The sequence below is a fragment of the Euphorbia lathyris genome, chromosome 3 (assembly GCF_963576675.1).
Source record: "Euphorbia lathyris chromosome 3, ddEupLath1.1, whole genome shotgun sequence".
Lineage (NCBI taxonomy): Eukaryota > Viridiplantae > Streptophyta > Magnoliopsida > Malpighiales > Euphorbiaceae > Euphorbia > Euphorbia lathyris.
In genome coordinates, this window is record NC_088912.1 from 43,566,075 (window position 1) to 43,638,163 (window position 72,089).

The 72,089-nt window shown below is 36.2% G+C and overlaps 4 protein-coding genes and 1 non-coding gene across 16 annotated transcripts in view; 3 read left to right on the forward strand and 2 right to left on the reverse strand.

The window, feature by feature from the left end:
• Positions 1-89, reverse strand: part of LOC136225212 (small nucleolar RNA R71) — a 107-nt gene extending 18 nt beyond the window's left edge. The window contains exon 1 of the small nucleolar RNA XR_010686939.1: positions 1-89. This exon is cut by the window's left edge and continues 18 nt beyond it. This is a non-coding gene — a small nucleolar RNA (small nucleolar RNA R71).
• Positions 90-16,233: 16,144 nt separating this feature from the next.
• LOC136221816 (kinesin-like protein KIN-7E) lies at positions 16,234-24,102 on the forward strand. Of its 8 annotated transcripts, none has more exons than XM_066009255.1 (16): positions 16,234-16,397; positions 16,833-17,051; positions 17,652-17,754; positions 17,850-18,094; positions 18,789-18,878; positions 18,960-19,060; positions 19,165-19,278; positions 19,357-19,438; positions 19,513-19,580; positions 19,697-19,762; positions 19,869-19,993; positions 20,905-21,241; positions 21,865-21,969; positions 22,058-22,990; positions 23,084-23,400; positions 23,478-24,102. In XM_066009255.1, the coding sequence occupies exons 4-16, from the start codon at positions 17,875-17,877 to the stop codon at positions 23,797-23,799; spliced, it is 2,880 nt and encodes a 959-aa protein (XP_065865327.1). In that variant the 5' UTR covers positions 16,234-16,397; positions 16,833-17,051; positions 17,652-17,754; positions 17,850-17,874; the 3' UTR covers positions 23,800-24,102. The 8 variants fall into 8 exon arrangements, with proteins under 8 accessions (XP_065865327.1, XP_065865328.1, XP_065865333.1 ...); XM_066009254.1 differs by lacking the exon at positions 16,234-16,397 and adding an exon at positions 16,411-16,665; XM_066009260.1 differs by lacking the exon at positions 16,234-16,397 and adding an exon at positions 16,411-16,665 and having other exon boundaries at positions 17,853-18,094.
• Positions 24,103-31,946: 7,844 nt separating this feature from the next.
• Positions 31,947-36,192, forward strand: LOC136223425 (NADH dehydrogenase [ubiquinone] 1 beta subcomplex subunit 9). 5 transcript variants are annotated; one of them, XM_066011395.1, is made up of 6 exons: positions 31,947-32,110; positions 32,187-32,228; positions 32,432-32,513; positions 33,987-34,042; positions 35,411-35,484; positions 35,846-36,192. In XM_066011395.1, the coding sequence occupies exons 1-5, from the start codon at positions 31,985-31,987 to the stop codon at positions 35,450-35,452; spliced, it is 348 nt and encodes a 115-aa protein (XP_065867467.1). In that variant the 5' UTR covers positions 31,947-31,984; the 3' UTR covers positions 35,453-35,484; positions 35,846-36,192. The 5 variants fall into 5 exon arrangements, with proteins under 5 accessions (XP_065867467.1, XP_065867468.1, XP_065867466.1 ...); XM_066011396.1 differs by having other exon boundaries at positions 35,906-36,192; XM_066011394.1 differs by having other exon boundaries at positions 35,951-36,192.
• A 9,807-nt stretch (positions 36,193-45,999) lies between these two features.
• LOC136223416 (small ribosomal subunit protein bTHXm) lies at positions 46,000-46,472 on the reverse strand. Its single transcript, XM_066011381.1, has one exon. The coding sequence runs from the start codon at positions 46,415-46,417 to the stop codon at positions 46,157-46,159; it is 261 nt and encodes an 86-aa protein (XP_065867453.1). The 5' UTR covers positions 46,418-46,472; the 3' UTR covers positions 46,000-46,156.
• A 127-nt stretch (positions 46,473-46,599) lies between these two features.
• LOC136223415 (epimerase family protein SDR39U1 homolog, chloroplastic) lies at positions 46,600-52,004 on the forward strand. The gene is made up of 13 exons (XM_066011380.1): positions 46,600-46,854; positions 46,950-47,006; positions 47,515-47,590; positions 48,118-48,177; positions 48,469-48,587; positions 49,363-49,407; positions 49,499-49,577; positions 49,865-49,926; positions 50,343-50,445; positions 51,156-51,216; positions 51,400-51,470; positions 51,575-51,714; positions 51,790-52,004. Exons 1-13 carry the CDS (start codon positions 46,783-46,785, stop codon positions 51,886-51,888), a joined length of 1,044 nt encoding a protein of 347 aa, XP_065867452.1. The 5' UTR covers positions 46,600-46,782; the 3' UTR covers positions 51,889-52,004.
• Positions 52,005-72,089: the final 20,085 nt, after the last annotated feature.

Here is a 72,089-nt window from a genome sequence, read left to right on the forward strand (position 1 = left end):
CATTCTTTTTCTCAAAATGATAGTGAAACTCTTTATGAGGCTTGGGAACATTTTAAAGAACTTCAACGTTTATGCCCACACCACCAATTGCCCGCTGAACTTTTAATGCAAACATTTTATAATGGACTAAATCCTACAACTAGAGGTTCATTGGACGCTATGTCTGGAGGGTTATTCATGAAGAAAACATCTGCCCAAGCAAGAGAACTTTTGGAGGAAATGGCAATCAACAGCTGTATGTGGCCCGCGGAACGTGGACACGTACCATCAGCAAAACCATCATCCTCAACTACTTCATTAGTTAAAGGTATAGTGAATCTTGATCCAGTAGCGATGTTGCAAGCCCAATTTTCTGCCTTATCGCACAAAATTGATAGGTTTATGGCACCGTGTGATTCTAATGGTAAGCCAATCCAAACAGATGTGGATTACGAAGGTATGAGTGAAATTGAACAGGTAAATTTTGTCCAATGGCAAAACCAAAATAATAACCCTTATTCCAATACATATAATTCTGGATGGAGAAATCATCCTAACTTTAACTGGAGGGATAATAATAATGCTAATGCTAATCAAAATCGTACTACCAATTATCAAAATCAATCCAGAGACACGATTAGCACTTTATCTTCTAAAATCGACAAATTCATTGATGCTATGAGCGGAAAAATAAGTAATCACGACGATGGTTTTAAACGGATCGAGAATAAATTCGATCAGCTTATTAAAAACCAATCATCTAGCATCCATAATTTGGAGATTCAAATTGGACAACTCGCTAAATCAATTCCATCCTGCAAAGAGGGAAGTCTTCCAAGCCATACGGAAGAAAATCCGAAAGAGTATGTTAAGGCTATCACTCTTCGTTCAGGGAAAAACTACTTAGGCCCGGAAATGCCCGGAAATTCGACTTTACCTGGAACTGATTTATCGAAGCCCAAAGAGGATACATTAAAACAAAAAGATGCACCAATTGACTCTAGTACAAAAACTTTTATACCCAAACCACCTTTTCCACACAAAGTCCGCAACAAGGACTATGATAAACAACTTTTAACATTTTTAGACAAACTTAAAAATTTGCATATTAATTTGACGTTTATGGATGCAATTACGCAAATTCCCAATTATGGTAAATTCCTCAAAGATTTAATTTCAAAGAAAATCAGTTGGGAAGGAATTTCATCCATTTCGCTAACTGAAGATTGCAGTTCGATTGTGTCAAGCAATTTGCCCACAAAACTCAAAGATCCCGGATGTTTTACCATTCCATGTAAATTGGGCGATATAGAATTCCCAAGTTGTCTTTGTGATTTAGGAGCAAGCATTAACTTGATGCCATTATCTATTTTTAATAAGTTAGGCTTAGAAGAAGACATCAAACGTACCAATATGGTTTTACAATTAGCGGATCAAACCACTAAAAGACCATACGGTATAATTGAGGATGTTTTAGTTAAAGTTGACAAATTTATTCTTCCTACCGATTTCGTTATTTTAGATTTTGCTTATGATGTAAATTGTCCGCTAATCTTTGGTAGACCGTTCATGAACACGGGACGTGCTCTAGTTGATGTGTCGGAAGGGAAAGTAGTTTTACGAATAGGAGATGATAAGATTGAGTTTGATATGAACCAAGCGATGAAATATCCTATGGAAGATTTCGCTTGTATGAAACTTGATTTAATTGAAGAATGTGTAAATGACATTGTTCAAAAAGAAGAAATAATAGAACCTATAATGAGTGAGGAACTAGAAGATAAGGACCCATAACCTTTGATTCGAGAAGATGGACCAGTTCCGCCTTCAATTGTAGTTCCACCTAAATTAGAACTTAAAGAATTACCAAGTCATTTGAGGTACGCTTTCTTAGGCGAAGGCGATTCTCTACCTATTATTATCTCTAACAAATTAACACAAGTCCAAGAAGAGAAATTGAAAGAAGTTGTTAGAAATAGGATAGGAAGTATGGGTTAGCAAATTTCAGACTTAAAAGGTATTAATCCAAGTATTGTAATGCATAGAATTCATTTAGAAGAAGATAAGCCACCTAAAGCGGATAGGCAAAGACGCCTAAATCCGAACATGAAAGAAGTAGTAAAAAATGAAATTACTAAACTTCTGGACAACGGAATCATCTACCCTATCTCGGATAGTGAATGAGTTAGTCCAATCCATTGTGTACCTAAAAAGGGAGGCATAACAGTTGTAAGGAATGAAGAAGGTGAATTAATACCTACGCGAACCACCACTGGTTGGAGGGTTTGTATAGATTATAGAAATTTAAATAAAGCAACTAGGAAAGATCATTTTCCTCTTCCTTTTATTGATCAAATGATCGAAAGGATAGCTGGTCATGCTTTCTACTGTTTTCTTGATGGTTATTCCGGATTCTTTCAAATATACATTTACCCGGATGACCAAGATAAAACAACCTTCACGTGTCCTTACGGAACATTTGCATATAGAAGAATGCCCTTTGGTCTATGTAATGCACCTGCAACATTTCAACGTTGTATGACTGCAATTTTTAATGATTTCATTGAAGATATCATGGAAGTTTTTATGGACGATTTTTCAGTTTATGGAGATTCTTTTGATTCGTGCCTAGAAAATTTGGATAAAGTTTTGTCTAGGTGTGAAGAAACAAATTTGGTATTAAACTGGAAAAAATGTCATTTCATGGTTGACGAATGAATTGTTTTAGGTCACAAAATATCTGAAAAAGGATTAGAAGTAGATAGAGCAAAAACCTCAGTAATGGAGAAATTACCCCCTCCAACCACTGTTAAGGGAGTAAGATCATTCTTAGGACATGCTGGTTTTTACAGAAGATTTAGTAAAAAAAATTCTGTAATTTCCAAACCACTTACTAATTTACTCATGAAAGATTCAACCTTTGATTTTAATGAAGAATGCGTTAAAGCGTTCGAAACATTGAAAACAGCTTTAGTCAGTGCACCTGTTATTGCTAAACCCGATTGGGATCTACCATTTGAAATTATGTGTGATGCAAGTGATTTAGCTGTTGGATGTGTTTTAGGTCAAAGGAAAGATAAAAAACTTCATGTCATTTATTATGCAAGTCACACACTGTCTGGTGCATAATTAAACTACACCACAACTGAGAAAGAAATGTTAGCCGTAGTTTTTGCATGTGACAAGTTTAGGTCATATTTATTAGGTTCAAAAGTTATTATTTATACTGATCATGCAGCATTAAGATATTTATTTGCTAAGAAGGATGCAAAACCACGTCTAATTAGATGAGTTTTATTGTTGCAAGAATTTGATATAGAAATAAAAGACAAAAAGGGAGTTGAAAACCTTGTCGCCGATCATCTATCGAGACTTGAAGATGAAAACGGTCCTATAGGTGAAACTACCGGTATACGAGATGATTTCCCTGATGAACACCTCTATCAAATAAAAAGTGCCATGTCACCATGGTATGCAGATATTGCTAATTATCTTGCAGCCAATATTGTTCCGGAAGGATTAGATTTCCAACAAAAGAAGAAATTTTTCTTCGATATTAAACAATATTTTTGGGAAGATCCCTTTTTGTTCAAGACTTGTGGTGACGGGATAATTAGGAGATGCGTTGGTGAAAATGAATACGAATCCATAATGTCGGAATGCCATTCTAGTTCTTATGGAGGACATAATGGAGTTAACAAGACAGCTGCTAGAATATTTGAAAGAGGTTTCTTTTGGCCTACGATGTTTAAGGACGTCCGTTCATTTATTACTCGTTGTGATAAGTGCCAAAGAACAGGAAATCTAGGAAGGAAAGATGAGATGCCCCTCACAACCATATTAGAAGTTGAAGTCTTCGATATGTGGGGAATAGATTTCATGGGACCTTTTCCCCCTTCCAATGGTAAAACTTACATATTAGTTGCCATCGATTATGTTTCGAAGTGGGTTGAAGCAATTGCAACCCCGACGAACGATTCTAAAGTTGTCGTTAATTTTCTTGACGATATATTCTGTAGATTTGGTTGTCCAAGAGTTATCGTTAGTGATGGCGGTACTCATTTTATAAATAAGAGTTTTGAAACGCTTATGAAAAAATATGGAGTACGCCACCGCGTATCAACGCCGTACCATCCTCAGTCAAATGGTCAGGCGGAGATATCAAACAGAGAACTCAAATGGATTCTCGAAAAAACAGTTTCATCTTCTAGAAAAGATTGGTCTTCTAAACTCAATAATGCGCTATGGGCATACCGTACTGCATTTAAAACACCAATAGGAATGACTCCATACCGCTTAGTGTATGGGAAGGCATGTCATTTGCCAGTCGAATTAGAACACAAAGCCTATTGGGCTATTAGAGAACTAAACTTTGATTTACGACAAGCAGGTAAAAAACGTTTGCTCAATTTGAATGAGTTAGATGAGTTACGTCATCTATCTTACGAAAATGCAAAGATTTATAAAGAAAAAGTGAAAAAATGGCACGATGCCAAAATTAAAGTTAAACACTTTAATGTTGGGGATAAAGTGCTGTTATTTAATTCACGACTTCGTTTATTTCCAGGAAAACTTAAGTCCAGATGGATAGGACCATATTTAGTCGTCAAAACATTCGATTATGGTTCTTTAGAACTGCAAGGTCCTACCGGAGTTCGATTCAAAGTTAATGGTAATCGATGTAAAATCTATTACGAAAATATTTCCCAACTAGGAATTGAGTTCGTAACAAGATTGTCTGACGTATAAATTACTCAGTTTTTCTTACACATTTTATTTTGTTTTATTGTTTTTATATTTTTTTTGTTCATTTATTTTATTTTATTTTGTTATATTTTATTTTATTTTATTTTATTTTTTCCAAAATGCCATTTTTATGATTAGATGACTTTATGTTATGATTTAAATGCATAAAATATTTCTATTTCATGATTTTAGATTTAATTTTTAGGAAATTAAGATGAATTTGAAGTTTCAGGCAATTCTCTGTCGAGAATTTAGAATTCCCTGCCGAGAATCCTCTTTTTAAGAACAGTTCAAATAGGTTAGGATTTCTCTGTTCATACCGAGAATTTTAAATTCTCTACCGTGAATTAGGAAGAGCCATCGTTGCCTGATTTCCGCAAGGAAATCGCGTGTCGCGACCGCGGCTTAGCCATTCTCGGTCGCGACACGCGTAATTTCTGCGCTATCAGGTCTGAAACTTCCTAACCCTTTCGACTAACCTCTTGGCAAACGAAACATTAAGTTTCTTCATTCCCGAAAGGTGCAATTTATACCTTTTCATAATTAAAACGATACCTCTTTTCATCTTAAACTCTTATAAATTAATCCTAGAGGATTCAAGTTCTGTTACAATTCTTTTCATCTTTGTCAGAACTCTGATTTTCTTCGCAAACACCGTTCTTTACTAAAGTAACACAAACTTTGCACCATGCCTACCAAGAACAAACCATCTAGGCACAATACAACCTCAATCAACAAACGCCCAGACTTATCCAAGCGATATGGGGCGCCTTTTCCTATCTTCAGTCACGATGAAGGTAGGTGTTACTGGAATCACCGTTACAAATTCTTCACCGGAATGTTGTATATGGATGAATTTCTTAATAGCCAATTAGGCATTTCTGATGACATGAGCCGCTATATGGAGCGCCTAGGGTGGACAAAATTCGCCCAAATGTGATTTCCAATAATAGGCGACTGGATACTCGAATTCTTCTGTACCGTGCGTTTTACTAATAAACGATGAATACGTCTCAGTTTTCGTCGAGAAGGCGAAATCTTCACTTTTGGCTATCCTGAGTTGCATGCTTGGTTTGGTTTTCCCCCGAGGGATACAATCAAACGTCATCCTGGACGAGACATGACATCCTCGGACATTTGGAGAATGCTCACTGGATTCTGGCGATTCAATTCAAAACTCGCCTATAATCACTCTTTTCGCTCCAACTCCATGCTGTATTTACACAAATTTCTGTGTCACAGTTTATTCGGGCGCACATTCAGTAGTGTGGTCCGTGACACAGATTTGTATGTTCTTGGAGATATATTCCAGGGAAATGCAGTGGATTCTTCCAAAATTCTGATGGAAGGTCTTGTCGCCGCCTCTCGATCCAAAGATAAGAAGATTGGGTTCGACAATATAATCTGTGGAATAATTGTCGGTTCAAAGGGTACTATTGATATCCCCTGGAGTGATGATGAATTCTTCCCGACAATTGACTATGAATTTCTCGAGCACGAAGGACTTGTGAAACGTGTCTTTCGAGCAGGGCCTCAATTTTTATCTGCACCGGAACGTGAAACTTTCGTGCAGTTTCAAATTGATCGTATTAAGGCTAGAAATATCCCGTTAGATAGGGATGAATATGTAGAATAGTTTATGTTTTTCATTTTATTTTTTGTATATATTTTGTTTTGTATTAATTATTAGTTTGTTTTCATTACATGTACATATGTTAAAATAATAAAGATCTTATTTCATTTAATTCTTAATTTTTATCCATTTGATCCATTATCTATACTTAACATATTTCATATGAGTAATTTCTAATTTTTCTTACTCAAATTAAGATAAAAAGGATTCACTTGAACTAATATGGTTTTCTATTTTTCCACACGTATATCTACATTTTATTTATAACTCAATTTCTTTTCAATGCATTAAGTTTTCATTTAATCAATTCAATTCATGTATTAAATATGTTTTACCATGCACTTAATATGGTTCTCTTAACTTATATGCATAAATGAACATTTAAGTTTCATTAATTCTTCATAATCAATTTATTATACTTTAATTCAATTTATTAAGTTTCAACCTTTGGTTTTCCTTGGAATTAATGACATTTATTTAAGTTTTAAGTGCAGGAACACTAAATATTAAGTTCAGGAACCATTTCCTCAACAAAATTGCACAAACCATGTCAAAAGGCACCAAAATAGGCCATTTTTACCAATTCTCTACCGAGAATTTATTAATTCTCGGTATGAGCAGCAACTTTGGCAAAATTTCAGGGCGAAAATTGCCTGAAAATCGCGTGCCGCGGCCGCGGCTTTGCCATTCACAGTCTCGACACGCGTATAAATTGCCCTTTTCAATCCGATTTTGACACCAAATTTTGCCTATTCCTATTCCTATTCTATCTATTCACCTACCTATACAACCCTATATAAACCTACCTCTTACACAAACCTCACATCACCTCTATTTTTACCCAATCCCTTACTCTAAACTCTTCCCCAAAAATCTACTTTTACTCTTCCCAATTTATTCACTCCAATTTCTATCCTCTTTTCTCTTTCAATCACTTCCAATTCAAAACCCCAACCTCATCTTCAAGCTTTACTTTTTCTCTCAAATTCTTCTTCTTCTTCTTCTTCTTCTCAAACCCTAAACACACAAAACACCATCACCATGGTTAGAACTAAGCGTGTTGGTAACAAGCCCGCTGTTGCGGAAGCTAATCGCCTTCGGGTTCAATGCGGAGCTTATTTTGACATCTATTCGGAGGAAGAAGCCTCTCGTTTCAAACATTTTTCTCAAGCCGACCGCCAATTTGTGGATATGCACTTCTTAGACTTCCATTCGGTAAGAGCATTAAATTTCTCTACTCGAATCGATGCCTTTATTGAAGCTTTGGGTTGGCAAGAATTCGTTAATATGCGTTTCCCGCGTATTAATGAATATGTAGTGGAATTTTTGGTCACTTTGACCATGAACAAGAAGAAAACTTCAATCTCTTTTAGGAATAATGGTATCCCTTACACCATTGACTATGAAGCAATGGGAAATATGTTTGGTTTCCCTACTTCTGATTTTTATGATAAGCCTAAAGATTTTGATAATGATGCGGTTTGACAAATTCTTTCAGACCAAGACTATTTTAATTCTAAGAACACTTCAAGCAAGTTGATTAAGGACAATTGTGTGTTCTTCTTTCATAAGTATTTGAGTTTCTCCTTGTTTGGTCGTGTTGAGAGTTCTAAGGTTCAGGTTCGGGATTTGTATGTTTTGGATAGTTTGCTTAAAGGCTTGCGGATTGATAGCATTGTTATTTTATTTGATAATTTGTTCCGTGCTTCGAGGGCTACTACCATTCAAATCCCTCTTTGTAATTTTATCACCGCTATTGTGTTGGGAGCACGGGGTGAGTTGGCCGATTATGACATGTCCACCTACTGTGGGTATGTTCTACTTTTGGACATCTCGGCTCTTGAGCGAGCTCATTTATTGCTTCCACAAGGACCGCCCGTCTTTATTTCATATGCTACCCGAATTGCCCATCTTCGTGGCACTATGGGTGGTGGCGCTTCAAGTTCTCAATTTGTAGGTACCGAAGGCGGCGGAGAGGCGGCAGGCGAGGAGGATGAACCACCGGCTCAAGCACAACCCCAAGCACCTCAAGCGGCGGATGATCCGGTAGATTTGCGGAGGATTTTGAACCAAATCAATTCCAACAATCGTCAAATGAATTTAAGAATTGATGATTTGGTTGAAAACAATATGGTGATGAATGACAACCTCAACCTTTTGAGGCGTGAACATCGATCGACTCGGCATCGGATGCTTTCCTTTTTCCGACGCCGCAATGTGGAGACGTCACCTACACCTCCCGATTCCCCACCTCAAGCTTAGGTTGTTTTCTTTAATTTTATTATCTTGTTATAATTTGGTACAATTTTCATTTTCATATGTTTGGTACAATTTTCAATTTTTAATTTTATGTTGAATGTTTCATTTGCACCATTCCTATCTTTATTTCGTATGCTTAAATTTTTGTGCTTTTATTCTTGATATCTCGCTTTTGCACCAATGAGGACATGGTCCAATTTAAGTGTGGGAGGAGATGTACATCATTTTCATTTTTCTAGCACAAATAACAAATGCAACGAATCATTTATAACAAATGCAACGTATTTTGCAACATAAACTTGTTTAAAACGCTATTTTTATTAACTTCACATTTTCATATAAGTTAATATGATTATTTTTAGGTTATCATTATCGTTAGAAATTATATTTCTATACGGGTAATATTTTTCAAAATTTTTCACGAATCTCCGATACGATTTTAAGTAAAAATTGTCTCGAGTGAATGTATTTAATTAAAAAATTCTTTATTCAATCTCTATTTTTATATCATGAAATCATGATACAATAAATCTTATTTTAATTTTCAATTAGGTTTATAAGCATTAAATTGAACTAACAATTTTAGCTCGGTTTGATTTCGTCTTACATTAACACCAATTGAAGTTTTTAAGGAAACTTTAGACATAATACATGTTGAATTTTAAGTCAATATAGAATGAATGTGCTATTTTTCTTTTTCCCAAGTTACAATTTTATAATTCATATTAATCAATCAATTAGTTGAATTCTTAACTTTTGGCCACGATTGAGACCAACCTTATCACAATCGAGGTATGAAAGGGAAGACAATTAAGTACCGTTTACTTTTGGCCACGGTTGCGACCACCCTTATCACAATCGAGATATGGAAGGAACGTTAAAAGCAAAATAATAATTATAAGCGTGTATAAGTTTAAAGTAACGATTGCGTCCACCCATGGCATGGTCGGTACCTCTTAAGCAAACACAAAGCAATAAAATACGTATAAAGTTACGATCAAGACCACCCTTATCTCGGGCGTAACTAAGCAATAATTAACCCAAGTACTTATTTAAAATAATATATCTCATATATTAGTTTAGGTTTGGGAAATGAAATTTTGTGCTTTGAAATGCCTTGAGACGAAAGACTCAATAACATGCGTGCTTACATTGTCCCGAATGCTTCAATTCCAAATTGGAAATACAAGACGAGTGATATATCGTATATTGTACTAAGTTAGTTTGATATTTTGCGTATAAATTTGCCATGCGAAGTTAGTCTTTTCGGCTTAACTAATTTAAAAGGTAATACAGAGATATATGTTTTATTTTCATAAAGAGATTAGTTAGAGAATAAATTCAGTGAAATTTTGCTCGGGACTAGCAAAAGATTAAGTGTGGAGATTTGTTAAGCCCAAAATATACCTAAAATATCATCAATAATTACATCAATATTGCTACGAATTTATGATATTTATAACCATTTAGAAAGCTTTTACTCTCGAATATGTTTCTTTCATGCAAGGTACATAAATATTTGGTAAAATCCAAATAGGAGTAAAAAGAGCTCAAAAATAGAAGAAAAGCCCTACAAAAGGAGTCGTAGACGATGAAAATTAATAACGCCAAGTCGAGGACACGAACGAGAGCGAAGAAGTGAAAAATGCTCCGTGCCACGACCGCGGCCCCCACTATTCACGGTCGCGACACGCATCCCTCAGCCTCTCCTTCCCTTCGTCTGAAGTACAAATGATGCTCCCCCATTCTCGGTACGAGCAGGAGATTTTAGAGGCCTAGTTACACACTTTCGTTTTCGACGAAACGCGATCGTTCGGGTGGATAAAGACGTCCTTTCGCAGCGGACACGATCCTTCACAACGGACACGACACTTCAATCAAGACTCTTCAACATCTATAAATAAAGAGTTGATGGAGAGTTGAAATATAGTGTGTTATACGTGTAGAAGAAAGAGATTAGTGTAGAATTTATGCAGAAATTTCGAATCAAGTGATTCAGACGTTAGATTTTGATTCTGTTCAAAAGCAATATGATGTACACACATTGTTTACTAAATAATAACAAATTCAGTAGCGTTTAGACATTGTTCCAGTTTAGTTTACATTTTGGTAGTGGACCGACCCAGTCTCTATTACGAAGATTCAGCGAGAAGATTGAGTAGAGGATTCGCCCCTGAGCTTGACAAACTCTAACGAAACCCAAGGAAAGGATTGACAACCCGTTCACTTGCACGCCGTCGAAGAATTCAATGCTCCATGTTCTCTGTAAACTTGTATCAATTTATATTTCATCTAATAAAGTCCGTTCTATTCGATAGATTTTTATGCAGCACTTATGGTAACCAATCCACTAAAGTGACTGCTGGTGTTTTCATTAAAACGTAGTTTAATTCAAAATCTTTACAAGGAAACTTTGTTGAACACTTAGGCAAATTATTATCTCGGTAGAGTTTTAATTTGGTTAAGGGCAATTATCCCGGATAAGGGTTTTGTCGCGTTCAAAGCCTATTAATTAGAGGTTCCGTCATTTATTTCATCTTTATAATTCGTACAAAGTTTAAAGTTGTTTTCTTTGCTCAATGCAAACAAATATACTTGTTTACTTTTCTAAAGTACTAAAACGTTTCTGTTTTGCAAATTCATTCTTAAATCAGATATTTTCTAACATCTTCATACTCTAATCTAATTCTTATTCTAGCAATTTCAAAACATAAACCGATTAAACGATTTTTCCATATTATAAACCTAAAAGTAAATTTAACCGATTCAGAATAAGTTTAGTTAAAAAACGTTCCCTGTGGGATCGATATCTTTTATTACTACAAGCGTATACCGTGCACTTGCGGAAATCGCTCAACAGGAGGCCAGATCGGATTCATTTTGATATTGTTAGTATCGATAAGCAGTTCATTCACTGTAAAGTGAGTATTTCCGGCAATAAGCCCTTCTTGATTACCCTTGTGTATGCTGACCCTATCTTAGCTAATCGAAAACGGCTGTGGGAGGTTCTCTTTTCTATGAGTGTCAGCATCTCTGATCCCTGGTTTATTGCGGGTGATTTTAATGATATCGCCTTTATGAGTGACCAGAGAGGGGGCTCCAATCATTACGTTAATCGGTGTCTTCATCACAAAAAGAATATGGATTTATGTGGGCTTTCTGACCTGGGGGCTTCGGGTCACAGATTCACTTGGAAACGCAATAGTACCTTTGTTCGGTTGGACAAGGTCTATGCTAATGTGTCTGCCCAGACTTCTTTCCCTGAGAGTTCTGTTTTAAATCTTCCGTTCCGTCATTCGGATCACTGTCCTATTTTGTTTAGACTTTTGAGAGGCAACCGCCCTAGGGGGAAGAGACCGTTCCGGTATCAGCTGGATTGGGAGTCCCATCCTAAGTTCAAGGATTTCGTCTAAGAGAATTGGAAACCTCATTCGAATGTCCTGCAAGCTGCTGAGGGGTTCAGGAATAATGTGCTGGGGTGGAATAGGAATGTCTTTGGGCATATCATTAGAAGAAAAAATAAGTTGTTAAATAGGATGGAGGGCGTTCAACGTAGGTTGGAGGTGAGGTTTGATCATAGTTTGGATGGTCTCCTCAGAACCCTTCAGAAGGAGCTGGATGCTGTGCTTAGGCAGGAGGAGCTTCTTTGGTTTCAGAAGTCTAGAAAATCCTGGATTAGAGATGGGGATCGTAATACCAGGTACTTCCATCTGTCCACTTTGATCAGGAGGCAGAGGAATAAAATTAAGGCCATTAAGGATTCTAATGGTGAGTGGGTGTATGAAGATGAGGTGATTCAGAATTTGGCTCTGGAGTTCTATAAGGATCTGTTCAAAGAGGATCCTGTCCAGCTGGAGAGGGCTCACTCAGTTGCTACCTTTCCTTTGATTAGTGAAGCTATCAGTCAGAGTGCCTTTCTTCCTATCTCCCGAAAAGAGATTGACCGTGCCATCTTCAGCATTGGAGCGTCTAAAGCTCTAGGAATTGATGGTCTTCCTGCTGGCTTCTACCACAAGCATTGGGGTGTTGTGAAGGAGGGTATATATGATTTTATCTTAGGTGTTTTCAATGGGTCTAAGGATATTGAGCTGGTCAATAGAACCCTCCTGGTTCTTATTCCTAAAATTGAGAAGCCTTCTTCCTTTTTGCATATGAGACCCATCAGTCTTTGTAATGTTCTTTATAAGACGGTTACAAAGATTATGGCGAATAGAATCCAGGGTATTCTCCTGGAGATCATTTGTCAGAATCAGGGTAGTTTTGTTCTCGGTAGACAAATGATGGACAATGTGGTGATTGCCCAGGAAATGGTGCATACTATGAAGATTAGGAAAGGGAAGAAAGGCATTGTGGCCCTAAAGCTGGACTTGGAGAAGGCCTATGATCGTATCAACTGGAACTTCCTAATGGAGAGTCTGGAGAGAGCTAGGATCCCGGACAGTTGGAGAAAGCTTATTGAGGTTTGTATTACTTCTCCTGTGTTTCAGGTTATGGTGAATGGGGATATGTCGGAGGAGTTCTCTCCGAGCCGGGGTATCCGTCAGGGTGATCCTATGAGTCCCTTCCTTTTCGTCATTGCTATGGAGAGGCTTTCCCACCTTATTCAAGATGCCATTGATATTGGGAGCTTCCACCCGGTGGCCATCAACAGCTTCTGTCCCCAGGTGACTCACTTATTCTTTGCTGACGATGTCCTCATCTTTCTTGAAGGTAATGAGGAGCAGTTGAGTGTCATTATGGATATTCTGGATTGTTTTTGTTCGGCCTCTGGTCAGAGACTTAATATCCAGAAATCTAGGATGATGTGCTCTAAGAATATGAATCCGAGAATTTGTAAAAGATTAAGTGATTTGTCCGGTATTCCTCTTACTAATTCTCTTGGGAAGTATCTGGGTATTCCCCTCCACAGTGAGAGAGTGTCTAAAGTTTCCTTTAAAGATACTTTGGATAAAGCCAATACGAGGTGTGCCACGTGGAAAGTCAAGACTCTCTCCCTCGCTGGCCGTCTGACTTTAATTCAATATGTGAATTGTGCAGCTCCCAACCACATCATGTAGGCTTGTCAGCTTCCGGATCCTGTGCTTAATGATCTTGATAAGATTAACCGGAGATTCCTGTGGGGGGAGGCTGCGGAAGGAAGAAAGATCCATCTGGTGCCTTGGAGTGAAGTTTGTCAGCCCAAAGATTCAGGTGGCTTGGGTATTAGGAGAGCTAAGGATAATAATAAAGTTTTATTAATGAAACTCCTTTGGCGTATGTGGCAATGCCCCTCTTCTCTCTGGGTTCGCCTTCTTTGTGGTAAGTATCGGAAAGATAAAATCTTCAGGGGCCCGAAGGAGAGAGTTGTCAATTGCTCCTTCCTCTGGAAAGGGCTTAGCGCCGTGTTTGCTGAGTTCTGTTCGGGGGTGGGTCTGGAGGTGGGTAATGGCAATTCTATTAGCTTCTGGTTTGATACCTGGATTGGGGATAAACCTTTAGTGGATGTGTGTACCTCTCCCCCGCCTAGTGATATCCGCAACTGGAGGATTGCCGATGTGGTGGACTCTGAAGGGGATTGGATCTGGCCTATGTTCGATTCTTTCTTTAGTCTTGAGACTCTCCTTAGAATTCGGGGAGTGAAGGTGAGTAATCAAGCTGAAGATTTGGATAGGCATTGCTGGGCGCTGACGAACAATGGAGTTTATTCTTGCAAATCTGCCTTTGAAGCTTTTTCCCTCAATAGGTCTGATCATCCCTCGGATATTTGGAAAACCATTTGGGCCCTCAAAGTTCCCTACCGTATTAGGAGCTTCCTGTGGCTGGGCATTAAGGACATGTTGCTTACTAACTCGTATAGGCACAGAAGGCACTTTGCAAACTCGGGAGCTTGCGGAAGATGTGTAGGCCATGTTGAGTCTTTATGCCATGCTCTTAGGGATTGCCCTAAGAGTAAAGAGGTTTGGAAGAAAATTCTCCCACATCACATTTTCTCTTCCTTCATGGCCCATTCAGTGGACGACTGGTTCTCTGTTGGTATTAGTGGAAAGTTACTGTCTTATATGGAGCATGGTGACATCTTCTTTGCCATTATCTGTCATCAGGTTTGGAAATGGAGAAACGAGGAGATTTTTGGTAACAAAGCCGTGCTTTTGCCTAACTTAGCTGAGTTTTTTTCGAAGAAACTCTCATCTATTATTGATAGTTTCAAAGGAGAGTCCCTTGCCAGTTCTTCCCAAAGTAGTGATATCCATCTCGTGAGTTGGAGCAGGCCTAGAGAGGGGTTTGTGAAGCTGAACACTGATGACTCCCGACTCAGTAATGGTAAGATTGCTGCCGGAGGAGTTCTTAGAGATGCGGGAGGAGCCTGGCTTTCTGGGTTTACCCAGAATTTTGGGTTGGGTTCTTCCTTCTCTGCGGAGCTATGGGGCATTCTCTCAGGAATCCAGCTTGCTAAAAGGCTGGGTGTTAAGAGGCTTTCTGTGGAGTCCGATAACATGGAGGCCATCAATATGATTTCGGACAATCATGCCATGGGTCTTCATAGTCGCAACCTTATTAGAGCTATTAAAAGGCTTAGCGGATCCTTTGAGACCTTAGAGTTCAGCCACATTTTCCGTGAGCAAAACCGTGTTGCGGATCACTTGGCGACGGCTGGCCATGAGGGGGAGTTAGGTGTTTCTACCCTGTCCGTTCCCCCTATTGCTCTCTCTCCTCTTCTTTTAGAGGATAGGATTGGGGTTAGCTTCCCTAGGCTAATCTCTGTGTAGTTGTTTTTGTTTGTTTTGTTTTTCCTTTCTTTTTTCTACCAAAAAAAATATTTTTGTATTTAATATATTTAAAAACATTACACATTTCATATATTACATGGTTATTGCAATTGAACTTTACTTATTTTCACTGTATGTACTTCAAAATGTAACATAAAAACTACTTAATTTTACACTTTCTAAACTTATGACTACTAAACTACAATCAACGTTTCAAAATAACCGATGATGAACTCGAAATAAAAAAAAAATCGAAGAATTGATTATATTTTAAACAATTTTAGTTCTTCATAATTTTCGTTTTAAAGTCATTTAAGTGTTGTTTGATTAGCAAAGAGAAAACGAATTTTGAGAGAGAGAGAGAGCGCTTCTGAAATGTTGATTTTAAAAAATATAAAATTTGGTTTAATGATAAATATCGTTCTAAAAAATTTAAATTTTAAATATTTTCATTTTTAGGTTATTAATGGTCATTTTTAAGACGTTAATAAAAATTTAGCTATATTAGATTTTTATGTTACGTTTTAAAAGTTTAGTAAAAACTATTTAAATTTGAATGTTGATAGTTGTAATTTACCAGTTTCTTTTCAGATTTTCCTAATGATGTTTTGAGTGGTAACTTTGTAATTGTTGTATGTTCCTCTTCCAATGTAAACGGGGGAGTAAATTGCTTACCCAAAAGATTAAACAGTGGTCCAAGAAATCAGAGAGCAAACGTCAACGTGGACGATAGCGGGACCTCCTGCGCGGCGGGAACCGATCTAACGTATCCCGTTAGCACGTGACACCCACCTTCCCTGTACAAAAAGCGAAAAGCCAGGGGGGCAAAACTGTAACTAATGAAAATAAAGAAAAACAATGAGAAATTTTTTAGACGTTGACGCTGCATCCGTTTTGCTCACCGCTCCCCGCTCCAGCTGAAAGAGAAAGAAAGAAAGAGAGAGAAGACAATGCATTTCTTCCATTAGGACCAAAACGCTCCCTTCCTCTTCTCCTCTTCTTCTTCTTCTCTACCTTTTACGGAAAAGATCGTGGTGAGTTAAATCTCGCCGGTTTTTACTGTTCCATTCGGTTCCTTTTCCTCTTCCTCTTCCTTTTTCTTTTGCTGTGCCAGTTATGCCCTTTGCTTTACTCGCTCCTTTTCAGCTTTCTTCGACGCGTAAAGTAATGGTTTCCTCTCCATTTTTCTATTTTATCTTCTAAGCCACGTTTCTATTCAACTTCATTTCAATCTTCCTCGCTCACGACCTCTGTTTTTTTATTATCTTAAAACGAAATCGAAGCTATCCAGAGATATGATCTGTAAGATATTTTTGTTTAAATGTGATTAATAAACTTACAGTTGCTACTTTTTTTTCTATAAAAAGCCACGGCTAAATGCACGGAAATCGGGATTCCCTTTAATTAATTAATTCCCTTAATATTAGTAAATGGGGAGTGATTATTATTTTTTTCTTCATGAGTTGCAGAGCAGGCACAAGATAGCTCGAGATTTGAGAAGAAAAGAGAGAGGATAGGACTTTCTCTTTCAGATCAGGGTAGAACATAGAAATAGCAGTGGAAAACGACACCGTTTTACCGGGAGAAAGGAATATACAGTCTGTGTAAACCTTATCTTCAACTGCATTGCTAAACTATGAACTGTGTTCACTAACTGTCTTGTGACAGTGACACAACATTTATTATAGGTATATTTCTCTCGGTTTATATACATACATGTATGTAAATGTAATCATGTATTGTGAGTGAGGAAGAGAAATGTGGGTAGGATGGGATGGGATGGGACCATATCACTACAGACACGAGCTTATTGTGTCCAGCTTCTATAGGTTTTATCTCAATTTCATGGTTGGTAGCCAGCGCAGGACGTTTTCTGCTTTCACATTGCGTTTGATCTGATCGTTATTGAATAATGAAAAATAAATTTGGAGATGGGTTTTCATTTTGAGGTTTCTATTATTATTGTTTTTATTTAGCTTAAAACTAAAGTTAAGCAATTATTCTAATCACAACCACCTTTAATTATTAATCTTTCTTCTAGTTGTGAATTGTAATTTGTTTTTGACGGTTGCTACCTATAATTTGCTTCTCGCTCCTGTCCCGAGTCTAAATCGGTCCATTTGTTTTTCGAGTATAGAAAAGATATATACTTGTTTTTGTTGTTGTTGCTGTTGGCTAAATTGATGATTAGGATGTTGTTGTTGATGTGACTAATAATTAGAATTTTCTGTTGGTTTTTTTATCTGTTGGGTAGTTGGATAATGGCCATGATTAACTTCTTGTTTCAGATACTGCAGTATAACGATGGATCTACTATCTTTTTTGGAAAATGCAACAACCTTGTTTTTAGCGTCTTTACTTTCTTAAATCTTAGGAAAAGCAAGAGCAACTGTAAGTAATTTAACTTCTTCCTCAACTTTCGATTTCCTTTTCTCAGGAATTTGAAATTATGAGCTTACTTTTGGTTTGATTGTTCGTGGTCTTAGAAGATCAAGCGTGAAGCGTTGAGAAATGGGTTCCATTGAAGAGGGAGAGCTCCCTTATATGGATAAGATGCAAATGCCAATTGCTCGTGAGGAGAGAATTCTTGTTTTGGTGAGACTACGGCCTTTGAATGACAAGGAGATTCTTGCAGAAGAAGTTGCTGATTGGGAATGCATCAATAACACCACCATATTGTACAGGAATACCCTTCGTGAAGGCTCTACTTTTCCATCTGCCTATGCATTTGGTAAGTGCATGCTGTGAATCTTGTTCAAAGGAAAAAAATTGAAATGACGATTGTGTATATTGCCACCAGGGAGGAATCAGGCTGCTATATTTAGGGTGTTGTTCAGCGAATTAGCTTAGCGTATTTTCAGGCAAAGCTTTATGTTTATGGTGAATATTTCCTGGGTTGCATTGAAATTTTAGGTAGCTTTTATGCAAATTTAATTCTCAAGCCTGCATTCTGGGCGCAGTATGCCTGAATGGCTGTTTTATCCCTTTATCTCTGTGGTGCTTCCCAGCACAAACCTAGGATACTTAAAAGAGATTAAACTCAACTTTTTTCCTAGCTTGTGGACGGAATACATGTATGACGTGTTAGATTGTGCATGTTAGTTTCTCACTTACCCATTGTAACCCAGAGATCCTTGCAAATTTTTTGCTTCCTGTGCTGTAGGACGAACAGATGCTTTATGGTGTCAGATTCCACAGCACTACAAAGCAACAGGCTCCTTGCATTATCTTGTGAATTAGGATTAGTTCTTTCGAATTTGATCTCTGTGCTGTATATATTTATGGAATTATAGTTTTCGTTGTTGCTTTAACAACCAAATTTTTTATGGATTTGCAGTTCATCATACTCTAGAACATGATAGAATCGGCTTATGTGAGCCTTTACTGGTTAAACTATATTAACTCCTTTGTCTTTTTGGGGATAGACAGAGTATTTCGGGGTGATTGCTCTACAAGGCAAGTTTATGATGATGGAATCAAGGAAGTTGCACTGTCAGTTGTCAGTGGTATTAACTGTAAGTATAACATGAGTGCCCTAGAATTCTTGTGTACCAAGAGATGAAATGATCTTCACTACTACTGTTTATTTTTTCCAGCAAGTATTTTTGCATATGGGCAGACATGTAGTGGAAAGACATACACAATGATGGGAATAACCGAGTACACGGTGGCAGATATATTTGACTATATACATCGGGTAATCAAATTTTTAATCTCTTTTCATTCTTTTCAATTTGATTTTTTTTGTTTATAAAATATTCTTTTAATGCTGATTTTCTTTTTATGATGCCGTTGTTGCAGCATGAGGAGAGAGCATATGTTTTGAAGTTTTCAGCGATTGAGATATACAATGAAGCTATCAGAGATCTCCTGAGTATAGAGTCTATTCCACTTAGATTGCTAGATGATCCAGAGGTGAATGTCATCATCTTTTTTCTCCATTGATCCAACAAATGAGGTCATAAGTTGCTCTAATTCTTCTTTATTATTTAGAAAGGGACCATAGTGGAGAAAGCAACCGAGGAAACACTGAAGGACTGGAACCATCTCCAGGAGCTCCTGTCTGTTTGTGAAGGTAAAGAGTTGTAAATAAGTCATGCTGTCAAGGATGATGATGGTATGTATAATTACGTTGTTTCATCCCTGCAGCTCAAAGACGGATTGGTGAGACCTCATTGAATGAGAAAAGTTCCAGATCTCATCAGATTCTTAGATTGGTAAGTTCTTTCATCCCCACCTCTATAGTTGGAGCATTTAATTGCTTGGAAGTATATGAAGTACTTAATTGGTTGTAGTTTTTGATGTTGGCCTTTCGCTTTTCTGATTCTCTCAGACTATTGAAAGTTCTGCTCGTGAATTCCTAGGCAAAGAAAATTCAACTACTCTTGCAGCAACTGTGGTATGGACTATTCTTTGGCTGATTAAATTGACAAGGTTAATAAAGAGTATGGTAATATTTACAATCTGGGAGTAATTCTAAGTTATTTTTCTTGTTCTTTTGGCAGAATTTTGTTGATTTGGCTGGAAGTGAACGTGCATCTCAGTCATTATCCTCTGGCACAAGATTGAAAGAAGGATGCCACATAAACCGCAGTTTACTGACTCTGGGAACTGTTATTCGCAAGCTAAGGTTGATCTTTGCTTCCCTCCTTTTCCATGTAACTTTCAGATAGTGTCTGTACTTATGTATGTGTGTAGTGTGTAGATTATGAAAACAACTGTAGATAAAATATTATTATTTATATATAGTTAATATACCTAGTATAAATTTAATGTGGTTATAGGTATTGCTTATTGATGGTTTACTTGACTGTTGTGTTACATCTAGATTTTCTGTACATAAAGTTGATACCTTCTTGAGGGCGAGCCTTAGCGCAACGGTAAACGTTGTTGTCGTGTGACCAAGAGGTCACGGGTTCGAGTCTTAGGAGTGGCCTCTTGCCAAATAAATTGGCAGGAAGGCTTGCCCCCAGTACACCCTTGTGGTGGGACCCCTCCCCGGACCCTCGCTTAGCGGGGACGCGTAGTGCGACCGGGCCGCCTTTTCTTTTTTTTTTTTTTTAAAGTTGATACCTTCTTGATAGTGCTATTTTAAATAGGTACATTGGGATAGATAGTTAGTTTTGGTTTGTTCAGCTCTTTTTCACGCTAATGATAAATATCACAGTTTCAACAAATTTCTAAAATTGCTATGTGATGATCTGTTTATTGATAAAGCTACCTCCAACTTGCCTTTTCTTCCATTACTAATAATGTGAAATTTATTTATTCATAAGGAAAGTCGAGCAATTTATGTGTTTGATGCAATATACAATTGTTTCATAAACTCGCTCGTACTTATTACACACCACCTTTTTTAGAATAATGCTGCTAAATGGTATGAAGAAGGGCAGTGCTCAGAGCAGTTTGAATTGAATGAGATCTACCTTTCTCTACCCCTCTGTTATTTATTTCTCTATATGTAGTGGTGGATATTTGAAACATTAGCAGATGATGGGATCAATATTTATATCTTATCAAAATGGTGCTATGATGATACAGCAAGGGGAGACATGGACACATCAATTACAGAGATTCTAAGTTGACACGGTTACTGCAGCCTGCTTTGGGTGGCAATGCTAGAACTGCCATTGTCTGCACATTGAGCCCAGCCCGCAGCCATGTGGAACAAACTAGAAACACTCTTTTGTTTGCTTGTTGTGCAAAAGAAGTTACTACAAAAGCTCAGGTTAATGTAGTTATGTCTGATAAGGCACTCGTTAAGCATTTACAAAAGGAATTGGCTAGATTGGAGAGTGAGTTGAGTCGTCCTGCTCCTGCTTCCTCAACCTCTGATTATGCAGCTTTACTTAGAAAGAAAGATCTTCAAATTCAAAAGGTAATGATATACTTTTCTTTCTCTTTTCTGTTGGCCAGGAATGCTAATTTCTAACTTATTTGCAAATGCTTCTGACTGTGCTCGTATTTCTATACACAACTACAAAACTTTCTTGGGGGCTCGTGTTCATAACTATTACATTCAATATTCTTTATTCTATTTAAAAAGGTTACTTGATCATAGTTTTTGAACTGTGGTTTCAATTAATTCTTGATGAAGAAAGAATCACTGGAGGTCATTCTTCAGATGAATTCAGTTCACTTAATATATATATCTATGCTATTTTTTGTATCATTTCTAAGCATAGAGGCATCATCGCTCATCATGAACTTTGAGCAGTTACATAGGCCATGAGGGAAGGTAATAAACCATGTAATCTTGGAGCCAATCTTATACAAGGCCAACTGTAAATCGAGTTGGCAACATCAAGTAGAGGTTCTCATGGAGATTGAAGGATTGTGAACTTTGACTGCTATGCATGATGACATCACCAATTATTGTAGTATCTTTCCTTGTATTTTGCATATGGTTTACGGTATGGTAGAAAGGCTTTATGCTAATGTGAGATGGTGCAATTATTGTAGTATTGGGTTAAACTGTTTACACGAGATTCTTTCTTGCAGATGGAGAAGGAGATAAGAGAGTTAACCAAGCAAAGGGATCTTGCTGAATCTCGTATTCAGGATTTGCTGAAAATGGTTGGACATGATCAAACATCAAGAAATGGGGTATGTAATTATATCCTAGTTATTTTTACTTAGTTTATTTTTGGTAATGCTGCTAAAACTTTGGTTCTTGCTTTATATGGTAAATCAGATGGTTAGTTCTCATCATAATCAGCATAAAAGAGGAGATGCATGGGAAAATGAATCTTCTGTATCGGAATCTTCAGATGTTGCCTATCATCGTTACATGGGTGGACGTGTCAGAAAATTGAGGAATATTTATGACGGAGGCAGTGGAAGCAGCATGGGAGAACCTTACTACCTTGAGGACAATATGGAGCACGATTCTGTATCAAATACTTCTTCACCTATGTCAATGGGAAAGAAGATCACTGTAGCAGCAGAAGATGCTGATGACTACTGCAAGGAAGTTCAATGTATTGAAACAGACGAGGCAAGGAGGAAAAATTACATTGAACCCCATTCAATATCAAATGGTGAAATTGAAGAAATATTAACTTCGACAATGAGTAGGGATGATAATGCAGCAGGCGAGGAAACATCAACTCCAGCAAATGGATACAGAGAAGCGGGTAACACACAAAATGGTTTCACATATGACTTGTTGGAGCAGAGAATGAACCATGTACAGATGACAATTGATGCTCTGGTTAATCCTGACGCTAATGAAACATCTCCAAAATCCTCTGATATGTCAAGTTCTAGAAGCATGAACTTAACTAGGAGCTCGAGTTCCAGAGAGAATTTTATGGCAGAGTCATCTCCAGACCTTGGGAGGGAAGACCATTTGGAGAGCACTCCCCCAAATGGTTCTGAGAAAAACTTTGCTGGGAGGCCGAAAAGTATGCGGAGGAAGTTTCCTCCACTAGATTATGATATTGATACTGCAAGGTTATCAAGAAATGATTCTCAATCTTCTCTTGGTAGTGGATATACAGATGATTTGGGCAGTCCAAGTATCAAAACTTCTGCTGACGAGGATATACCTAGCGTCCAAACTTTTGTTGAAGGACTGAAAGAGATGGCGAAGCAGGGATATGAGAAGCAACTAGTTGATAAACAGGTGAGAGTTCCTTTCCTTCTTACTTCCTTCATCCGTCTTTAAAGCTATTATATAAAAAATTATGTTGTAACTCTGTCTAATTTACTCTTGTAGGTTCAGGGGTCAGACTCAACAGCTAGCATATTTGCAAACGCCAAAGATGTCGGTTTGGATCCCATGTGTGAAGCACTGGAAACTTCTGATGATTGGCCATTGGTGTTTGAGAGACAGAGGAAAGAGATAATTGAACTTTGGAAAACTTGCAATGTCTCCGTAGTCCATAGGACGTATTTCTTCCTTCTCTTTAAAGGTGACTCAACAGATTCCATATATATGGAGGTGGAACTTAGAAGACTTCACTTCCTCAACGAAACACTTTCTCAAGGGAGTCGGGCAGCTGGAGGTGGTCGGACAATCACTTTGGCTTCAAGGTTTGCTTCTGTCTTGTGAGCAATGTATGTTAACTAACCTGTTATTTTGATCTAATATTTGAATATGGATTTGACAGCATGAAGGCCCTTCACCGGGAGAGAGGGATGCTAACGAAGCTGATGCAGAAGAGGTTATCAGAAGAAGAGCGAAAGACGATCTTCCAGAGGTGGGGTATAGAGTTGCGCTCAAAACGTAGGCGGTTACAGTTGGCGAACCGATTATGGAGTAACACAGAAGATATTAACCACATCACAGAGAGTGCTGCCATTGTGGCAAAGCTGGTAAGATTTGTAGAACAAGGGGAAGCTCTTAAGGAGATGTTTGGACTTAGCTTTACACGCCCAAGTACAAGGAGGAGATCCTTGGGTTGGACACACATTAATTCCACTCTTTTATAGGCTTCTTCTTCTATGCCATATCTTGTAATTGTACTGTGTTTTATTGAATTAGATAGACCACATAGCATTCATTATTTACCTCCCCAGAAATTGAAAACCCCGTTCTCCTATTGTTTAGAGTTGTAAAAATGTAGCTAGTGTCGTGTTAAAAGTTGAACTCGGTTTTGCCATTTTTTAGTCAACTGGTGATGATTTCTGAGCTTGAAATGGAAGTGTAGTGATCCAAAACCCTCTTGTAATATTTTAAGTTTTACAATATTAACTATGTTTAGTTTAGATTTATTGATGCATGGCGATTCATTCTGTAATTTGCTCATTGAGATTAGATTGTCTAAAAGTAATTGCTGGATTAACTGAGAAACAAATTTAACAGTGTGCATTTTGCAGTTAAGTGCAAATTTGATGCATTCAATTAAAAAAATATAAAATTTGTGCATGAAACTGAAAGTGCAGCAAAACACTGAAGTATTTCAATTTGGTTGCGTTGCATTGAACTTTAGTGTGAGATACTGTTGTGATTAGATAAATAAATAAAATGTCATGATCATTAGAGTAATTTTGGTATTATTTGGGTGGTTACTTATTAATTAGTGCTTGATTGCTTAAATAGTTGTTATTTTAATAATATTTTACAGCTATAATAGTTGTACTATTCACAGCTCGATTTTGATCACAAAGACTTTAATGATCACATAATATTTAGCCATTCACTGTTAGATTTAATGGTAAATGATTAAATTCATTTGTTCATTAAGATGCATGTGAACATGCCGATTCACATTTGTAGGAAATTGTAACTGTTGCCACATCATCAGTACTTTCCTATTTAGAGTCTCTCTTTTATAAGGTTACATATCAAAATTCCTAATATTGACATTGATATTAGATATTTCATTCCTTTGGCAATGGAAAAGTACATTTTTAATTTTTTTTAGCTACCATGTAGTTGCCACGTTATAAGTAAAAGTCGGTTATTTTCAACATAATTACCGCATCACTGTTCCGGTAATTTTTTCTATCTAAAATTACTATAATGACTTTATTACAATAATAAAAAGTTCAACGATTTTATTGGAACAAAATAAAATTTAATAGTCATTTAAGTACCATTAATGTAATTTACCAATTTTCTTTTACGGAAGAACAAAAATACCGTAAACAATAGCAATGCATTGCACGGTTATATTTGCTTACACATGTTTATTTAATGTTTAGTGTTTGATTCAAATCGTAAACTCCTCACATAAAATGAATAAAATTTGAAATTTATGCTAAAATCCCAATTCAATCCAATTTGATCGGGTAGCTTCAATTGCGGGTAGAGTTGTCTCGGAGAATCAATTTGGTTTTATCAAGGGTCGGCAAATACATCAGTGCATTGCTATTGCTTCGGAAGGGGTTAATTCGCTGAATAAGAGATGCTTTGGTGGCAATATGTGTTTAAAAGTGGACATTCGTAAGGCTTTTGACACTTTAAGCTGGGATTTCATGTTGGAAGTGCTGAGGGCTTTTGGTTTCTCGTTGCAATTTCGGAATTGGATTTTGAACATTCTTTCCTCTGCGCGTATTTCGATTATGTCTGCTTCAGGTTGTCATGGCTATTTTCCTTGTTTTAGGGGGGTTCGTCAGGGGGATCCGCTGTCTCCAATTTTATTCGGCTTGGCGGAAGATTTTTTGAGTAGATACATATTGGCACAAGTCGCTGCTGGTCTGATTTCTCCAATGTGTTATTCTGGTTCTGTTGGGATGCCTTCTCATCTTTTGTATGCGGATGATATTCTAATTTTTTGTCGTGCTAGCTTGGGTAATGTTTCATCTCTCAATAACATTTTCACAACATACGGGTTGCTTTCAGGACAAGAGGTTAGTTGGGGAAAGTCGGAGGTTTTCTTTGGTGATTCGGTTACTGGCAGACGTCGGTTACGTATGGCGGGAATGAATCGGTGTTAAAATTGGTGCCCTTCCTTTCCATTATCTTGGAGTCCTGCTTTTTCAAGGTGCTCCACGCTCCAAATTTCTTGCCCCTATTGCGGATAAAATAGTTAGCTCATTTTCTCGTTGGGCGGGGCGGACTCTCTCTATGGCGGGGAGATTGGCTCTGGTGAATTCAGTCATCACATGTGCATTGGTTCATTCTCTAATTGTGTACAAGTGGCCTGTTAGCTTATTAAGCCGGGTTAGTCGCTGCATGAGGAATTTTATTTGGACTGGTTCGACCCTTGAGAGGAAACTGGTTTCGGTGCCTTGGAATTCTTGTTTTAAGTCGTTAAAGGAGGGGGGTCTTGGTCTGAAGCATTTGGCAACGTTGAATATTGCATTATATGGTAAGTTAGCTTGGGGCTTAATTTCATCTCATTCTCTTTGCTACTCTTTGTTGAGGTCTCGTTTTTTGGGAAAGTCTGGTTTGCTTAGGCCTCGGATTTCTCGGTCAACTATTTGGTTATCTATCCAAGCTTCTTATAGGCTTTTGAGGAAGCACTCTTTTTGGTTGCCTGGGAATAGTTCTGATCTATTTTTTTGGACTTCTGAGTGGTTACTTCCGCCTATTGCGGAGCAAATTGGCATTCCTCTTTTGGTTCAACATTCCCTTACGGATAAGATTTCAAATTTTTGTCACAATGGAATATGGACTAACCTTCCTGATCTTCCGGATCTGCAGTTGCAACGTGTTCTTAATTGTAGGATTAGCGGTGATGATTCTGATGTTTGTTATTGGCGGCCTGCTAGTAATGGAATTTTTACTGTTCGTTTGTTTTATCAGTGGCTCCGTCCTCCTCTATTCACGGATCCGGTTTTCTTTGCTATTTGGAGGCCTTATATTCCTCCTTCGCACTCCATGGTTTGTTGGCGGGCTTTCAGAGGTTTTCTCCCTACGCAGGCTGCATTACGGGCTCGTGGTATTCCAATTGTATCACGTTGTCCGCTTTGCCTGTGTGATCAGGAATCTCTTGACCATCTGCTTGTTCATTGTCCGTTTGCGGCTCAGATTTGGCACAGTGTTTCGGGTTTGTTTGGTCGCCGGTTAGACGTCTCTTTGTCTCTCATGGATTTCCTAAAACTTGTAGTTACTCATCGTTTTAGTCCTCAAATTAGGGTGCTTTGGAATAGTGCTTTTGTTAATTCAGTTTGGGTCATTTGGTTGGCTCGAAATGCTTGCATTTTTTAGGAGGTTAAGCCGGATATTCATTTTTCTTTACGTTTATTATGGGCTTGTTTGAGGGGCGCAGACTCTTTCAATTTTGGGACTGTTTGGAATTCTTACGTGGAACGTCAAATACTGGACACTCCTAGTTTGGCTCCTAGACTTCATCGGGCTCCTCGGGTGATTGCGGTTTGTTGGCAGCCTCCTCCGGAGGACTGGATCAAAATTAATACTGATGTGACGGTGGTTTCTGGTGTTGCAGGTTGTGGTGGTATTTTTAGGGATCGTCTTGGTCGGTCGCTTGGTTCATTTGCTTTACCGCTTGATTGCGGTTTAGTGCATATGGCCGAACTTCAGGCGATGTTTTTTGCTATTTCTGCGGCTTATCATCGGGGATGGCGGAAGATTTGGATGGAGTGCGATTCCTGGTATGTGGTTTATATTTTTCGCTTTCGTCCCGTTGTGGTCCCCTGGACTATGCAATCGGACTGGAGGATTTGTTTGCAGTTTTTGAATCAAATGGAGGTTGTTGTTTCCCATATCTTTAGGGAGGGTAACCAGGTCGCTGATGCTCTTGCGAGCTTTGGCCGTCTGAGTTCGGGTCAGATTTGGTGGGATTCTTTCCCCGATTTTTGCTCTCTTCTTCTTCGGGATAAAGCTATTGGCAGGACTTTATATCGTTTCCGTTAATTTTACATTTGTTTTTTATTTTTTTTTTGTTCTGATATTTGTATATATTTCTTAATTCTTCTTTTATATAATTTCTGGGTGTGGGTTGTCCCGGGGGTGCCAACCTAGTTGGGATTCCTGTGGTTTGCCTTCTCCTCTGCTTTATTAAAAAAAATCCAATTTGATCAGGTTATATATATATATATATATATAATTATTTTTTGCTTATTTTTTTAAAAGAATTATATTTTGTTTATTGAGTTTTATAAAATTAATTAATCAAAAAATTTAGGTTATTTTATTTTTATTGTTTATATTATAGTTTAAATTTAAATTTTAATATAATATAAAAAAAAAGGGCGGCCCGGTCGCATTACGCGTCCCCGCTGAGCGAGGGTCCGGGGAGGGGTCCCACCACAAGGGTGTATTGGGGGCAAGCCTTCCCTTGCCAATTTAATTGGCAAGAGGCCGCTCCTAAGACTCGAACCCGTGACCTTACATATTACTCAGAATTAATAAATTATTTACAATTATCTTAAACTCTTAAATAAATTTATTTAAATATCAAATTTTAATGGGTTTTTAAAACTGTTTTTTTTTCCTGCAACTGATTAACTGAAAATTTGATAAAAATAAAAATAAAATTATAATATTCTGATATTTTAAGATTTAAATCATATAATGATAAAATACATAAAAATAATTTCATAATTATAAATAAAAATTAAAATATAATTTTTAATGTAATTTTTTCTTTTTCTTTGAGTAAACAAAAAAAATATATTAGATTTAGATAAGGATTCATGAAAATCATGTTAAATTATATTTAATTTAAACTACAATATGTTATTATTATTTTATATATTATAAATATTTATGATTTTGTTCTATAATTTATAAATTTTAAATTCTAAAAAATGTATTTTAGATTTATAATTTTAAAATCTAATAAAATAATAATTTGTTTAGTTTGATATTGTTTATATTATTAAACATAACTAGTCGAAAACCCGTGCGATGCATGAGGTATGAAACTTTTATATAATTTAGATAAATAAATAAATTGATATATTTACTTTTAAATAATTTTATACCATGCTATGAATTTTTTTTATATTATGTATATTTGAAATTAATATATATATTTTAATGATAATTTAAATTAAATTAATTTTAAAAATAATTGACCACTTTTTTTTATAGAATTTTAACTAAAGATGAATGATTTATTTATTTTTACAAAATTCAATGATTTGTACTTTTTAGGAATTTTAATACATTTTCATATTCCAAATATTCTGTGAAACAATAATAATAAAATAGCAGATTAATTAAGAAATGTATTAGAATATAATAAAAAACCAAAAATTGAATTAAACTATAATTAAAATTAAATATTATATTTACGATACAAAAAAAATTACAATATAGGGTAAAAAAATTGAATTAAACTACAATTAAAATTAACTATTATATCTACAATACAAAATAATTACAATCTATGTTAAAATGGAAGCAACATCAATTATTTTATAAACTATTACAATCAATACTTTTCTGATGTTGCATATGAAGAAACTTTATCAATTCATATGTTACATATAAAAAAATAAAATTCGTAAGAATTAGTCACAAATTCATCTTGGTGATAATTATTTTGGTTGATGGAATTTCATGATCACCAAGTATTCGAATTCAATTATTCATTCTGCTACAATAACCCAATATATCTAAATGAATCAGTTTAAGATTATGATTTCTCATATTTTCATCTCGTAATATTTCATCAAGACATTCAATCAATTTGTTCTTCATTCTTTCACTATATAGAATATCAGCCATACTCGCAAATATCACTTATTTGACTTCATTAATATTTTCTAATAATTATATATTCTTGAATTTTGTAAGTAAGAAAAACAAACAAAAGAATTGAAAAAAAAATGAAGGGACGAAAAAGATAATTAGGAGAGAACCATCTTCCTCTCGGGTTTTTTTTTTAAATAAGAGAGAATGTCGAGACATAAGCGTATAAAGAGGAGAGTGAAAATATTTTTTGCCCATTAATTAAACATTTTATTTTTTCTTAATGAAGTATTAAGTCCATAAATTAATTTTAGTTAAATAGAATTAAATCGCAATTGTAACCACTCAGTACAAAAAAAAAACGTTTTATAATTAATATGTGAAATTAATTATATTAATTAGAATCATCATGCTCAACATTTGAGAATTTGAAGAGATTCAAATAATAATATTTTCTTAATTAATATTTTCAATAATTTGTCCTATGATCATATTTCATTTTCATCTGTTAAAAACTCTTGAAATACTAACAATTTTGTACGAATCATAATATAATAGTTAAAAACTATATAAGTCAATGTTGCAAAAGCAATTATCTCAATATCCATAATTAATGTACATTTTTAGCATTTTGAGCATCAAAATTTATTTTTATTTACCTTGATTTTGAATTCGTATCTAGCATAATCCATATTCTTCAAGAATAAACATATTATCAAGTGTATTAGACGCTTACAATCTCCTTGTCTAGAAAATTGGGAAAAAATAACTTCTTGATAATAATAATAATAATAATATAACATAATATTGACATAAACTTCATTGTAAGTATAATATTCCAATATCTCTTTAATATTTTATTTAATATGTCTCAAACTTCAATGAACAACTATTATGTGAAACTTTATATCTATTTGTACCAAAATGCATAAAAATAAAAAAATACAATCCATATCAATTAGCTAAACTCAAACTAAAAAAAAAGAGTGGATTTCAACATGTTCCGAATTAGAAAAATTAATCTAACTTCAATTAAAACTAAAAATTGAGTTCATAAAAAGCCGAAAATCTAAATTTTAGTTAGAGTTAACAATCAAAACGATAACATTTAGGAACAGATACTAAAAAAGAATGCAAATATACAAAATCTTTATTTTAGTCATTTTGAAAAATAAATAAATAAAAAAGAAAACATGGATAAGGTAGCGAGAGGTATGGAATCTGGATAACGATAGAAATGGAATTTCATCTCTGAAAGATGAAACTATAGCAACAATTGTTTAATAAAAATAAAACAACAGCACAATTGAGAAAGCCAAAAATTGAGTTCATATAAAGCCGAAAATCTAAATTTTAGTTAAGAGTTAGCAATCAAAACGATAACACCTAGCAACATATACTAAAAAAGAATACAAATTTACAAAATCTTTATTTTAGTCATTTTGAAAAAAAAAGACAAATAAAAAAGAAAACATGGATAAGGTAGCGAGAGGTATGGAACCTGGGTAACGACAGAAATGGAATTTCATCTCTGAAAAATGAAACTATAACAACTATTGTTTAATAAAAAGAAAACAACAACACAATTGAGAACAAAAATAACTACAACATATGAAAAAAATCGAATAATTACCTTGAGAAACATAAGAATTTCTTGTAATTTTTGACACTTTTGTGTTTTCCGGTTTTAGTTGTTCATGCATCTTCTATTTCTGTCGGATTTCTTCAATTGAAGCTATCAGTTTGGAAAAAAAAAAGACAAATAAAAAAGAAAACATCGATAAGATAGCGAGAGGTATAGAACCTGGGTAACAATAGAAATGAATCTGAAAGATGAAACTATAACAACTATTGTTTAATAAAAATAAAACAACAACATAATTGAGAACAAAATAACTACAACATATGAAAAAAAATCGAATATTTACCTTCAGAAATATAATACTATCTATCGTGATCAATGAATATAATGGTGAAATACTATCTATCATGCTTTATATAGAAGTTTATTTGTGACTTTTGGATTTCCTTTGCTTTGTGTTTTTTCATCTTCCCTTTCTTTTATTATTTTAATTAATAGGCTAGTAATTATTTAATATATTATAAATATAAATTTGTTATTTTTAATTAATTAAATATTTATTTTTAATTAATTAAATATTTTTAATCTGATTTTTTACTACGTTGACAACTCATCGAAAAGACTTCTAAAACACTTCTTCTCATTTCTCTCTGCTTCCGTAATTATATATAGAATAGATATTATAAATATAAATTTGTTATTTTTAATTAATTAAATATTTTTAATCTGATTTTTTACTACGTTGACAACTCATCAAAAATATCTCTAAAACACTTCTTCTCATTTCTCTCTGCTTCCGTAATTATATATAGTATAGATATAGATTATATATAATTTTTTAAACATAAATTTCCCTATATAATTTAATATAAAATCTGGTTTAGCCCGGCCCGGCCCGGCCCGGCCCAAGCGGTGAACAGGTCTTACATCGTGAAAAATATAGCAGGGAAGAGGAGAAGAGCGTAGAGAGAGAAAAAGAGAGAGAAATGAGCTTGACAGCATCGTACCTAGCGAGGAGAGCAGCGCAGAAGGAGAGGGTTCAGATCCTCTACCGCCGAGCTCTCAGAGACACTCTCAACTGGGCCGTCCATCGCCATCTTTTCTATCAAGATGTATATTTCCTCTAATCCCATCAATCTCAGATCTCACTCTTCGTTCTCCAATTAACTCAACCATTTTCTTTTTTAGGCCTCGAATCTCCGGGATAAATTCGACGCCAACAAACATGTGGTTCGTTTTCATTCCTTGCCCCTTCTCGGCCTCTTACCACTTGTGCGCTTAACAGTCTGAGAAATTTAAATTTCTTACAATGAAAAATCAGTTTTCTCGTAAATTTGGACCTTATAATTTGATTTCAGTTCTGTCTCGTAGTTTGGGCATTCTTATGTTTGTATTGACGTTGACCATTTATCTTTGTTTTGGTGGATTTTTAGGAAGACCTTGACGCAATTGATAGAATGATTGCTCATGGTGAGGCAGAGTATGATAAGTGGCGGCACCCTGATCCCTATATTGGTAAGTTTATGCCATTTTTGGAGTGAATGTGCGGGCATAACTAACCAAGCCTAGGAACACAATTAGTTACGTTTGATTGGTTAAGCTAATTTAAATTAAGTTTGTGTGCGAGGATGATTATGAGTAAGCGCGCGTCTTTTGTATGTGTATGTATGTAAAGTATGGGTTCGGGTTGATCATCAATAGGTTCCCATTTACTTAACAAGGTATATCTTGTTAAAATGTCAAAACCTTAAGAACATAAGAGAAGTCAAAAAGATGATTGTTCAAAAACCTAAATTTGTGTATGATATTGTTAGATTGCTTCTCAATTCAATTTGTGCTGTGTTTATTTCTATCTATTACATTTATTGACTTATGCAAGCCTATCTTTCTAGCATGGTTCCTTTTCTCTCATTATTTAGTAAATGCTTCATTCTCATTGCAATTTTGACTGAAAAAGTTGTTTTTTTTATATATTTGGAATGTGATAATTCTTTTGCATGCCTTAACCTGAGATTCTAGATAGTTTATCTTGATTCACTCTTTTATGGTGAAATGAATTCTCCTAGATTTTCGCAAGGCTGTTAAATTTAATCCTCATTTGAATTTTGACCGGAAAGGTTGCTCTTCTGTATATTGGCATTTATAACTTCTTGCATGCCTTAGCCTAATATTCTTGATAGTTTTGTTTTGCTTCAGATGATTTAGTTGAATAATTTCTGATGAAGTGGCATCTCAAGCTCTAACTTGCACTCTTTTGTGATGAAGGAATGTTCCTAGATTTTCTTCAGCTGAATCTTTATCGCTTTTTTTTGTAAAAAGAAAAAAAGTGAATTTAAACTGTTATATTTCGGGTATTCCCTAAGTGTCTTTGATCTTTTTGCACTTTTTTGGATGGTTTCTGGGATTTAGGCAGAGTTTTGGTATTTTGATTTCTCCTTGCCCCTTTTCCGTAATTAGGTTTAGAGGCATGAAAGAATCAGATAGAATGAAGTAAATATTTGCTTGAAGCCTTAATAACTTTGTGAAAACCTGTATGCTATATTGCCATTGGATGTTGGTATAGGAGATTTTATGGAATGGCATTAGTTTTTTTTTTTTTTTTGAAGTATGGAATGGCATTAGTTATATCACTAGGAATTGAGAATCAATGTAATTCCTTATTAGCTGTTTGTTCAAACTTAGCTTTATTTATCAGTTGCTTCACTGTTGTAATTTCTAAGACTGTGTCAATGATGACCCAAATATTGATTCAATTCCTTATGCTTGCTGTCGAACCTGGTTTCATTGTTTTCATTGCTATTAGTATGGGAAACAATCATTGAAATCTTAAGAACCTTTATCATGCTTTCATCGTTTTTTCAAATTGTTTTTGGTGAGAATGTTTTTTCTGTATCATTGTGAGAATATCATGAGTTCTGTTCTTCCATCAGTGCTCCAATTTGGAACCTATCACTGTTCTATTACTCACAAATTTTTGTTTGCCTACAGTTCCCTGGGCTCCTGGAGGTTCCAAGTTCACAAGAAATCTACCTCCACCTCCTGGGGTAATTCATTTTAATTTAGCGACTTTGTTATTTTCCTTTTACTTGCTCAGTATTCTTTCATTCAGTATCTTTTTGTTTTGCATTTGACATTTAGCTGTTGCAATCATTTACTTATGTATTTATGCTCTGATAACTTAAAGTTGAACACTTCATTATCGTTTCTCTAAATGTATATGGTGGAACTAAAAAGAATCATAATTGTGGCTAAAATGCATTTGGTGGAAAGTAAACAAAAGACCTGCATTCCGTTTCTTGTAAGGTGTATGCTTTTGTTTGCATAGATTGATTCAGCATGGACCTAATATGAGTATTGAAGATATAATATATGTTGTGCACCTCTCTACTTTATACTGGGTTTTACAAGCAATTTTCCCTCTGAAAACATGTCTTTTGGGATACATCATGGTCATAATTTAGGAAGAGATGGTCTTTACTTACATAAATCATGTACTCACGTTATACAAAGGCTGAAAATTCATTTTTTCTTCATGGTTTTCATTCTCAAAAATATACATCCTTTAGGTGAATCTGGGTACTACTTTGTCTTTTTTTTTTTTTTTTTTTTTTTTTGAAAAAAAAAACTTTTTACTCAGAACAAATCTACAGTTTTTTTCCTCTTGAGATTGATATAACTGTAGAAAAAACTGGAGAGATGCTCAAAAAATAAAAGACGGTGAAGAAGTGAGGGTACAATCTACTCAATTTATGGAAGGATTTTATAATCTGTTTTGTGTGCTATTTTCATTCATGTCCAGTATTGGTTCACAGAATCTGAAGTACAGTTACAGCATACATGAAGGTAGTATTTGGTTTGTAAGTTGATAACTTGTGGCAAACCAGAAAAATATATGGAGGGTCCATAATATAAGCATAAATGCCAAAATTATAGTTATCTTAAATATTTTGATATAATAAAATGTACATATAACAATGGAAATGCATAATTTTTTTGTTCTAAAACCAATAAAAACATAAGAATAAACATATCAATGAAATAACTATACACTTACATTGATGTTTGAGTTTAAAAAAACTAAACCAACCACCCTTTTAATTGAAAACAAATTCTTTTAGTATTTTTTATTTTTATATATTTATTTATTTTTTATATTTGGTCCTTTTTGTGAGTTAAGTTATGAAGAATTTCAACATGTGTGGTAATTTTTGTAAAGAGGTTTAGGTCTCAACATAAAGAGCGATGAACCTCAAATTGATATTTTCAACTTGAGGGAGGGTTTGGACCCTGATGCCCCCCACCCAAAAAATAATTATACCCCTAGTTGTGACGCATGGTAGCTGTATGGAATTTGGTTTGCTTTCTGCTTCTGAGTTTTTCTTCTTATTTATTATTTTTGGGGTTAATGACAGGTTCAGATAGTGTATGACTATGGGCGTGAAGATAATGACTGAGTCCACATCTTTTTCTATAGCCATTAATAAAGGTTAGCTCTATAATAAGTTGTTTGGTATATCATGCTGTGGTTGTATTCATTCTTCAATTAAATACAATGTGCCTGTCTGATACGTCAGATGATTTGGTTCTGATTGTTGCAATAAGTCAATTCTTTCTCCTCCCTTTTAATTTGAATGCAACAAGATTCCGTGATTGAATTATTTTTTCCCCTTCCTCTAGTGGCAAGTATTTGAATAAATATTTTGTGGCAAATTCTTAAATTATTATCTGCAGTATTGCTACTGTGGTCTGATAGTGAAAGCAAAACAAGAAAGACTAGTTTATTTCCAAGCTAATATTGTGGTTAGGTCTGATTTTTGTTTTGATTTGTGTTTTTTACTTCTAAGAAGTGTTTTGATGGTGTGACCCTGGAAGTCCTTTTAACACTGAGCGCATTCAGTTATGGACAGGGTACCTCTCCTGTTTTGTTCTCATTGGTAAGTGGCGTGTTGCAGTTTTCGGTGGGATCCATGAATGCTCCAGAAGATAGGATAGTGATTGAGGACAGCATCTTGTTTGTGTTTAGTGTGAAGGAAAATGGTAGACCTTAAGATATGTTGTTGTCATCACTGCCTTGTATTTGTTTTTTTTTTTCTGAAGAAAAATATAATTGTGCTGCAGAATTGATGACTTTGGTGCAAAACTGGGATGAAATGATCTGGAATCCCTTAATTGAAAACACTTTATTTTCTTGATCTGATTAGGGGGTTCATTTAGCTACTGTCTCTCTCTACTAGGACTAGAACAGGACTCTTGACATTGTGCCAAGTTTTTTATTGCAAAAAGATTTCAACTTTTTTTTCCCAGGATTTGAACCAATGGAATGTCTTTTATTAGTCATTAAATATGCTACAAAAATTACTCAACTTTGTTTATATTTTATTATGATTATAAAAATTACTCAACACCCCGAATCATTTCGGGACTAAGGCTTTGTTGTTCGGGACTAAGGCTTTGTTGTTGTTGTTGTATAAAAATTATTCAACAATGGTTGTACTGCTAAATTTGCTTATAAAATTATAGTTAAATTTATGCTTGAAAGATGATGTGGTTTTATTTTGACCATACTGTAGGCATCTTAACTGCGGTCTATTAGTAACGATGAATTGAAGTTTTAGGATAATTTAGTGGATCAATGTTGTCTCTGATGTAAGAAAATCATGTTAATTTTTTCTGGAACAGTTTAATCAATCATGACAAAAGTGAAGTTTAATAACTATCGGAAAAAAAAAGAAGGTAAAATTAAGTAATTGTCATTGTATTTGACCTAGTTTAATCTATGTCTTATTGTTTTCTATATGTTGGATTGTTTTTTAATTATAAAAATTTGCTAATATGTAAATTTTGTTATGGGTTTTAATTGCTTATTTGACCTAGAGGATATCAGGTTTAAAACTTATAATTTTTTAGAGGAAAAAGGTATTCTATTATGTACAAAATGCATATATCACATGCCTAGTTATTAATTATCAACACCAAATTCGATTGAAATTGAATCACTTGTTTCAAATGCATTCAAAATTGCAAATTATACAAATTTTTTAGTCATGAAACATAAAAAAAAAAAACTGTTTTTAACTATTAAAAGAATATATTTAGGTGTCTATGAAATGAGTAATGTATTTTCAATGGAGTTTGATATTCATAGTTAACTAGTGACTAGGTGTTCGATGTATTAAATTGAAAGATATTAAGCAACAAAATGAAAGATAATGAGTAAAAAAAATAAAATATCGAAAAACTAATCAAGGGCTAAAATATAAGTTAGAAAAGAAGAAGATAAAGATGCAAAAAAAATAGCTTAGAGTGTTTGCTACAAGGACTAAAATATAAGTTAAAAAAAAAAAAAGAAGATGAATATGCGAAAATAGCTTGAATGTTTGCTATAAGCAATTTTATATCTTAATATTTACAAATTGGTTCGATTTACTCCAATTGCACATTATGTTATTATGACTAGGAATGAGTACGGTTCGGTACAATTCGTGGATTTGAAAATTTCCAGATTGTATCTACTAAAGTCAATGGTACAATTCAGTTTCATCCTAACGAAAAAGTCAATGGTTCAATTCGGTTCCGTCCCGACTCATTACAACAAAAACATTTGAAAGGAGCCGACTTAGCATAGAGATTATTGTTGTTTCTAAGAGGTGGTGGAGCTCCTTTTATGTGCTTTATATCCCCTGGAGGCTCCTTCACAACATTAGGACCTCTAACCCAAGTTGAGTTCGCCACTTGCTTTCCTTTATCTATAGGCCTCAGTTATTCTCTAACATAGAAGAGCTTTCTCTCCCATTCGTCTAACTATGCCCACTTGTAGTGCTCAATTTTGATTCCGCCTTTAGTGCCAAATTTCTTACATCTTGCACCCTAATCACCATTTGAGTCCCGATTTATCTTGAATGATGTACCTCAACCTTTCCAAGTACCTAGACAAGCTATTCCATCAATTGGACTCTAGCTAATAACCTCAAGAATTTTGAGGTGTACTCGTGCACACTGCAACTCCCTTGCATACACTTTTGGAAGGAACTATAGATATATTGCTCATAATCCGATGGAAGAACCTTTCTCCCAACATAGCTCTCATTCATGGCCAAGACCGAATCGGTTCCTTTCCCCCTCATCTTCGTTCCTCCCCAAGTTAATCCCACTAAATCGAAGCTCCTCCCTTCCAACGATAGCAACCAACCTCATTCTCATATGGTATAGTATACACGCATATTGAAAGAGCCACTCCAAATTTGATAACCAATCAAGAAACCCCTCAATTTCTAATCTTCCCCAAATCTGGGTAAATCACTTTCAATTTAAAAGCATCATCCCTGTCAAAATTTGTCCTAGGTGGATTCCTCTCATTCTCATTCCCACCATAAAAGGTTCCTCCCCACAAAACCCAAATCCCTATTTCCTCTTGGTTCATTATGCCCATACACACATCATCATCATAATCAACTTCATAATCATCACTAACAAATTCATCAACTGTGAACGAAATTAGTCCCCATTTCCTCGTGATTTCTTAGACCTCTAGGGTTTGATTGTGGTTGAAATGGATACTTTTTAGGTGGAGGTGGTAGAGGACTTTCTTCTTTCTTCTGTTCCCTCCTAAGGCTTGTTCAATCATGCCTTGAAGTTCCACCTTCATTTGCTCCATCAAAGCCCTCATTTGCTCATTTGAAGCCCTCACCTCTTGCCTCAAATCTTCAAGCATTTTATCATAGGCCTCCATGTGTTCTTAAGTTACTCTAAGTTGAACTATACCAAAGAAAATTTGGTTTAGAAAACGATTGGCTCTGATATTAATTAATATGAATTTGAAATGGAGAGCTGAAAAGTGAAGGTTTTAATCCAAAAACCAACAAAGAAATAATTCTAAAGGTTAAACTTAAAGGAGAATGAATCCACAATTCATAAGGGATGAACCTAACCTCCATTAGAGAATTGTAATTTTGATTGATCAAAAGATGCATTACAGTTTAAAAATGGACTTTATATACCCACTAAATCCTAAAAAGAAATTACAAAATAAGCTCCAACATCAAACTAACAATGAGTGGCAAATCTGTGAGTATTGGAGGATATAAAAGTCAATGGGACCTGTACAAGAATAAGTAAACTCAGAAATAAAACCTTTAAAAATCAACAAAGGCTGGATATAATATATGCCCAGAATCCTTAAAACTACTAAAGTTTTAACGGTTTAATTTTAAAAAATAAATGATCAGAAGTTCCATCTTTAAACCGTTAAAATTCCATTTAATTATGAGTTTAATCTCAAGAAAAATAAAAAAGAAAGTCTACATCTCTAATTAAAAGAAATTCAGCTATCTTTTTGGTCTAACAATTTGATATTCTAGGTTAACAATTAACACTAATCCGAATTCGAAACAGACAGGTGCTTCTCAAAAGATAAAGTTCTTCCATAAATATTTAATGAGAAAATTACAAAATTGGATCAAATGGAAGATCCATTTACATTTTTAACCCATTTACTCAACCTATTACATATCTAGACTATATTTGTGTGACTTTCCCAAAATACCCTTAATATATATATAACACTTAGAAATTTTTTAGCCATTCGTCGTTCGCCCTCCCATCTGACTTCGCAGATTTTGCATATTGCAAAATTTGCGAAGATAATGTTTGAGTTATTAGATGATTTCAATTCGCAGATTTCACAATATGCGAAGTCTGAACGTGTTTTGGCGAAGTGGTATATAACAACAAAAAGACAAAACAACAAGGGATTCCAAGATTAAAATCATAACATTATCAAAATTTATAACAAGATTGCCACAATACAACAACAACAACAACAACAATAAAGCCTTAGTCCTGAAATGATTCGGGATCGGCTAACATGAACCATCATATAAAACTGTGAAATCAAGTTGTATCAGCGACATAAATTCTCTCCCTCCGCTCTTTCCTATCCACTGCCATATTTTCCTCAATCCCCAATAAACTCATATCACTCTCGATCACCCTCCTCCAAGTTTCCTTAGGTCTTCCCCTACCCCTCACCACTACATCCCTTTGCCACTCTTCAGTCCTCCTAACCGGCGCATCAAGCGCTCTTCGTCTTACATGACCAAACCACCTTAGTCGGTTTTCCCTCATTTTATTCTCAATAGATGTAACCCCTACTTTTGTCCTAATTATTTCATTACTCACCCGATCCTTTCTCGTATGACCACACATCCATCTCAACATACGCATCTCCGCCACCGACATCTTATGAGTGTGACTGTGTTTCACTGCCCAACACTCCGTACCATATAACAGTGCTGGTCTGATTGCCGTGCGATAGAATTTTCCCTTCAATCTATTTGGCATACCGGGGTCACAAAGGAAACCCGTAGCACTCTTCCACTTCGCCCAACCAAATTTAATCCTATGAGCAACATCTCCATCTACTTCTCCATCCGTTTGGATAATAGATCCTAAATACCGAAAGCAATTCGATGCCTGAACAACTCTCTCATCTAGTGTGATTGTCCTTGTCTCCCTACTCCTATCGCCGCTAAACTTACACTCCAAATATTTTGTCTTACTTCGGCTCAGTTTAAAGCCTCTAGATTCTATAGTTTGTCTCCATAGTTCCAACTTCCTCTCCACGCCTTCTTTCGTATCATCAACCAACACAATATCATCTGCAAACAACATGCACCATGGTATACCATCTTGAAGTGAACTCGTTAGTTCATCCATAACGATGGCAAAAAGAAATGGGCTTAGTGCAGAACCTTGATGCACTCCAATCGTAATAGGGAACTCTTCAGTCTTCCCAACACTGGTGCGTACACTTGTGCATGCTCCCTCATACATGTCCTTTATGATGTCAACATATTTCCGCGAAATGCCTTTCCTTATTAGGGCCCACCAAAGTACTTCCCTTGGTACCTTATCACACACCTTCTCCAAGTCAATGAAAACCATATGCAAGTCTTTCTTCTTATTTCGACAGTGCTCCATTAATTGTCTCATTAGGTGGATGGCTTCCATAGTTGATGGGAATCTATATATAATATAAAACAGTAACGATAGAGCTGAGGTGTCACTTCCTCCTTTTTTACTGATAAAAAATATAATATAATATATAATATATTAAATGTGAAAATAAAATAATAATATTTAATTTATATAGCACCTTTATATCATTAATTGTAACTATTAGATTATATTTTTGTTAATATTTATATGTTAAGATGAATCCGTGTATCGCACGGGCCAAAAACTAGTTTACAACAATAACAACACTAAAATCATAACATTATCAAAATTTACAACAAGATTGCCACAATAAACTAGACGGAAATTTCTCTCTGTATTGGAAGTCCAGACCTTTTGGGATAAGAAATGGAAGTCCAGACCTTTTGGGATCGATGTCTCCCATGGTACACAACAAGATTGCCACAATAAACTCCAAACAAACCATTTTAAAGTGAATGTGACCAATCTTGATGGGAATTTCTCCCTGTATCAAAAGGAAAGTCATCTCATCTGCATCCAAGGACACCGTCTTCTTGCGGGATGTTATGTATTCAACCACCTTCAGAAAAATTTAATCGTGTTAGGTAGAAAAAATAGAGATTTGGCTTCGCGAAATGAGGATTCGCGAATATAAATGTGCAAGGAAGAGGATGATTTTACTTTACGAAACGATGATTTTGCGAAGTCTGCGAGGAGAAATGTGACGCTCTGACTTCGCGAAAGATGATTACGCAAAGTCTGCGAGGAAAAAGTCATGAACTTTACCCTCGCATACTTCGCGTAATTATCGTTTCGCGAAGTTAAATCGACATCTTTCAGGCTCTTTCTCCTCGCAGACATTCGCGAAAACGGCATACGCTAAGTGAATTTCTGGAAAAAAACCTAGAGAAAATAGTATATACTTACATTTTTCGATAAAAACCATATGATAAACTGGAAAAAAACGATGAAAATAACGTAGAATAACAATTTATTCGATCCGCGCAAGAAGAAAGAAACTAAGAAACGAGCAGGAACAGAAAGATGGAGAACAATAGCTTCGTTTTGTAGGAATAGGAAGATGAAGAATTAAGAGATGAAGAGAGGAAGAAGAGAAAGACATGGTGCAGATTTTGCGAAATATAAAGAAAGAGAGGAAGATCAAAGGTCTGCGAGAACAATCGTTTTCACGTAAGGAAGAGAAAGGGGAAGGGGGAAGATGAAAGGGTGAGAATATTTTAAAAAAGTTATATAAACATAATCTACATATGTAGTATGTTGAATAAATGGATTAAAAATGTAAATGGATCTCCTATTTGACCCAATTTTGTAATTCTACCATTAAGAGCACATACTTGGTGCTAGAAATTGAGCTATTAGTAAGAAAGTTGGTGCTTCAAACAAGAAATCTGAGTTATGATTCGATGAATCAAAAACATTTATTGTTTAACTATGTTACTTCTATGTGCTAGAAATTTGTCGTACACGCCGAATGCTATAATTTGATAAATAAAAATAAAAATAAAAATAAAAATGGCAAGCACATCCTTGGGATTCCACGACCACGGAGGAGGAGGAGATCTCCATTTTACTTTTGTTTTTTAAACAAATAAATGTCTATATCTTTCACAATATCAACATCTTAGATTCTTATATGGATCGTGCTTGTTGTAATCTACATATTCCATATAATTAAATTAAATAAGATAATATTTAATTTTGATATAGGTAATAAATAAAATAATAATAATCATAACCGTATCCCATAAATTGCATTGTTTTATTAGAAATTGACAAATCTATATTTATATAAAAACAAAAAGTTTGTACACCTAATATATTTTATCATATCTCAAATAGAATCCATTCAAATCGCTTAAGTTAGAGATCTCAATTTCAAATTCTAATGTTCGTAGTAGGCTTTAATTGGAAAATAAACCACCTAAAGGATAATTGAACAACAAACTCTCGAACTGATTAATCAGACCTAAATAAATAAATAAATAAAATTCTGAGAGACACATATCTAAATTAAATTCTAGCATTGGAATTATAGTTAAAGATGAAGAATGTAAGAGAGGCAAATAAATAAATATAAGGTAGAGAGAAGTGAAGTGTAGAAATGAAAGGGGCATGATTCCTATATTATAGGTTTGTTAGTTCACACTAGATATAGAGGGAGATGGAACCGGGTTTACCAATTCTCTCTTTCTTATCTTTTATTTCGCATCTTTACTTTTTTTTAATATTAACAAATTCCAATTCCATAAACATGACAACATGTAATCTAACTTCATTCATTCCACTCTTCCCATTTCTTACATTTTATGTCTTCTCATAAAACTCTTCTTCTATCAACAACAACAAATTCTCTCCTTCCTCCGCACCCGCGACAATGGACGATGCTACCGAAGAGATGGTGAGGGCGAGGAAGATCAATCCTCACAGATCCATCACTATTAACGGAGTTATTCTACGTATTTCTGTCTCTCTCATTACTATGCTCTTGCTTTTATGGGCAATCCGCAGCGGCTTCCATCTTGCTGCACATCCAACCACTCATGTTAAGTACACCAACTGGGCGTTTCGGGTTGGCGTTCTCACTATGTTACTTGGTTTCATGTTTCTCCTACTCGGCATTCCTATTCTGGCCGACTTAGTTCTCAATTTGTCTCACCTATTGCAAGAAGATGCTGGGATTCATAAAGGTTAGCTACCTTAACTGATGATCTCATTCACTTAGAATAGAATCGATTTGACATGATTTCGATGCTCTAATTCGTTGTATTTTTTAAATTTGATGCAACAGAAAAGAAATTGTCAGTTACTATGGTGTCAAGAATGATCAACCTCTACCATTCAATAAGTGTAAAGATGATAGGAGTAGCCTTGAACTATAAGAATCAAGACACACAACTCAGAATCACATAATCAGGAGAATATTACAATGCAATAACTTTGTGTTTTCAATTCTACATTTGTCTCTGTTATTTTCCTACAGTCTGCTCATACTAGTGTTTATTATCTTCTCAAATTAGCTTTCCACAATTCTCACTGTAATGCCTGCTTGGCAGCATGGGAGACGAGGAATCTTCCCAAAGCCATAGCTGGAATCTTTGCAATTGTGATCACAGTGATGGTTCTATGGTGGGCAATTTACACAGGAGTTAGGCTTGCAACTGAACCTGGGAATGGCACTTATATTTTCTTGACAACTTCAATAGGAATGCTCACCATTATATTCGGTTCTATTTATTTTATTATCGGACTTAGCCTAATTGCAAAGCTAGGATTAGATTTATTTGACCAGTTGCAGCAGAAGAAAAAAAGAGGGACATTGCATTACTCAAGATTGAAGGAATGATAATGTGGATGTACTTTTTACTACTGCAACTCACTACTTTCTTACCTATCCTCAGTCTATTGATTTCATATAATTCAAGTGTTGTATATAAATTCATATCTTCTTGTAGCAAAGAAAATTCTCAAATTCTAAGAATCCAAAGTTTATGTTCTATTGTATATAAAATAGTAGAAATGAATTTTAGCTCACTATTAATACAGAACAAGATAATTTAACAAGTCTATGATATTGTCAAGATTCGCCTCAGCATGTTTCCTCTATGCCAAAAAGGTTTTGATACCATTTCGAAGAAAAGAGATATGTTTATAAATTCTGTTGACAATTCATTTCCAAATAAACACGGTACTTCGCATGTTAACACTAACACCGCAACTAAATAAGCTAACTCTGACTTAACTCTAACCATAATATAAAAACAGGAAATGCATGAACTGTTTCAACAACCGAAAAGAAAACAAAATTGACCAGGGTTTTCACTGCAAGTATTAACACTGCCTAACAAGTGGTCCTTAATTGAACAAAATACTGTTTATATACAGCTTTCTGAAGCATTAGCTTCTGCAATATTTCTTCCTAAAAAAGCAAATGAGATGAAATGTTTATATACATTAAACAAATCCTAAGTTAGACCTGTTTCTAAGCCTACCTAGTACCTACTATATTGATATGTTTTGAAGCTGAACTATATCAATCTCTTTCTCGTTAACCATCTGACTATGTTGTAGCAAACCCACCTTAGGTTTTCATTGTAAGACTTTAGTTTTGTCCCTCACTCTGTGAAGGCCATTGCTAAGAATACTAGATCCACCAATGCCAAATTTGCAATCACAACTTGTCAGTTAAACCACTCTTCATCCTCATTCCTGCGGTAACTCCTTTGCTTACATGACATGCTATATCCCACAAGAAACCAGAAAACATTTTTAGCATATTTAATCTATCTCTCATCTTGTTACTCCTGAGTCCTAAGCTACATTACAGCCACCATAAATCTTTTCGCATTCACCATCCTGATGACTATTAAAACAAGCAGGCAATCCTTTCCGCAATACAACTCCTTACATCTAGTTCACAAATCCATTACGATCACTGTTCTTTTGCAATGAGAAAATATAATACAACAATAGAGGCACATAAAAGTCTGAAATCCACCACAAAGGCATAAACACATTGCCAACCTCGAGTTAAATTTTAAACCCTGAATAGTATGTTATGCAACCAATAGTTGTGGATTGAGACTTGAAGAACTATTTTAATTCCCTCACATATTGTAACATTTAGATGCCAAGGGACATACCTCAATCTAATATTATGATCCAGTTGTACTTCTATAATCATCCTCTTATAGTCTTACTACATTTTCCCAGCCTATACAGCTCTTTTCAGCTGAACCAAAACTTCATTCTTCTTGTAATACTTAACTGTAGAGTCTGTAATAAAGCAATTAGTTGCCCTCTTCTGTTTCAGCAGCACCCCAGTTAATCTTCCACCTTTCAACCACTCTACATCCTTATGATAGCAGCAAGCAGATTAAAGGCTGCTTCACATGCAATTTATAATTTATTGAAATGACTATACAGATTGAAGGGCTTGCTCACTATGCACAGTATAAATTCGAACTAAAAAAAGAACAACCTTCCAAAGTTCTAAACCATACTCAAATGACTGAAATTCATCATTGATTTCACGGAAAAAGAAAAGAAAATTGAAGTAAGTTCAGTGGCAAGAAACATGAAATTCATTCAAGATTACCTCGAAGGACATGTACACAAGACAAACTAAGAAGCAACGGGAAATGTGATAACAAAAAAGAAAAAAATCAGATGAGTTTGAAAGGAAGAGGCCAAGGAGTGGACCTGGGGACCTCAACTCTATCCTTGATACGTTCAATCATCTTCTCCTTCTTCGGTCTCGAATTTCCGTACGATCCCTTAAATCTCTTCCCTTTCTTGGTCCTCTTGTCCCCTCTCCCACATAAGATCGGGGCCGCTCCTAATCCACCTATTGTCGCCGGTGACGGCGGCTGGCTCACCATCACCCGCCTTGCTACTGAGCCGCACAACTGCATCATCGTCGCCATCACTGCTCCCGTCCGGACTTGGGCTCAAACAATCGCTCAGAAAAGCCGATAACTAAAGGGAGTAGGCTTTTAGAAGAGGGTTATGTAAAACATTGGGCCGGGTTTCCGGGTCGGTCAAAGATTATGAGCAATAGAAGGCCCAACCAAAATAGAATTACTCGAATTAGCGGTTTTTTGGATGGTTGCAGTGATGGGATATGGAGTTGAGTTGCTGTGGCTCCAAATCAAACACGATGATCAGCGAAAAGACTGGATTTTTCTTCTTCTACACTGTTAATTGGGAGAAAACCCAGATAACAGAAGAGAGATATTAGTTGATACTTGAAGTGGAAACTGGAAAGGAAGAATCTTGGCAAGTAAAAGAAATGCAAGTGACTGCTTTAACATGGACTCATTCAATATCTCCTTCTTCCCTTCACATTCCTCAAGCCTTCTCAGTCAGTCTTGTTTCTGTTTTTCTTTATAGGTTTTTCATTTGAAGTATTAATTATTTCTCTTTACTTATGCATTGCTTAAGTTTGTTTTGTTGTAGAAGCTTGATGTTAAAAGACTTAGTGTATGTTGTGCCTCCTCTGATCAAACCCAAAAGGTGTCCTCTACAACCTCTATTATACTTTGTTCAGTTCTCAAGTTTTGGTTTTTCTTTGCATATGGCTTCTGCATTTATAAGAGGTTTTAACAATACTAATGCATTGTACTAGTATTTTGATGTTTTTGGAAAATGCATTCCCCGTCAAGACGCTTGGATGAAGGTTTGACAAGGTTCATTGGAGGGGAGGTGAGGTTATTTAGTTAACCTCGAAATCCCACCAATTTGGTGGGACTGAAATTGGAGTTATTTCAAGGTTTTCTAACCTCCATTTAAGCCTCACCTCCGTTTAAACTCCTTTACAAATAAGGTTAGCTAAATAACATCCCTTTAATTAACCTCCTCTGACCCCCAAAACAAGCAGACCCTAAGGGTCGGTAACGTGGATGAAATCTTATGCTTTTCTATTCAAAAAAGTAAAGTACCATGCAATAGCTTTTTGGCATTGCCATCTATAATAGCTCTCTTCATTGAAGATTTTGTTTGAGTCAGTTTTGAATTGATGCAGGCAAATAAGATGACTGTATCTGTAACAGGAGCTACGGGTTTTATAGGTAGAAGATTGGTGCAAAGACTGCATGCAGGTTTTCACCTTGCTTTTATTATTTAAACATCAAAAGCTTTTGTCTAATGTACTTGTCAACTTACTTAATATGCTGTATTCGTCTAAATTTCCTTCTATGAAACGGTTTATCTGTGATTTTTTCCAATGTTTAATTACTTCTAATGAGATTCATAATTATTTTTGTGCATTCTTTTAATTATGGGTGTTCAAATTTTTCATGGGTGAGCTTAGCTTTTCTTACATAACTTCTAAAAATATCTTAGGGTTCAAGCTTGAACGACCATATGTTTGATTATGATAAATTTCTTGTGGATACCTTTGTGTTTCTACTCTGGTGCCGAAACAATTTGCATCTTGAACCTAAGTTAATGTTGCATGATTTAGTTGCATTTTGTTGGCTGTCAGCTGCTGCAAATAGATCCTTACAAATGTTAGATATTCTGCTGTTTAAAGCTGATTAATCTTATTGACTGAAAACTGAGATTGAATGAATTTGTATGGATGAAATGGGCTAAGCTAGAGTTCCTCTTATCTGCTTTGTTGCAGAAAATCATTGTATTCACGTCTTGACACGTTCCAAATCTAAAGCAGAGCTAATATTTCCCGGTAAGAAGGTAATAAATACTTCTAGTTTTCTGCATTTTGGGTTTGCAATTTACACTTTATTAAGAATCTCACCGTTGAAAAGGTTATGTACAAGGGGAAAACTAACTTTTAATGTCCTACAATGAAATGAACTCAAAATTTTCAATCAAGGAAACAGATTTTTCTTGTAAAATATACAAATCAGTTACCTCTCTTTTCCTTTCATACATCAGCACTGTTTATCGTAATTTGTATATTATGTTTTCTTGTAATTTTTTTTCTCAAGGATATTTTTACATGGTGGATTTGTAGTCAAAGACTTCCCTAGAATCGTTGTTGCAGCAGAGAGGGACTGGGGTAAAAGTATTGAAGGTTCCAATGCTGTTGTAAATTTGGCTGGTATGCCCATCAGTACAAGATGGTCATCTGAGGTTAGTATAGAAGGGTTTCATTTTGATAGTTCTTACTTCACCATATCACATCCTCTATAATAATATGAGAAGTTTCGTGCTGCACTATCGTACCATTCACATATGGCATTAATATATCATTTGTTTTTTTATTGGGTGTTGGACAAGAGCCTTTCTCACGCAGTACAAATCATCAAATTTTTTCTTTCTTTGGTGTAAACCAATAATTATCCTTCCCTCTTTATGACGAAGGGAAAAGTCCTCTTTTGTATTACATGGCTCATTGTCAACAATTTCCTTGTTAAAAATTACAATAGCATAATTTTTTTTGCATCTCAATGTTGATTGGAATCTGTTGAAAATCTGTTTTGAGTTGTTAACATGATGCCATCAATACATAATTGAATTGGACTCATATGATGTTACCCACAAAAAACTTCTCTGCAAGCCGTTTATTTGAAATAACATGGATGTCTATCATTATCTAATCTAATGACTGTGTGGGTTAGTACATTGACAAAATTCTTAGATAATTTATGTACCTGTTTCCCCATATTCACAAATAAAGTCTAAGATGTTAATCAATTGTAAGTTCTTGAAGTAAGTTTTCGAAATGTACTTCTTTAATACATCAGGGAAAATGCAAATTTGCTGAAAGAGCACATTTGTCTGTAGCAAATCTAATGAATAGCTGGTTAATTTATTTTCTCATATGGAACCAGAAGTCTCCTTTGTCTTATTTCATCTGCCTTTCAAGCCAGAAGAATGAAATATTTGAATTTTACCACCATTTCAGATCAAGAAAGAGATCAAGCAAAGCAGGATTGGAGTCACTTCAAAGGTAAGAATTTATTTTCCTTACCTCACTCTCAAATTTGGGCACCGATAGTGTATAATTCCTCACTTATCCAGCAATTTAACTGATTTTGAAGGTTGTAGATCTAATAAATAATTCACCAGAAGAAAGTCAGCCAACTGTGCTTGTCAGTGCTACAGCTGTTGGTTACTATGGTTTGTTCTAATGCCTCGTCCTTCTCATGATTTTCCTTTCCTTACTCTATCCAAATCTCATTGTTTTATTTGCATTTCCTTGTGTCTGTTTTTTTGCCCTGTTGATTTCTTCTTACTTGGAGATTTTAATCTAAGTTGTTCCTTGAATCATCTTTGGTACAATCATTTATAATAGTTAGTGTAACTGAAGATCATGAAACATTTTATTGTTCTTATGAAGCTTATAGAATTTGGTAACCAGATAATTCATCATTCATTTAACTTTGTTTCTCCACTAAACGTTCCAGGTAGTAGTGAAACACAAGTATTTGATGAGCGCAGTCCTTCTGGAAATGACTACTTAGCTGAGGTAAAATAGAAGGAACACAAGTATTTGCATGTAATTTCTATAACATTTAAATTCTATAGAAATATGCTTGAAATGGATATCTTGAAATGTCACCGTCTTAGCTATGTAAGCTTCATAACCATGTCTTAATATCTGTTACCTTCTGTCATTTGGTAAATTTCAACAGAAACACAAAGGGGCGACATAAATTTATCTAGAAGTACAGAAATGTTATTTTATTAATAGAAACATCATATTTTCTTGATGAACATTGGCAATGTTCAACTCCAAGGTGATTGGTGCATTGAAGTCTTGTTCGGAGTTTGATAATTTGGTTTCTGGTTTTGTTGAATGAATAATGCAATCTGAAAATTTTGTTTGTAAAAAAATTTAGCCAATACTTCTTGATCTGTTCCTAACAGAGTAAACATTTTCAGGTATGTAGAGAATGGGAAGGAACAGCACTCAAAGTAAATAAGGATGTAAGAGTAGCTCTTATCCGGATAGGTGTTGTTCTCGGTAAAGATGGGGGTGCTTTAGGTATATCCATTGATATTCTAGTCCTTCACTTTCCTCGTGCTCAATTTGAAATGGAGTGACGATGGCAAAATTTATTCTTCATTATGACCTTTTACTCTGGCAGAGTTTTGCATGATATAATCAAATTCTGAGTAAAATCCAGGATAATTTCCTGGATCATATGCTCAAGCCCAATTTTATTCGTCAAAGAATGCTCATAGCCAAGTAGAAACTACTAAAATAATTTGGATTGACTTGTCTATTTTGTTGTTTGTATAATAAGTATTAACAAATATGTCGACTCGAACTTACGTCCTTCCTACATACGAGATATGTATTGTAGTTCTTCAACTACTATGAGCTCAAAGCTTTTGGGGACTAAACTGTTTTTAGTAATTATAACTAAAAAACTAAAGTTTGCCTCAATTTATAATTGAGGCAAGATGTGTATCAGATTTTGTAGTTGAAAAAATTTCACTGAAGGTCTCTAGTATCACAACTTGAACTCTGAAATGTTGATGTTTGAAATATAGTTGCAAATTCTTCAAAATGCAGTTTTTTCTTTTGTGTGCAAAATATTTCATTCGCAAATTCAGTTCATTGAGTCACCTATATAAAGCATTTCTCTTGAATTACATTAGTGAATATATAATTTGACGTATGTAGTTCTTGGATAGGTTCCTGTTCCTCTGCTGCTTTATGCATACACTTACATCTTTTCTTATGTGCAGCCAAAATGATCCCTCTCTTCATGATGTTTGCCGGTGGACCCCTAGGCTCTGGACAACAATGGTATATCATTCTTGCTTTCTCTCTTTCTGGCATTCTGTTTTCCAATTAAAGAGATGTCCTTGATACAAAATTGTTAGAATCAGAACTTTAAAAGCCTTTCAAAGAGGTTAATAAGTTTGCAGGATCTAACTAGTGTGTCCCCATCATGTTAAAGATCTTCCTGATGTTCTTGTAATTCTGCAGGTTTTCCTGGATTCACTTGGATGACATTGTGAACCTAATTTATGAAGCTTTATTAAATCCATCTTACAAAGGTACTTTCCCTCTTCATTTATGAAGGAAAAATTAGCATGGCATGGACTTAAATAGAAGCCTTGGACTTACAGTGAAACCTTAATTTCAATGTTTGGATGTGCAGGAGTTATAAATGGAACAGCACCAAATCCGGTTCGATTGTCAGAAATGTGTGATAAACTCGGAAATGTCCTTGGCCGACCCTCGTGGCTACCTGTACCGGAATTTGCTCTGAAAGCAGTCCTTGGAGAAGGTGCAACAGTGGTAAGAAGTTAGAAGTTTGTTCTGATGATAGATAGATGTTAGCTTATTGAATATTGATTATGAAGATGAAAACAGGTTTTGGATGGACAAAAGGTGATTCCTACAAGAGCTAAGGAGTTGGGTTTCCAATTCAAATATCCATACATCAAAGATGCACTTAAAACCATTCTTTGATAACAGAAAGAGACTTTAATTCTACAAGTTTCTTTCACTTGTTTTTGGTAGAGGATCAAACTTCTTTCAGGCATGGACACAGTCTTCATTCTAGTCTAAAACACAAGCTTTTTTTTATGGGTTCCATAAAGAACAAGGGGAAAAGTATAAACAAAACCCATGTCGTTTTATTGATGCGCAAATAGAGAAATGTTGTAACTTTTCTTGCAAAAAGGTATGTGTTTTATAAAGTTAGCAAACAAAGGACATATAAAAAGGATAGGATACAAAAATACCTTTAATGTTGTCCATCAAGAGTAATTTTACTCTTAACGTTCAAAATGGTATAATTTTACTCTAACTTTTGCAAGTTGGGCCAATTTTACATTTAACATTTGAAAGTTGCATCAATTTTCAGTCATTATTAACGAAATGTTCTATGCTCTCATGAATCTCGTTATTTCAACTTCATTTGTGTGTTATATTATCACTTATATGAGTAGCAGCAGTTTAAAGATGTGTACACAATTTTTTTTGGGTGTTGTTAAACCCAGCCCCAAATTCCCACCCCTAGCCCCGTGAAAGGACGAAATTGCCCTTTCATGGGTTTTGGGGAAGGGAATTTCTGTTTTTTTTTTTTGCCAATCCGACACGCGGGTGTGTGGCCATCACGCCTCACCGTGCGGTCGGGCGTATAGATATCACGCCTCACCGTGTGGTCGGGCGTGATAGCCCCACGCCTCACCGCAATGTCGGGCAGGTGGCTGTCACGTCCGACCACGCGGTGAGGCGTGATAGCCACACGCCCGCGTGTCAGATTGGCAAAAAAAATAGCTTTTTAACCCCGTAAATAGTTCGTTAAACCCGTAAATAGGCCGTTAAACCCGTAACTACAGAATTGTACTTAAAACCTAAAAATATCATACAATTTAGTTCTAAAATCAGTAAAAATAATATAAGTTAATTAATAAATATTATGGCATTTTAACTCGTATTACCCTTTAACAAATAAAATTTAAAAACATAAAAATTAAAATAAACATTAATAAACATAAACATTTATAAACGTAAAAGAGTAAATATAATATCAAAAGTGTTAAAATGTATGAATTTCTACAACAAAAATTCAGCTCGCCCGACGCCTTGCATCCATAAACTCATCCATCTCCCTCTTAATGCGTAGAGCATCCTCGTCAGATCGGTGGGTAGCCGATAGTTTGGTGACAAGCCACAACCAGCTAACCCACTGCAAAATAAATAAATAAATAAATATTAAAAATTAAACACATATAAACTAATACTAAATAATAATAAACTTACAAATTCGCTGTTGGCGCGAGCATGCTGTACCGGTCCAGCCTGTGGTGCATGAAGGAGATGAGGATGCGAATATCGCCTATACCAGTCCATATAAGCAGGATCACAGGCAGTGGGATCGTATCCAACTGGTCGGCATCTCCTCCGATCAATGCCCCGAGCCGATGGAAATCTCCGCCAGGTATCCTCAACTGTGACTAAGGAATGCGTGAGCTTATACGCTATAGATCTCCATGGTCGTACTGCTTTATCAGGTCTAATACGCTCAGCTGGGATAGGCTGAGTATATTCGACCCGTCGCAGCGCTCGATCGGGCATATACGGCTCGACGATGTCTCTACACCGTATCCAACCGGCGTAGGACACTCGAAGCCGATCATCATCGGGGACAGGACCATAAGGCAACCACGTCACCTGGAAAAAATAATACTCAATAAAAAATAATAATATATTATAAATAATACTTAAATTAATTCTAAAATTTTGTAAAATACCTCTGCCGCCGTCATACGGTCCAGCTGCCCGCGTATGGTATCTAGTCGGGCGGTCGTCTTGCCTGGTACCCCGACCTCCCATCTCAGTGCACGGGCATGGTCAGCTGCGATCAAGTGAGCTCCTCTATGCGGCCGGAACACCAGAAAATACTCGTATATCCACGCCTGCAGTAGGGTCAAACATCCGCATATACCTGAACAGTCTCCTCTGCTCGCTATCCCCAGCTGCCGGTACAACATGGCAAGTGTAGCAGACCCCCATGATAGTCCAGCTGCCCCACTGACACCGCTGTAAACCTCAGCAAGATGGATCCAAGCATAAGCCACATCCACGCTGTGGCCCGAGTAGCGTCATCCCTACCCTCGGTGACAAACCCGTGTACAACCCCAACAAATACACCTCCACCACCCCATAAATGTCGACCCGGCAACAGAAGCTCAGCCTGACTCACCCCAAACATCATCATGCACATGGCATGAAGCCCGTCAGTAGGGGGAGACTCGGACACCATCGAACCGTCGATCGGGATCCGAAGAATCTGCCACACATCATGCAGTTGGATAGTCATCTCCCCGAACGGCATGTGGAAGGATTTCGTATCGGGCTGCCACCGCTCCACGAACGCAGTCAACAGCGGAGTGTCGAGGTTCTTAAACATGGCATGTGGAAGGTGAGACAAACCAGTCTTCTCGATCATCTCCCTCAGCTGTAAAATGACACATATACAATTTATACAATTACTGAATGTTTTTTATGTTTATAGTTAAAAATACAAATTACAATAAATGTTGACACACTATATTATTCTTACCTCGGGTGACGCACCAGAAAACCACTGACACAAATCTTGGCATGCTGATGATCTGTTGTAGCATGTCAGAAACGACCGAATCTCTCCTCCCAACATCCGTGAGGCAACATGTCCTAGAAAACTAGGAATCACGGAACCATCAACGCGGCCACCATCCACTGGTGCAGTAACTAGCCAGCTCTCGTCCTCACTAGCTTTGGGACGTTTGCTTGTCCCTGAAAGTTATAAAATTATACTAAAATATACTAAAATTATACTAAAATATACTAAAATTATACTAAGTTATACTAAAATACTAAAATACTAAATTATACTAAAATACTAAAATATACTAAAATACTAAATTATACTAAAATATACTAAAATTATACTAAAATATACTAAAATTATACTAAAATTATAAAATATACTAATATACTAAAATTGTACTAAAATTATACTAAAATTATAAAAAATACATGTACTCGCAAAACGACCTCCTACGCGCTGGGTCGACTGTCTCCCCGGGGTCGGCTGCTCATCGCTATCCTCAACCTCGCGATCATGTGCAACTGCAGACTGTCGCACTGTCCGGGCTGCCACATCCAGGTAGTCCTCAAAAGTATCGCTATCAGGCTCTCTGTCATCAAAATCTGTCGCCCCCTCCGATCCATCAATATCGGGCTGCTCCACAATCGGTCCCCTCCTCAACTGGTCCGTCGCAGCCCCTCTACGCCTACGACCGGATATATCAATACCACGCAATCTCGTATGACGTGGTGTATCATCCTCGCCGTCCATATCTAGACGACGAGCAGATGACGGGATGGATTTCCCACCCCTAGTAGGCCGCTCCGTCTACAAAAAAAATTACACTAAATTAATAAAATTGTAAATAATGTAAATTATATTAAATTTATAAAATTATGCTAAAATACTACTAAATTAATATAATTGTAAATAATTATAATTATACTATAATTATAAAATTATAATAAATTATACTAAAGTTATACTAAATTTATACTAAATTTATACTAAATTTATAAAATTACCCTAAATTAATAAAATTGTAAAAATTATGCTAATACTATACTAAATTTATACTAAAATTAAACTAAAATTATAAAATTACACTAAATTACTAAAATTTTAAATAATGTAAATTTTTATAAAAAAAATATACTGGGCGTAAGGGAATCACGCCCGAACCACTGGTCGGGCGTATGAACATCACGCCCGATCAGTGGTGCGGGCGTATGAGAATCACGCCCGATCTGCAGTTCGGGCGTATGCGTATCACGCTATACCATTGGTGCGGGCATGTGGCTATCATGCCCGCACCACTGGTCGGGTGTGATACTCATACGCCCGAACCGCAGGTCGAGCGTGATTCTCATACGCCCGACTGCGATTCCGGCGCATACAAAAAAACCCCCACAGATTTCAGTTCGATGTAAAAATCAACGAAATAAAACGGTAAATCTTACCACTTTAGCTTTTCCTTTACTGTTTCTGTCACCATCCATGATTCGGTTCACTAATTTGTCCGGATTTGAGCAAAAATCGTATAGGGTTCTTGAGAGGTTTTGAGTTTTTTCAAATTTAGTGCGAATGGTAGTTCGGTCTATTCACGGGACTAGAAGTATAAATTAGTGGCTGGGTTTAGTAACACACTTTTTTTTTTAAGTTCAAAAAGATTGTCTCGTGATCTACACCAGAGCAAAAATATTGTGGGCACAAGATGTTTTTGTATATTTTTTGGTAAATTATATTTATGGTCTTTAAACTTTGCACATACTTTTATTATAGCTCTTAGACGTCGAAAATGTATGACTCTTGGATTTTACATTTTACTAATATAATGATAATTTTTTTTGTTGACCAAGTCAAAATGATAGATAACATTCTCAAAATATAAAAGTCCAAGAATTAAAGTGGATTAGAACCACATTTTTCATTAAACTACTATTTTCGATTTTTCGGATCATAATTTTTAAAATTTTATCTTTAAACAATCATTAATTTTTTTTGAACAAAAATAAGTTTCATTAAACAGAATCAACATACAATGAATGTAAAATAAAATCTGGAGGAACAGTACCCTACTCCTCAAGCTCCGACAATGAATGAGAAGACCTAGCTAAAACATGAGCCACCCCTTTTGCAGAATGACCTATAAATCTGACAGGAATATCATTGATACTAGAAATAAGACTTTTATAATAGTTTATAATAGAACCATAAGAAGAACGAAAGTATGATTGATGAATATATTCCACCACTGACAACGCATCTAATCACACTTCCAAACCACCCAAACCCTTGAGTTTGATCCACATAAGAGCCTTTCGAATACCAATAGCTTCACCTTCCTTAACCGAAAAGTTTCCAGCAATACGAGAACGAAAAATAATAAATGGTTTGTAATTTTGGACAAGATCCATTAAAATGTCAATTGCTCGTGGGTTGCCCAGTCCACGACAGTTCCTGGCTAATAGACTCATGATAATGGGTGGACCTGTCCAGCACAACCCACCTGAAATCTGTTTTTTTGGATCCACAATTAGATTATTATTTTATCTTTTTTTAATCAAACAACACTTGTGCTTGCTTGATAACCCAAGAAAGCACTTAATTTAATAAGTTCAACATTTATTTATTTCAAATTTGTTTAAAAATTTTAATTTTTCAAATAACTGAATAATTCAACTAAAATTTTAAGTTTAACATTATTAATTAATACTTTTATATTCAGTACTTATTGTTTTGTATTTATCAAACAGTTATATCATTTAATATTTTCAACACTTAAAATTCAATGTTTATTTTTTCAACACTTAATTTTTCATTTTATCAAACACCACCTTAAATGACCTCAAAACTAAAGAAATTAAGAATTATTATTTCTTAGAACATGGTTGAATCATATAAGTCCACTTGTAAACCTGCAATTGGACAGAAACAAGGTCAAATGGGGGGTGTCATTCTCCGGCTTTACAATGAAAGGTTACCTGCTAATATGGTTGAATCATGTAAGTTCACTTGTAAACCTGCAATTGGACAGAAACAAGGTCAAAGAGGGACCGTTGTCCGGCTGCCCGCTCCAATGCCTAAGTCACTTTGAAGGAAGACTTGAGAATGAACACAATGGTAAATCAAAACTAAGATGTAAGCTTCATGAATGAATGGAGCAGTGTAGTTTGAGTTCTGCTTACTCTATTTATACTGTGATCGAGATACTAACTTATAATTTTATATATTTGCAAAATCCAATTTTACAAAATTTGATTTACATACAATATCCAATATTTTGCATAAATCAAAATTACATATAAATCTATATGTGTAGGTATAAATATATTATCCATAATATATTTTCACAATTTATACATTTACATATAATTTACATATAAATTTTATATTATCCAATAATGGCAGCTGCCTTAGTAATGGCAGAATTGCTGCTGGTGGAGTTCTTCGGGATGCTGGTGGCGCCTGGCTGGCTGGGTTTACCCATAACTTAGGTACGGGCTCCTCCTTTACTGCAGAGCTCTGAGGGACCTTGTCTGGAATTAAACTCGCCATTCGCATGGGTGTTAAAAGACTTTCGGTGGAGTCTGACAATTTGGAGGCTATCAACAGGATTTCGGATAGACAGGCTGTTTGTCTTAAGAGTCAGAATCTCATTAAAGCCATCTTGAGGCTTCGTCCTGCCTTCGATTCTCTTACCTTCTCCCATATTTATAGGGAGCAAAACCGCGTGGCGGATCGCTTGGTAGCTGCTGGGCATGGGGGGATGTTAGGTGTTTCTACCCTTTCCGTTCCTCCTTCTTTTCTGTTACCTTCTCTTCTTGAGGATAGGATTGGGGTCAGTCTTCCTAGACTGATCCCGGGTTAGGTTTTTGTTTGTTTGTTTGTTTTTTTTCTTCCCTTCTTACCAAAAAAAAAATAAAATAAAACATTTATATATATATATATATATATATATATATATATATATATATATATATATATACTAATATATTTTAATTAAAACAGTCTAATTATATTTTATATTTCCAAAATAGATAATAATAATTATTTTCAAAACAGTCTCGTCTAAGAGACTATTACCTTTTAGACAGTCAGACTGCATCGTTTCAATGAACATTCCATCCAGGGACTTTTCATGGAATTTTTTTAAAACAAAAATTCTCGAAAACCGAAACGCCGAGCAGTCCGCGTAGCGGACTGTGTTAGTGTATGTCATAGTCCTTTTTTTTATAAGATATGCAAGATTAGATGTTGTAAAACTGATTATTATTATTAATAAATGGAATAATCTATTTAATTCATTTTATCTTGTGCAAAATTAGCTTTATGAATTATCCAAATATAATGATCTACACATGTTTGGAGGGTTGAGGACTCGGATAAGTGAAACCATGCGGATTCAATAATGATAGTGAACAAAAGATTAGTATGTTCCTTGACTATGATGGTGTTTACCAGTCAGAGACTTGGGATGTCAGACCAAGGCATAAGGGCTTATGAAATAGTAAGCACTAGACTGATCCGATTATGAAAACACCACATAGTCATGTAGGTGTATCTCATGTAACACTTATAGTGAATTCCTTAGATCTGAAATCGCTATTGGGTCTAGATGAGACACATCATATTTTTGTTATCGCCTAACGGGCCAGTAAATTAGTGCTAAGTATGAGATAGCCATGTATGTTCTGAATCATGCTGAGGGACCATGAGTGAAGTGAGAGGGGGTTTTAGTGCTCTCTTACGTAAGAGAGGATATCACTGACCACTTGATTGATGAAACTAAGAAGTGTACAACTATACCCAAAAGAGACAGGATGATCTTTGCTCCTTTGAAACTTATCAGTTCACCGGGAATCAAGAGATGCATTATCAATATATGAAGGTGACATGACCATGCTTTGTGATAAACATTGAGATCCATTAGCACTGGAACATATAAGGTTGTTATTAGGTTCTTGTTACGTTGGTACAAGGTTTCATTCAATCTGGATATTCATAGTGTTTTGCTAGATATCGCTTATGATTTGTGAACTGAATGACGGATTCGAGTTCATTACCAAAATTGAATGAGCCTACATGATCGCACATTTACAAGTTTGACCAAATCAAGTTAAAATAAGCTCGGAATGAATATAACAATTATATTAATTCTGGAGCTATTGATTATAGAAAAGGTATGAATTATAAGCTGATTTAATTGGATTAAATTCAAGCCCAGGATAAGCCTAGAAACTTGGGGTTCAATTAACATAATCATCAATTATATTTTGTTAAATAAGATATAGATCAATTAGTTTCTAATTAAATATATATAATTTGTACGTTGTTTATATATATACTAATCTTGTTTATATATATACTAATCGAAGACCCTCGTATTACACGATTATATAACATATTTAATTATTTGATAATCGATTATTTATTAGTATATTATATTATTGTAATATTTATTATTTTTTTAATAATAATATCTGAATTGTTATAAAAAATCTTATTCTTTTTTAACACTTTTTTTAATATAATATATAAAAAATAAAAAGTACACATAAAAATAAATATATTTATAACAATAAAATACTCATATTTTGTATTAAAAATTTTATAGAATACATGCATCACGTTTATTCGTATAAATCAATACTAACATGAAGAGATTTTTTTACAATGTTTATATGTTTGATTTAATGGTAAATCAACTAAGCAAGAATATACGATATGTAGCTGCAGTTTTGTAAAACTCAAGATCAAATTAACAACAATTCTGATTTTTATTGGGAAAAGTATCAAATCCATGAATAAAAATTTAAAATAAATGATTATAATTTGATTCTAAAAGTGGTATGACACTGTATACCATAATTATATCAAGAGACAATAAATGAATGAGATATGACGACCAAATCTATACTATATATAATAGTGGAAGTAGAGAGAGTTTACAAGAAGTGTTTTATAGCATTTTTAGCTTAGTTGGCACCGTAAGATTAAAGAGAATAAATGAGTTTATATTATCTCTGTTATCATTAGACATGTTCATGGGTCGAGCCCAGCGGGCTTTTGTTTAAGAATGCCTAGCCCAAGCACAGCCTAGCCGGGCCCGCTGTTAATTTAGACGGGCTCGGCTCAAAAATCAAATCCCAAGCCCAACTAAATATATATGTATAATTTTTAATAATAAAAAATTAAATTTATACTTAAAAATAAATATTAATATATAAATTTATTAATTAATATTAATAGGCGGCCCGGCCCGGTCTGACCCGTGCTATTTTTATAAGTCCCAAACTCGTCCAAAAAAGAGGTGGGCTTTAGCGGACCTGGCCCAGACTGGATCTAAAGATAAATTTTTATGTCCAAGCTCGGTCCAGGAGACACGGGCTGGATGGGTACCCGGACCCGTGAACAAGTCTAGTTATCATAAATATTATATGAATAGCATAAATATTGTAATACATTCTCATAAATACTATATGAATATTATAAATACTAGAAGTAATTGAGAATAGATGAGTTTACATTATCTCTGTCAACAAACTTTATAAACGTCATAATTAATCATTAATTGAGTTGTAAAAGTCTTTCTCCCTAACCTTTAATCTCCCTATACCAATTTCTTCACCCTTTATATTCCACTTTCCATTTTCCTTTTCATTCATAAAAAATGGTATCTATTATCTTCCTATTAATTTTGGTAAGTTGTTTTAATTCTTTGGGATTTGATGGGTAAATTAATGTGTTATTCCTTATTTTTTTGGTAAGATTTGTCTTTTCTCAAGTTGTCTTATTTTATTGTAACTAAGAATTTGTGCGATATTTTTTTTCCTAACCTTTTATTTTATTTAAAGATCTCTCATTTTGAAAAGCTATTTTATCATTCAAATAGCTATAAATGGGATACTGAAAGAGAAAGAAAGGATTAAAAGGTAACAGTGAGTAAGTTTCGAAAGTGAGAGTCGATTAGGTGAAACATGTGTTTGCAATGAAAATTTGTGAGAAGACAAATGTTAGATATAGTTATTTACAATCAAAATCAAAATCTTGCTGAAATTGAATTATAATGATGATATATATTCATACAGATCATCAGTCACAGAGATAATTATCCATTTATCGGTTTCATTCTCCAAAAGATTATAACTTTTTATTGGATTGATTACACTCATTTCATAGTAGTAATTGCATAAATATTTTCCTTAAATATCTAATTTTCGTAGATGCATTTTTCCCATAAAATATTTAATAGGTTTCATTATCTTAAGACATTAATTTTTCATTCTGCTTCTTCTTATCTCCAATTCGAACCATACATTGAAAGTTGCTATGAATATAAATTGAAGGTTAGTACTTCTTTTTTCTTCTTTAAAAGTTTTTTTATTTATATTTTTTCTTTTCTTTCTATTTAATGGTATTACCTTTGGTTAAGTTCTTTTTTATTCAAAGTATTGGTAATTATAATGTCAATCTGCATGATATCATATTGCTCATCTTGCAAGGAATAATTATCGGCTACCTTTCTATAGAAGTCGATTCTCAACTAGGAGTTATGGAGTTTGTGGTTCAAACCTTAAACATTTTTTGTATGAGAATTTTCTTTGTTTTCTTCACATTTTTTGTTCTATTCTTGCTTCAAACATTATTTTTATTATTTAATTAACCTATTCTTTTCTTCTATAGTTGCTTAATAAGGATTATTATAAAAGTGCAATCCATCACTTTTAAAGTTTTTAATAGTGTGTTTATGGATAAATTTACGTTATTATATGGTTTCATCATTAATAAGTTTAACTAAATAAAAACATTAATAAGGCCAACGACAAGGTTGATCGTCTCTAAAAAAAGGTCGATAACCTATGTTTCTTAATGGCTAGGATTTCGTGACCCCATCCTCATTTCTCACACAAAAAATGCATTCCAATTCAATGATTAGGGCGTCCAAAAGCTCAATAAAAAAAGGTGTTAGGGTTTATTTTAAAGGGAGAAAGTTTTGGAGCACATTGTATCCAAAGCTGAGAATTAGAGAGAAAGTGTAATACCATTCTAAAGAAAGGGTTTTTAGTGAGAGAAAGCTTAAAGCTTTAGTTTTTAAGTGAAATTTCACATTTAAGAGCTTAAGACAGTGAGCTAAAGAGGTTTATTTAGGGTTGTAAAAATCTTGAATCGATTGGGAAGTTGCTTTGGGTTGGATCCATGGAGAAATTTAAAGAAAGTAACTTGATTTAGAGCTTTTGGGTGTTACAAGGGGTTATTGACAAAATTTCGAGTGGAGGAACACTTCATCTGGCTCGTATACACTCTAGAGGCATACTTCAAAGGTAATAAATTGAGGGGTATATAAAATATCGTGTTTAGTCGTGTTTTGGTCCAGGCATTGTGCAGATTTGTTTATTTTCTGGAGTTTCTAGACGAACAACCTAGATTTCTAAGGCTGATCCCCTGTCAACCACAAGCGTTCGACCACTCTTTCACTGATACAGATTGAAAGCGATAATGAAGGTTTTAATCGTAAACCCACAAAGATGTTCTTCTCTAGCTAAACTAGAAGGAGTGAATCCCAAGATAAAAAGGTATTAAACCTTGAATTCTCAAAGAGAAAGAGTTGATTGATAAAAGTTGCCGTCATTCTTACAAAATGAGGGTTTAAATATTCCCCCCTAATAATGACAAAAGACAAAGATTACCCCTACTAGGGTTACATTCAGGGTATCGAATGAAGGGTAAAATGGGTGATATGCCCCGATAATCGGTACAATGGTACAGGTACAGATTGTCAGGGTTGTTGGTGAATTACTTCGGGAGCAAGTAGTCCGAGAGATCCGCCCAGGGTGGATGTTGATACGCCTCCTTGCGTACTCCTAGATTCGCCCCGCTGGCTTGTCCTGGGGATCCGCCCTCCTAGGTACAACCTTCGTGAGCCTGATGTCTTGGGGATCCGCCAGAGCGCCTGTGATCAGTGATCTTAGTTAGGATGTCCGCATCATTCTCTCCTTCTTTAAAAGAACTCGGCACTAATTTGCCCTGTCTGAACTCCAAAGGACCATCCGACTTCCATGGGCTAAGGTCACGGATGTTGAATGCTGGTGAGATTTTACCAAGCCAGTTCGGCAATGCTATATGATAGGCATTGGCATTGACCTTCTTGGTGATCTTATATGGCCCGTATTTCCTAGGCCGAAGCTTGCTACTGGCGGCGTTGGCGAGTCTCTCTTTGCCCAAGTATACCATAACCTCATCCCCGACTTCAAACTGTAGGTCCCTGCGGTGTTCATCCGCCTTGGTCTTTAACTTCTGATTTCTCTCCTCAAGAGTCTCTTTCACCTCTTGGTGCATCTGTATATAATCCTTGGCCAGCTGGTTGGCGGTCACATTTCCTTTGGGAAGATGGGCTATATCAAGGACGTGATTCGGGGTCTTTGTGTATACCACTTCAAATGGAGATCTCCCGGTTCCCGAATGGACAGAGCCGTTGTAGGCGAACTCAGCTTGGGCTAAAACCACATCCCACATCCTGGGCTTATCCTTACATTTGCTGCGCATTAAGTTTCCCAAAGTTCTATTGACCACTTCTGTCTGTCCGTCTGTTTGAGGGTGGGCGGTGGTGCTAAATTTCAGAGACATGTCAAACAAAGCCCACAACGTCTGCCAGAAATGACTGAGGAACTTCGTATCACGATCCGAGACAATGCTCTTAGGTACGCCATGTAGCCTTACAATCTCTTTGAAGAATAGCTTCGCTGTTGCCGAAGCATCATTAGTCTTGCGACATGGTATGAAGTGAGCCATCTTTGAAAACCGATCAACCACGACAAAGATGGAATCCATGCCCCTCTGAGTTCTGGGTAACCCTAGGACAAAGTCCATGGACAGATCCTCCCAGATGGTTTCTGGCACAGGTAAAGGTAGTAGCAAGCCAACATTTGTAGTGCGTCCCTTGGTGGACTGGCAGATATAGCATCGCTCTACTAAGTAGGCAACATCTCTCCTCATCTTAGGCTAGAAATAACGGGAACTCACTGCTTCATAAGTCTTGTCTCGCCCAAAATTCCCTCCAAGGGATCCGCCATGTAGATCCCGAACAACCTTCTCGCGAATGGAGGTGCAAGGTAAGCAAAGCTGGTTGCCCCTCATGAGATACTCATCCATTAGGTGATACGCTCCATCCCCATGCTGGTTCTTACACTTTTCCCAGACACTACCAAAATCAGGATCCGCCGCATATTCCCCTCGGATGTGTTCAAAACAATCGGTCTCGAGGTTGACTGCCTTTATTAGCGATACCCTTCTACTCAAGGCGTCCGCCACCTTGTTCTGTTTTCCAGCCTTATGGATAAGCTTATAGGGGAACTTATCTATGAAGGCGGACCACCGGACATGCATGGAGCTTCGAAGTTGCTTCTGACTTCCCAGGTACTTGAGAGCTTGATGGTCAGTGTAGAGGATGAATTCTTTTCCCACCAAGTAATGCTCCCATACTTTCAACGCCCTCACTACAGCATAAAACTCTTGATCATACGTTGCCCACTTTTGCCGTGCTTCACAGAGCTTCTCACTGAAGTATGCAATGGGCCTCTTTTCTTGCATCAAGACACCACCAATTCCAATTCCACTGGCATCACACTCAACTTCAAACAGTTTATCAAAATCGGGATACGCCAGCACTGGCGCTGTACTCAGCTTTTCCTTGATCAAGGCGAAGCTCTCTTCTTGGGCGTCCGCCCACTCGAACCCCTTTCCTTTTTTCAAACATTCCATCAACGGGGCCACTATGGAACTGAAGTTCTTAATGAATCGGCGATAAAACATTGCTAGCCCATGAAAACTCCTGATATCCCCCACGTTCCTCGGAGTGGGCCATTCTCGGATGGCTCTTACCTTCTCCCCATCAACTTGGACCCCATCGCCACTAACCACGAACCCGAGGAAAACCAGACTTCCCATGACGAAATCACACTTCTTAGTGTTGGCGTATAGCTGGTGTTTCCTTAATAGTTCAAACACTATTCGTAAGTGCTCCACATGCTCCGCCAAGGTCTCACTATGAATCAGGATGTCATCAAAATACACAACTACAAATTTTCCAATCACTGGGCGAAGCACTTGATTCATCAGCCTCATAAAGGTATTGGGGGCGTTGGTCATCCCAAATGGCATAACTAGCCATTCATACAATCCATCTCTCGTCTTGAAAGCGGTCTTCCACTCATCCCCAGATCGGATTCGTATCTGATGATAACCACTCCTGAGATCAATCTTGGAGAAGACTCGAGATCCGCCAAGTTGGTCCAGCATGTCATCCAACCTTGGAATCGGGAATTTGTACTTGATGGTGATCTTGTTAATATCCCTACTATCAACACACATCCGCCAAGATCCATCCTACTTTGGTGTAAGTAAAGCTGGAATGGCGCAAGGACTCATACTCTCCCTAACGTATCCCATCTCGATGAGTTCCTCCACTTTCTGTCTCATGATGTCATTCTCCTTTGGGCTCATTCGATAATGTGGAAGGCATGGCAAACTAGCCCCGGGCACAAGATCAATATGATGTTGGATGTCCCTCAAAGGTGGTAACCCACTTGGCAGTTCGTTAGGGAACAGATCCTGATATTCGCCAAGTAGGCGGGTCACTTCATTCGGCATCTCCCTTTCATCCCTTTGGGCGGATTCGTGATTCGCCTTAACCATTACCACATACACCATCTGGCTCTCTTCACATTCGCTGACAAACGATTTGTGTGTAGGACAGACTACCAAGGTAGACTTCTCGTCGGCCTTTGGCTCTCTCATCATTGGCGTAAGGACGAACTTCACCCCATTCTTCACAAATCAGTAAGTGTTCTCTCTTCCGGCATGGGTGGCATCATTATCAAACTGCCAGGGCCGGCCCAACAATAGGTGGCAGGCATCCATATCGACCACATCACAACAGACTTCATCACTGTAATCACCAATCACAATAGGTACCCTGCATCTCTGGGTCACCCTAAGCTCACCCACGTTTTTGATCCATCCCACTCTATAAGGGTCGGGATGCGCCTCCGCCAACAACCCGAACTTCTGAACGGCGCTGCTGCTTACAATGTTCTCTTGGCTCCCGCTATCTATTATCACATTGCATCGCCCACCTTTCACAAGACAGCGGGTCCTGAATAAGCGGTGCCTCTGATCCCCCTCTACCCGACTAGAGACTAACAAACGCCGTACCACATGAATGGCGTATCTCTCTTCATCCGCCTCATCATCATCTTCTCCTAAGGGTTTGCAGAATACTTCATCCCCTTCGTAATAGTCATCCTCATATCTCTCTACCATGTTGGCGCTCTTCCTCCTAGGACATTCGTTGGATCTATGGCCTGGTTCATTGCACCGAAAACATTTGAAAGGTGCTGGCCTCGCATACGGATTGTTGCTCTTAGGTGGTATAGGTGCTTCCTTGTATGTCCTAGTATCTCCAACAGATCCCCTTCCCACACTGTTAACCTTGGCCCCACTGGCACTCGCCACTTGCTTGCCTTTATCATAAGACCTCACGTGATCTCTTCCTCCAGGCGTATACTCAGTAGTGGCGGATCTCCTGGATCTCCCGGTCAGTTGGGATTCAGCCTTGAGGGCTAAATTCCTAGCATCTTGTACTCGAACCACCATCTGTGTGCCAATACGATCCTGGATGTTGTATCTCAACCCTTCTAGATACCTAGAGGTCTTTTGGCTTTCAGTTTCAGACAAGTTGGCCCTTGCTGATAGCCTCAAGAACTCTGAGGTATACTCATTGACACTTTGGGTCCCTTGAGAGCATCCCCTGTAGGAGCTGTAAATATACTGCTCATAATCCGGCGGTAAGAACCGCTCCCTCAACATCGCCTTCATCCGTAGCCAAAATCGAATCGGATCTCTGCCCCCTCTTCTTCTCTCTTCCCTCATCTGATCCCACCAAACTGATGCGCCACCCTTCAGGCGATACGCCACCAGCCTTACTTTCCTCTCATCAGGAATCCCAGCATACTCAAAGAAACGTTCCACTTCCGATAGCCAGTCTAAGAACCCCTCTATATCCAGTTCGCCTCCAAAAGACGGTAAGTCTATTTTTAGCTTAAAGGCATCATCTCTATCAAAGTTCCCTAGACCTGGGTATCCCCTAGCAACCTCCACACGTCGGTTGTCAACAGGTCCAACATCCCTCATAGTTCTAACGGTATCATCATTTCCGATACCCTCAAAGTCATCACTATCACTATCAGCGTTATGCACAATGACAAAGTTGGGTCTTCTTACCTCAGGATCCCTAGGACCCATTTGTGGAAGCGGTTGTTCAAGGGCTCCTTCCTTTCTCTGGGTCGATCCTCCCGCGGTTGGTCGGATTAACGCCAGAACCTCCAGCTTGAAGTTTTCTAAGGAGGTGGTTAGCTCCAGGAACCGTTGATCGGTTTGCCTCTGCCGTTCATGGCTGGCTTGGATCTGCTCCGCGAGGTGCTCCCTCAGCTCCTCATACCTCCGGTCACTGGTTTCCATGGAGTCTTGCGGTTGTCGGGGTTGAACCATTGCCAAAAGAAGTTTCGGGTCAAGAAACGATCGTCTCTGATACCAACTGATACAGATTGAAAGCGATAATGAAGGTTTTAATCGTAAACCCACAAAGATGTTCTTCTCTAGCTAAACTAGAAGGAGTGAATCCCAAGATAAAAAGGTATTAAACCTTGAATTCTCAAAGAGAAAGAGTTGATTGATAAAAGTTGCCGTCATTCTTACAAAATGAGGGTTTAAATACTCCCCCCTAATAATGACAAAAGACAAAGATTACCCCTACTAGGGTTACATTCAGGGTATCGAATGAAGGGTAAAATGGGTGATACGCCCCGACAATCGGTACAATGGTACAGGTACGGATTGTCAGGGTTGTTGGTGAATTACTTCGGGAGCAAGTAGTCCGAGAGATCCGCCTAGGGTGGATGTTGATACGCCTCCTTGCGTACTCCTAGATTCGCCCCGCTGGCTTGTCCTGGGGATCCGCCCTCCTAGGTACAACCTTCATGAGCCTGATGTCTTGGGGATCCGCCAGAGCACCTGTGATCAGTGATCTTAGTTAGGATGTCCACATCATTCACACTTGGCTTATTTTTCTTTTGTTTCCCCCCCCTAAAGCCACACTTTAATTAATCAACTGTAGTACCATTCAGATACTGATTTCCTTGATACTCGCATACACTTTGTCACACCCGACCCTAAACGACCCCAATCGGCATCGGGCATGAAATAGAAAGATCATAATCATTCCTACTACATTAGTCATTCAAGGACCTCAACATATTTTACAATTGAAATACCAAAGTTCTAACCATAATTCTAACAATAAGCAGCCAACTTCCAAACCTCGCCTAATCGGTCGGTAACCTTCTCTATATCCTGTACTTTCTCACCTAATTCATAATCAAATAAATGTTTTATCAAACCAACTTGTAATCAACTAAGTGTTTTATCAAACCAACTCGTATTCAATCAAACGTAAAACCTTATATCAAAATCAATCATAACCGAAAACATAATCCAAATGAACTTAAAACATTGTATCCATCCTCGAGTTTCTCCCCTTAAGTATCAAAGACGTCTCTTAACATTGCCTATCCCATATGGTCTTACCCAACACTTCACTGCCATACCCAATAGGTCTTCAAACTGTGTACACAGGCCATGTCCCTCACTGAACATGGTCTTCAAATATAAAACCACCGATCCGGATAACTCTCGATGGATATAAAATCATAAAATCATAACGTACTCAAATTTCCTTTCACAATCAAATTCCAAACTATTTCATAACCATAAATCATTTGGCTTCAATTAGCCCTTTTGTATCATAAAAATCATATTTGGACTTCAATCCAAAATAATAACAACAATAACCGCAACAGATTTCTCAATCCAAAAACAATTCGTAAGAAATCATCAAATTCATTTTGTTCAATATAAATATATATTGAAACCAAAAACATATATGTATATATGTAAATCAACCAAATTAAGCCTTAAATCAACATAATCAAGTAAAATATGAAATTCACATAAAAGTAGGGTAAATTTCACTCATAGTGTACAAACTTTACCCTAAATCACATTTTGGTGTACAGACTTCAATTTGTCACACTAATATATACGTACTTAGGGGTGACCTCCCACTATGGTATATGACCGGTTAAAATGACCGGTCAACGCGCCACCTCATCTTTGACCGGTCAAAAAGTCAAAAAAATTCAACCACTAATATAAAATTACTATTATACCCTTTATTCTTTCTTCTTCCTTTCCCTTCCCCTTCTCCTTCTCCTTCTCCTCCCCCTTTCTCTCACTAACTCTCTCCATCTTAATTCTCTCATTATGATCTCAAAACTTCATAAAACAAAAATACAGATAATAAGCTTGGATGATTGTTAATTTTATGTCTCTTTGGGTTTTCTTTTTCTCTTACACACTCTCTCTCTCTCTTTCTTTCTCCCTCTACGATAATAAGCTTGCAAAGCCTTTTCTTCCTCTTTCTAATACCTGAAATAAATCTTCTTCGCTAAATAAAACTCTAATTCACACTTTCCACAATTCAATCAAAATGGAAGTCAACCACTAATATCAAATTTTGCCTTCCATATCTTTGTCCATTCCATGATGTGCTGGATACATGTGAGCTACTTCTGTTCCTTTTTTTTATATATATAAGTAATTAGAATTTGAAGAAAAAAGAAGATCTAAGAAGGAGTAATGAATAAATTAATGATTATGATGAGTCTTCAACCTCAAAGAATCCATACAATCCAAAACTTCAATGTTAAAGGATCCATAATTCCTTCTACACTATCCTTGGATCTAATAATGGGTATTTGTTTGTAAATTATTGAATTTTGTGATGAGAAGTGAAATCAGAGGATGAACAATGCCGTGCTGCGTAACGGAGCCTGCAGGGGCAAGGGAGAAGCAAAGCAGGAAGCGAATGACAGGCAGGGATGTATCACTCACACATTAAACCATTCTTTTTTTCAGTGAGGCGCAAAAGGCAGGGATGTTTCCTGCGATTAAGAAAAAAAAAGGAAAAAAGTTAATCTGAATAGATAATAGGGTAGCAGCGCCGGAGAAGCAACGGAATGATAGGGGAATAAATATCAACACATCCCTTGTAAAATGACAGAAGAAATTGAGACTCCATATAATGATTTTTAGAGAGAGGGGTTAGAAATCTGTGGTGGTGGAGATTGGATGATAGACGATGGCCGTCAATAGGAAGTTAGGAATCAGTGGTGGTTCATTTATACGAGTTTTTAGAAAGAGGGAGTTAGAGAGAGAGAGAGGGGCTAGAGAGAGAAAGGGAAAGATGGAGAGAGGGTTCCAAGGAAGGGGATGGGGGTATAATGGTAATTGAACATAAGATGGGTCCCACATTTTGTAAGGAATGAGTTGAAAAAAGGTGAAATTGCAGGTTTGACCGGTTTGACCGGTCATTTTTACCTGTTGTACACCATAGTAGGAGGTCACTTATAAGGTCGTATATATTAGTGAGACAAAATGAAGGTTGTACACCAAAGTGTGAAATAGGGCAAAGGTTGTACACCATTAATGAAATTTACCTCATAAAAGTATAATCAATAGCTTCATTTGAACCGTAATTTCACAATAAAAAGCAAAATCATGAAAAACCCTAATTTTAGAAAATTCCTGCATAACCCTAAAATATCAATTTCTGAAACTTCTTTGATTATATATATATATATATATACATAAAACTCAAAATATAGTTGATAGTTACTTACCTTGGTCACTAATTGACGAAAACACACCCGTTCAATTCGCCTCTAAATTCTGTCTAAGACGTTTCCCTCCAATCATTGCCGAAACTCAAAAACTCTTTGATTAGGACTTAGATCTATGTATAAGGATGCTATGGTTCCAATTTCGAGTGATTCGCACGGTCGAATCTCCGTAAATCAAAGAAACGGTGGAGAAACGGTTCAGAGAAAACTGATGAATTTAAAATGAATTGAAAAAAGAAGAAAAGGAAAGAAACAAACCCAGACAAAACCCACCTCCTGAACATTTGAGATATATATCTCAAATTTGGAAAATATCCATTTTGGTCCTTCATCTTTATATAATCTTTTAAAATTATTCTAAACTTTTAATTTACACATAAAACCATCAAATTAACTCCAAACTTTTCCTATAGCACCAAATTAACTTCACACATCCAATAATTATAATATATACTAATATCAAAATATAAATTCTAGAAATTTAGACACGGGCGTGACACACTTTGATTAATCAACTGTAGTACCATTCGAAATAAATCAAATCTTAACGTTCAAGTTAATTTAACATTAGAGATGAGTAAGTGAGTGTCCCAAACCTATATCTGATGGGTTTAGTAGTCGAGCGCTCAATCTACTATGTTGAATTTCTCAGTCTAGTAGATCGGGTGGCAACTCTATACAATTCAGTTATAAGTTGTTCAATACCACATTTTACCATAAGTACTGCTAAAACGCGGGGATACACGCTCATGATGTGATAACACTTCTTTTCCGAGGATGGATCATGTGGTGCT

What these genes read in the sequence shown, in the direction of transcription:
- LOC136221816 (XM_066009255.1), top strand. Translation starts at nt 17,875, where the DNA reads ATGGGTTCCATTGAAGAGGGAGAGCTCCCTTATATGGATAAGATGCAA. An exon ending in GATTGCTAGATGATCCAGAG is followed by an intron (nt 19,279 to 19,356) that starts GTGAATGTCATC and finishes TTTATTATTTAG; the next exon opens with AAAGGGACCATAGTGGAGAA. An exon ending in AAGATCTTCAAATTCAAAAG is followed by an intron (nt 21,242 to 21,864) that starts GTAATGATATAC and finishes TCTTTCTTGCAG; the next exon opens with ATGGAGAAGGAGATAAGAGA.
- LOC136223425 (XM_066011395.1), top strand. Translation starts at nt 31,985, where the DNA reads ATGAGCTTGACAGCATCGTACCTAGCGAGGAGAGCAGCGCAGAAGGAG. An exon ending in GCCATCTTTTCTATCAAGAT is followed by an intron (nt 32,111 to 32,186) that starts GTATATTTCCTC and finishes TTTCTTTTTTAG; the next exon opens with GCCTCGAATCTCCGGGATAA. An exon ending in GCACCCTGATCCCTATATTG is followed by an intron (nt 32,514 to 33,986) that starts GTAAGTTTATGC and finishes GTTTGCCTACAG; the next exon opens with TTCCCTGGGCTCCTGGAGGT.
- LOC136223415 (XM_066011380.1), top strand. Translation starts at nt 46,783, where the DNA reads ATGCAAGTGACTGCTTTAACATGGACTCATTCAATATCTCCTTCTTCC. An exon ending in CTAGGCTCTGGACAACAATG is followed by an intron (nt 51,217 to 51,399) that starts GTATATCATTCT and finishes GTAATTCTGCAG; the next exon opens with GTTTTCCTGGATTCACTTGG. An exon ending in TTGGAGAAGGTGCAACAGTG is followed by an intron (nt 51,715 to 51,789) that starts GTAAGAAGTTAG and finishes AGATGAAAACAG; the next exon opens with GTTTTGGATGGACAAAAGGT.
- LOC136223416 (XM_066011381.1), bottom strand. Translation starts at nt 46,417, where the DNA reads ATGGCGACGATGATGCAGTTGTGCGGCTCAGTAGCAAGGCGGGTGATG.